Source organism: Struthio camelus, chromosome 23 (genome assembly GCF_040807025.1).
Source record: "Struthio camelus isolate bStrCam1 chromosome 23, bStrCam1.hap1, whole genome shotgun sequence".
Taxonomy (NCBI): Eukaryota; Metazoa; Chordata; class Aves; order Struthioniformes; family Struthionidae; genus Struthio; species Struthio camelus.
In genome coordinates this window covers 11,557,796-11,619,091 of record NC_090964.1, presented here as the reverse complement: position 1 = coordinate 11,619,091, position 61,296 = coordinate 11,557,796, and the positions used below count along the sequence as shown (strand labels likewise).

Genomic DNA, 61,296 nt, shown 5'->3' with positions numbered 1-61,296 from the left:
GGTGAGAGGATCTTTGATCTCTGATCCTGCCTGTCTGCACTACTGCCCTACCCCAGGCTAGAGCCCTGCAAGACACTTTCACAGCTCTCACCTCACCTGTCACATCACCACTCTCAGTGCGATGGGCCTGCGCCTTATCAAATCCAGACCTCAGGTCAGTGCACAAAGCTGAACGCTGGGTACAGGGGAAGGTTACGAGCCCCAAAGAAGAGTTCGCAGCCTGCTGCTTAGGCCTCAGGGCTTACAGTTTATTATCTAAGGATTCAGCCCTTGTCATTTATCAGTAAGGCGTAAGCCCTGAACCCTAAGTGACAAACTGCAAATCTTGGAACCCAAGTGGTTGCTTTAAAATTTATGGATGAGGTTGGATTTTAAATCCTGCGCCCTGATCACTAAGTCAGCAAACTGTAAACCCTGACTGATAAAGACAACCCCACAAAATAAAGTAATAAACCATAGCCCCTGAGTGACAGACCCTCAACAACAAACTAAACAATAAACTTTAAGTGAAAAACTCCAAACCCTCAGCTTTAAGCAAGAAACACCAAAGTACACATGAGCTTGCAAGTTTTGCCCACAGCTTAAGAAGTTTCCCCTTCATTTAGAAGTTCAGCAGAACAGGAAGATATGCATCAGAATCATGTTACAGTTGCTGTTTATAAGCTTGGTCTTAGCCACCATTCAAATGTGAGCACATGCAAGAATCGCTCCACAGGACTGCAGTAAGCTGCACTTCCACTGAACCTACCTGAAACATTGCAAGCGCTTATTCAACTCCATTACAGACAATTAATATTTTTGGTCCCCTCAGCTCCATGGGCAAACATCCACAGCCAGTGACACCAGCAACCACCTAGGGGACAACCACCTTCCACCTCCCAGCCCTGCACACACACAGTGCAGCCCCAAGACTTAGCTGCGTCCACGCTGCAAGTCAGAGCTCGACCTTCATGGCCAGCCACAGATCTCCGCAGAGCTCCCAGCTGTGACACCGCTCCTTCGACTGCCAGACTATGCTTCAGCACCTGCAAAGAAGTCAGAACAGTTACTGAGAGGCCAGGCAACTGCACAGCCCTCCTAGAACTACTCCCTAGTCCAAGGCCCGTAACTATTCCCACAATTATGACTGACCCTCTACACTGCTCCAGTCACTCTCTCAGGCTCCGTTTCATCGCAAGGATGTCACGGCAGCCCTCACATACAGTCAGGCTCGCTCAGGCACTCGGCCACCTCCAGCCTTTGGTAGATGGTCCTCCTCAGGGAAACTGTGCCGCTGACGGACACTCTCAGAAAGCACTGTCCAGCCAAGGCAGGATAAAAACTAAGGCCTCCAAAAGCTCCAAACCCTGGAGAGACTGAGCTGATGGGAAACTGACTCTGGCCTGGACAATGACAGAAGAAGGATTTTGCTTCACTTGCTCAGGCTGCCTAGCACGTGGCCCAAGTTAGACAGACCGTGCTGGAAATCCCTGTGACGTGACAGCGTGTTGGAAAGCAGAGCTGAGCACAGGCTCCTGGAAGAGGAGCAGAGTAAGGCTGATGTAGGGAAGACAACAGTTTGCATAAAGTCAGAAAACAGGGCTCAATGCCAGCGACACAATCACGACTCCAACTGCACCGCGCAGCAGCCCTGTCTGCACACAGGCAGACAAGACACAGTAACTGCAGACTGCGCTGACGTGTAAGACGGACAACAGCAGCTCCAGACTGCCCTAGCACACCCTGCCCTACCTGCACCTGTCCTAACACCCGAATACTCAGAGCCTCTGCTAATATCTACCACATGCTAATGTCTACCACATCCCCCACAGCATCTTTGGCCCATTAGTGCTCCCCCACTGCACATCCGCAGCCCCATGCCTCTGCACATAGAGTCACTGCAGGGGTATCTGACATGACCTGAACCAGGCAGATTGATGGGACCCTCTGGTTGCTACTGATCATCTCTGCTGAGCACCAATTGCCTCTTGACACCTTCCACACCAGACAAAACACAAAGGAATGATGAACCTTCAGCTGGACAGAGGGACAGGGAGCAGAACAGAAGGAAAGAGGGATAGAGAGCTTGGCTGACAGATGGAAAAAGAAAGAGAAGGATAGAGACCTAGCCCCAGGGTCAGGGCCCTGGACAAAGGAAGAGAAAGAGAGGACAGAGGGCCAGACAGGTGGAGGGCTGGACAGAGGACCAGGGAGCAGAAGAGAGAAAAAGAGGGATGTAGAAGTGGACAGAAGAATAAAGAGAGGAAAGGAGGGAAGGGGAAGCAGACAGAGGGACGGGAAGCAAAAAAGAAGGGTGGAGAACCAGACAGAGGAACGGGGACTGGAAGAGAGGGAAAGGGAGCCAGTCAGAGCAATGGGAAGAGAGTGAGAAGGATGAAGAGCCAACCAGAAAGGTGGAGAGAAAAAAAAGAGGGAGGGGAAGTCAGACAGAGAGGTGAGACGGAACAGGGGAAAAGAGGGATAGGGAGACAAATAGATGGATGGGGAGCCGAACAGAGGGACAGAAATAGAAAGAGAAGGCTGGAGAGGGGGACAGAAGGCTGGAAAGGTACAAAGAGACAGACAAGAGCGGCAGAGGGATGGGGAGCTGGACAGAAGAACAGCAGGCGGGTAGTGGGACAGAGAGGGGAAAAGGATGATGGAGAGCTGGATAGAGTGATAGGGAGCCAGTCGGAAGGAGGAAGATATGGACAGAGGGATGCAAAGAGTACAAGAGGGATGGGGAACTGGGCAGGGCACTGAGTAGCTAAACAAAGGGACGGGGTATCAGACAGAGCTACGGGGAAAGAAAGAAAAAGATGGAGCGCTGGACAGGGGGACAGCGAGTGGAACCAAATGGATCCAGGCAGCCCGGAACAGCCCTCAACACGCTCCAGTTCCACTCACCTGCTGAGCTGCAGAGCTCTCTGTGTACCGCTGGGCCCAAAGTCCACTTGGGCACTGCTGTGCGGAGGACCCGCAGCCACACCGAAAAGCACGTGGAGGCCACTTGTGGGCCTGCTTGCCTGTATCCCTATACCTCCAGAGTGTCTGTGTCTGCGAGAGTGAGGGTGCACCCACGGGCCCACTATTCCCCTCTCTCCTTGGCTGGTCCATGAATTGTGGCTTATTACTCACAAGTCCAGTGAGGATGCAGCCAACCTTCCTACAGCTGAAGTTCTTCAGCAGGACCAGACAGAGAACCTTTCCACTGGCATTTGGATTCTCCTGGCCACTCTTGACACGCTGTAACTTACAAAGGTCTGAGAGCGGTAGCCTGTAGTTCTTCATGGCAGCATGTAGTCGATCCCCGATGTTCTGAATACCTAAGATTAACACAATTTATAAACACAAAAATACTGCCGCTATAGGGTATACAGTAAGCTAAAATTTCCGCCACCAAAGAAAACCCCTCCGTGTCTGCCAGAATGAGCCATATGCATCAGCACCTATAGCTCAAGGCTAGCAACCCCTCCCAGGTGACGTTCTTCTGGCAGGCTGCGTGTCTGAACTCCTCCGTCTTGCCTAAGAGTCTCTGTTGGGACATTATAACTTTGCCAGCCAGCGCTTGTTGATGGAGGCACAGTAAAATCCATCACCCTCCGAAAGTATAAAGCAAAGCAAAAAAAAAAAAAAAAAAAAAAAATCAGAGCTCTGCAGAAAATCATAAGACAAACTCGTTTATATGCACAAAAGCAGATCTAATATACACACAAGCAAAGCAAACGAGCACAGGCAAGCCACAAATACCGCTTCCCCCAACTCCCCTTTTGGAAGCCATGAGGACACTTGGGTTGCTGTGAAAGGGAAGTTAGACTAAGTAGCTCCTAGAGCTTAATCTTTCAGAAGCCTTCTGTGTCCACATTTTTGGCACAACCGCGCTCTACCCCTCATTCAATTCAGATGCACAGAAGATGATCCGCTTCTTGGTACACTTGCACTGTAACTCCCCCCTTGTTAAGATCAGTGCCCACTGTGCCACCTGGACAGAGGATACTCTGCGGCCTATTCATTTCCCTGACATTAGCTAGTTTAGAGGGAATTGAGCAGACTGGACTGTATCTATGCCATCAAAGGTAAAAGTCTCAAAGATAGTTACAGCCCGGATTGCTGCTAAACAGTCTTTCTCACAGCCAGAGAATTTTTGCTCCGGCCCCAGAGGGGATGTAGGGATGATGCTACTGGCACCCACTTTCCCTTACCACTGTTTTCTAATGGTGCTCCTCCCATGGAATCAGTAGATGTGGGAATCCTTACTGAAAAAGGCTTGCCCTGTCCTGGGAATTTGAGGACAGGAGACTTCACAGCTGCTTCTTTCAGTTTAGTGAAAGCAGCATCCCGTTCCTTGTTCCAGCTCCGTTCCTGACTCCTTTCCTGTAATTCCCACCATGGTCTGCTGATACCGGTAAAGCTACATTAACACTGCTACAAGAACTTAAATCCTGCAACTGCCCTAAGTTGGAACTGATGAGAAGGAACCTTAATTCCACAAAGCTTTAACCTTTCCTCTATCTACCTGTCTTCCTGTCTTCCCAAACACAATTCCCATGTCATTAACCTGGGGTTGCACCAATCGAGCCTTCCTGAAATTCACCTCTTATTTTTATAATTCAGACACTCCTGTTTCTCACTTCCTGTTTGGGAACTCTGGTCACTTGACTATCATTCCCCTAAGATAATAAGTTGCTGTCTTGTAGCTCTTAAAATATGAGCTTTCAGAGATACATAAAGTCACACACAGAAAAATATATGTATGCAGCATACTTTTCATAACACATACAGATGCATACATATAATCTTCAGTTATATGTTGGTGATCTGATATCCTGATGACTATTCCTAGGGATCTTTCCTCAACAGGAGGAATGGAATTTCTCTTCTTGGGAGATGGAGACAGCTTTCAGTTGGTTCCATTTGATTTTATTACTTCAGCTTGCTTACGTTTTCCTGGTCTGTTCAATTTCAGCCATAGCAATTAATCTAACAAGTATTATATCTTTTCCTTTTTGTATACAGATATAAGATAACAACACCAAACAGAAACAACCAAAGCAAAACTGAGGCAGATACAGTTAACAATATCCAAAGGGTAAGAATGGGTTACTTTAGTCCTCAGCGCTGCCCCTGGGAGACAGAAATAACAGGGATTTGTTATTTGTTATAATAGCTACCTTAGTTACCCATGGTGGAACACCTTCTGTAGCAGTTTCTGGTGATATTAACGGTCCATTAAGCTTCATTTTTGCTTCCTTGTTTCATCCAGTCCATTAGGTATTAATCACAAAAAACTGCTTGTCCATCTTTTCTCTTTGTCAGCATTTGCTATCATTGCTTCCATCTCTATAACAAACAGATAAACTTGCATTTTACCTTCAATGAAACGCTTAATTTTGTGCATGTTCTTTTTCTCTTTACCATGTTCTTTTTTTTTTTTTTTTCTTTTCCTTAAAGGAAAGGTGCTATAACAGCACTTGGCATCATACATTACAGGGTAAACAGTTTGGTAACAAAACATACAGCAATTAGGGATAGGTTATTAGACAGGCAGGCACATCACCTAGTACACACCTATGCCATCTTCCATGAAATCTTATTCTGGTTCAATATTATTGTACCGGTCAATATGCTTTCTCAAACCCTTGTATACACGTGCTTAACCAGCAATTCTCTCAGTCTTTTAACTACATGGAAGAATGACAGCACTTAATTTGCCTGCCTCTGTTTCAAACCTGTTACCTTTTTCATACATCTCCTAGATTATTCTTCCTGTACTTGGATGCTTACCTCAGAGGCGATGACCAAAATGAACAACTGCATCATGACGTCTAGCTGCTTCTCTTCAAGGTGTCCCCCTTCAGTGGGCCACCCTGCCAAACAAACCAAAAAGACTGATGAGGCCATGAGGGTACCAGATTTTTGACCACTTCTCCAAGGTTTTCAGGATGACTGACTTAACCACTTCTCTTCACGTTACTCAAAGCTACATTCATCTATTACTTAGGACTAACGTGCTATTTTAAGAGAAGATTGTTGTTTAAACTTTACATATAGTCTATAATCTGCTATGCATCATCTCTAGCCCCTTCTGCTTTTACAGAACTTTTGGTAATTACAGGTGGTAATTAATAGCACCCATTGCCTATGGGCTGGAGTAAGACATTGCTCCTTCTCTGAGAACGTGCCTAAAAGCCATGCTGTTTTCTGTAGCATCACTGGGGCTTCCCATAGCCCCTCACTGTTCTCCTAGCTTTTTCCTGAGCCTTTTAGTTTTTTAGGTTATCCCTTAGCCTGTAGTTCTATGTTAATATTCTCCTTAAGCATTGTGCACAGCACTATTATCTCAGACCAGCCACACTTAGAGAGTCCTCTTGCACATACAGAGGGCTCGGTGGTGAGGAAAAGAGAGAAAAATCTGTGCATCCACCCATCAACATTCTTCAGCAAGAAGCACTGTAAATTCCCTCTTCTCTAAAGTGGGAAGGAGTCAAGGGGGAGACACAGATCACACCCGATATGTATTAGAACACCTTTTATAAATTAATCTGTTAATTCATAAATTAATAAATTACTTTAAATTATTAAAACCAAGGTACTATTAGGGGCAGCTGTAGAGGAGGGAGGACTCAGCTAGGCTCAGTGGGGATTTCCATCAGTTGGTGCCCAGGTTGGCTGGGGCCCACAGTCTGTGCCTTCGGGAGGCCTCAGGGTGCCTGAGACTATGTTTTTTTTTTATACAACTTCTTGTTTTTCTAGCTACAATTCTCAAGGACATATTCTTGGGGCTGCACTAATTATACTTGTCTCAAATTGACCTTAAAACTGTTCGGTCCAGTGGTTTTACACTTCCTTGTGACTTACCAGCACCCTCGGGCAGGCCTGCACAGGGGGAGCCGTCCGCCCGCGGACGCCGCTCCAGGGCCCGCCAGCCTCCCCGCTCCCCACGGCCGCCTCCGCAGCGGCGAGCGCCCGCCCCGGCCGCGCCGGGGAGAAACCAGGGCCCTGAGGGCGACACACAGCAAACGGACGGTCAAACCCGCGCTCCCGGCAGACCCTGGGCCGCGCTGCCGGCGCGACACGGCACCAGGCCCGAGTCCCCTCCCCAACCTCGCCCCGCACCTCCGCCTCCATGCAGCGACGGCCCCAACGGGCAGGAGACCGCCCGACGCCCGCGGCCACCCGAAGGGACACGCTCACCTCACCGAAGTCCCCGCATCCTCGACTCCGGGCGGCCTCGACCCTCACCAGTCCCTGCGCGCCGCCATGCTGCTCCCCACCGCCGCGCACGCGCCGTCCGCGAACGGGGCGCGGCACCGCCAGGGGCCCGGCTCTCGAGCACCGCGCATGCGCCGGCTCCGCACGGAGCGGGAGGGGAGGGAGGAGGAGGGGAGCGGGAAGGAGGCGAAGCGGGGCGGGGAACGGCGCCCCCGCGTGCTCCCGGCGCGGGGCTGCAGCCGGCCGGCTCACGCACGCGCACTGCAGCCCGCCGCCCCGGCCGCGGCACTGCGGGGCTCGCGCTCAGCGGCGGGCGATCCGGGGCTGCTCGGTCCGTGCCCGAGAGCCCGGAGGGGATCAGCGAGCGGGCTCCGGTGCTGCACCGGTGCGAGGGCACCGCGGAGCAGCGCCGAGACGGCACTGCCCGTCCCCGCGACAACAGGAAGGAAGCACCAGTACGGAAAAGCACTCTGCGCTGCGGGTCTGTGAGCACGGGGAAGGGGCGAGGAGCGCAGGCCCTTCGCTTACCCGTTAGCGACACACGGCAGAGTAGCGGCGAACACGGCGACCGGCACTGCGCGGGTGCGCACCGGCTGGCTGCAGTATTCTCCATATGCCGGCGAGGGCAGCGGCGGGTGCGTAGCGGGTTGTGGACACCCGAGGGCAGCAGTGAACAAAAGCAACCCAGTGCGCATGCGCTCTTTTTCGTGGTACTGCGTTGTCGACACGCGAGGGCAGCAGAGAGCAGGGCGGGATCACGGCGCATGCGCTCGCTCCCCGGGTGCAGTTCTGCGTTGTCGACACGCGAGGGCAGCAGGGAGCAGGGCGGAATCACGGCGCATGCGCTCGCTCCCCGGCTGCAGTTCTGCGTTGTCGACAGGCGAGGGCAGCAGGGAGCAGGGCGGAATCACGGCGCATGCGCTCGCTCCCCGGCTGCAGTTCTGCGTTGTCGACAGGCGAGGGCAGCAGGGAGCAGGGCGGAATCACGGCGCATGCGCTCGCTCCCCGGCTGCAGTTCTGCGTTGTCGACAGGCGAGGGCAGCAGGGAGCAGGGCGGAATCACGGCGCATGCGCTCGCTCCCCGGCTGCAGTTCTGCGTTGTCGACAGGCGAGGGCAGCAGGGAGCAGGGCGGAATCACGGCGCATGCGCTCGCTCCCCGGGTGCACTTCTGCGTTGTCGACACGCGAGGGCAGCAGGGAGCAGGGCGGAATCACGGCGCATGCGCTCGCTCCCCGGGTGCACTTCTGCGTTGTCGACAGGCGAGGGCAGCAGGGAGCAGGGCGGAATCACGGCGCATGCGCTCGCTCCCCGGCTGCAGTTCTGCGTTGTCGACAGGCGAGGGCAGCAGGGAGCAGGGCGGAATCACGGCGCATGCGCTCGCTCCCCGGCTGCAGTTCTGCGTTGTCGACAGGCGAGGGCAGCAGAGAGCAGGGCGGAATCACGGCGCATGCGCTCGCTCCCCGGCTGCAGTTCTGCGTTGTCGACAGGCGAGGGCAGCAGGGAGCAGGGCGGAATCACGGCGCATGCGCTCGCTCCCCGGCTGCAGTTCTGCGTTGTCGACAGGCGAGGGCAGCAGGGAGCAGGGCGGAATCACGGCGCATGCGCTCGCTCCCCGGGTGCAGTTCTGCGTTGTCGACACGCGAGGGCAGCAGGGAGCAGGGCGGAATCACGGCGCATGCGCTCGCTCCCCGGGTGCAGTTCTGCGTTGTCGACAGGCGAGGGCAGCAGGGAGCAGGGCGGAATCACGGCGCATGCGCTCGCTCCCCGGCTGCAGTTCTGCGTTGTCGACAGGCGAGGGCAGCAGGGAGCAGGGCGGAATCACGGCGCATGCGCTCGCTCCCCGGGTGCAGTTCTGCGTTGTCGACACGCGAGGGCAGCAGGGAGCAGGGCGGAATCACGGCGCATGCGCTCGCTCCCCGGGTGCAGTTCTGCGTTGTCGACACGCGAGGGCAGCAGGGAGCAGGGCGGAATCACGGCGCATGCGCTCGCTCCCCGGCTGCAGTTCTGCGTTGTCGACACGCGAGGGCAGCAGGGAGCAGGGCGGAATCACGGCGCATGCGCTCGCTCCCCGGGTGCAGTTCTGCGTTGTCGACAGGCGAGGGCAGCAGGGAGCAGGGCGGAATCACGGCGCATGCGCTCGCTCCCCGGCTGCAGTTCTGCGTTGTCGACAGGCGAGGGCAGCAGGGAGCAGGGCGGAATCACGGCGCATGCGCTCGCTCCCCGGCTGCAGTTCTGCGTTGTCGACAGGCGAGGGCAGCAGGGAGCAGGCGGAATCACGGCGCATGCGCTCGCTCCCCGGGTGCAGTTCTGCGTTGTCGACAGGCGAGGGCAGCAGGGAGCAGGGCGGAATCACGGCGCATGCGCTCGCTCCCCGGCTGCAGTTCTGCGTTGTCGACAGGCGAGGGCAGCAGGGAGCAGGGCGGAATCACGGCGCATGCGCTCGCTCCCCGGCTGCAGTTCTGCGTTGTCGACAGGCGAGGGCAGCAGGGAGCAGGGCGGAATCACGGCGCATGCGCTCGCTCCCCGGGTGCAGTTCTGCGTTGTCGACAGGCGAGGGCAGCAGGGAGCAGGGCGGAATCACGGCGCATGCGCTCGCTCCCCGGCTGCAGTTCTGCGTTGTCGACAGGCGAGGGCAGCAGGGAGCAGGGCGGAATCACGGCGCATGCGCTCGCTCCCCGGCTGCAGTTCTGCGTTGTCGACACGCGAGGGCAGCAGGGAGCAGGGCGGAATCACGGCGCATGCGCTCGCTCCCCGGGTGCACTTCTGCGTTGTCGACACGCGAGGGCAGCAGGGAGCAGGGCGGAATCACGGCGCATGCGCTCGCTCCCCGGGTGCAGTTCTGCGTTGTCGACAGGCGAGGGCAGCAGGGAGCAGGGCGGAATCACGGCGCATGCGCTCGCTCCCCGGCTGCAGTTCTGCGTTGTCGACAGGCGAGGGCAGCAGGGAGCAGGGCGGAATCACGGCGCATGCGCTCGCTCCCCGGCTGCAGTTCTGCGTTGTCGACAGGCGAGGGCAGCAGGGAGCAGGGCGGAATCACGGCGCATGCGCTCGCTCCCCGGCTGCAGTTCTGCGTTGTCGACAGGCGAGGGCAGCAGGGAGCAGGGCGGAATCACGGCGCATGCGCTCGCTCCCCGGCTGCAGTTCTGCGTTGTCGACACGCGAGGGCAGCAGGGAGCAGGGCGGAATCACGGCGCATGCGCTCGCTCCCCGGGTGCACTTCTGCGTTGTCGACACGCGAGGGCAGCAGGGAGCAGGGCGGAATCACGGCGCATGCGCTCGCTCCCCGGCTGCAGTTCTGCGTTGTCGACACGCGAGGGCAGCAGGGAGCAGGGCGGAATCACGGCGCATGCGCTCGCTCCCCGGGTGCAGTTCTGCGTTGTCGACAGGCGAGGGCAGCAGGGAGCAGGGCGGAATCACGGCGCATGCGCTCGCTCCCCGGCTGCAGTTCTGCGTTGTCGACACGCGAGGGCAGCAGGGAGCAGGGCGGAATCACGGCGCATGCGCTCGCTCCCCGGGTGCAGTTCTGCGTTGTCGACACGCGAGGGCAGCAGGGAGCAGGGCGGAATCACGGCGCATGCGCTCGCTCCCCGGCTGCAGTTCTGCGTTGTCGACAGGCGAGGGCAGCAGGGAGCAGGGCGGAATCACGGCGCATGCGCTCGCTCCCCGGGTGCACTTCTGCGTTGTCGACACGCGAGGGCAGCAGGGAGCAGGGCGGAATCACGGCGCATGCGCTCGCTCCCCGGCTGCAGTTCTGCGTTGTCGACAGGCGAGGGCAGCAGGGAGCAGGGCGGAATCACGGCGCATGCGCTCGCTCCCCGACTGCAGTTCTGCGTTGTCGACACGCGAGGGCAGCAGGGAGCAGGGCGGAATCACGGCGCATGCGCTCGCTCCCCGGCTGCAGTTCTGCGTTGTCGACACGCGAGGGCAGCAGGGAGCAGGGCGGAATCACGGCGCATGCGCTCGCTCCCCGGCTGCAGTTCTGCGTTGTCGACAGGCGAGGGCAGCAGGGAGCAGGGCGGAATCACGGCGCATGCGCTCGCTCCCCGGCTGCAGTTCTGCGTTGTCGACAGGCGAGGGCAGCAGGGAGCAGGGCGGAATCACGGCGCATGCGCTCGCTCCCCGGGTGCAGTTCTGCGTTGTCGACACGCGAGGGCAGCAGGGAGCAGGGCGGAATCACGGCGCATGCGCTCGCTCCCCGGCTGCAGTTCTGCGTTGTCGACAGGCGAGGGCAGCAGGGAGCAGGGCGGAATCACGGCGCATGCGCTCGCTCCCCGGCTGCAGTTCTGCGTTGTCGACACGCGAGGGCAGCAGGGAGCAGGGCGGAATCACGGCGCATGCGCTCGCTCCCCGGCTGCAGTTCTGCGTTGTCGACAGGCGAGGGCAGCAGGGAGCAGGGCGGAATCACGGCGCATGCGCTCGCTCCCCGGCTGCAGTTCTGCGTTGTCGACAGGCGAGGGCAGCAGGGAGCAGGGCGGAATCACGGCGCATGCGCTCGCTCCCCGGCTGCAGTTCTGCGTTGTCGACACGCGAGGGCAGCAGGGAGCAGGGCGGAATCACGGCGCATGCGCTCGCTCCCCGGGTGCAGTTCTGCGTTGTCGACACGCGAGGGCAGCAGGGAGCAGGGCGGAATCACGGCGCATGCGCTCGCTCCCCGGCTGCAGTTCTGCGTTGTCGACAGGCGAGGGCAGCAGGGAGCAGGGCGGAATCACGGCGCATGCGCTCGCTCCCCGGCTGCAGTTCTGCGTTGTCGACACGCGAGGGCAGCAGGGAGCAGGGCGGAATCACGGCGCATGCGCTCGCTCCCCGGGTGCAGTTCTGCGTTGTCGACACGCGAGGGCAGCAGGGAGCAGGGCGGAATCACGGCGCATGCGCTCGCTCCCCGGCTGCAGTTCTGCGTTGTCGACAGGCGAGGGCAGCAGGGAGCAGGGCGGAATCACGGCGCATGCGCTCGCTCCCCGGCTGCAGTTCTGCGTTGTCGACACGCGAGGGCAGCAGGGAGCAGGGCGGAATCACGGCGCATGCGCTCGCTCCCCGGCTGCAGTTCTGCGTTGTCGACAGGCGAGGGCAGCAGGGAGCAGGGCGGAATCACGGCGCATGCGCTCGCTCCCCGGCTGCAGTTCTGCGTTGTCGACACGCGAGGGCAGCAGGGAGCAGGGCGGAATCACGGCGCATGCGCTCGCTCCCCGGCTGCAGTTCTGCGTTGTCGACACGCGAGGGCAGCAGGGAGCAGGGCGGAATCACGGCGCATGCGCTCGCTCCCCGGGTGCAGTTCTGCGTTGTCGACACGCGAGGGCAGCAGGGAGCAGGGCGGAATCACGGCGCATGCGCTCGCTCCCCGGCTGCAGTTCTGCGTTGTCGACAGGCGAGGGCAGCAGGGAGCAGGGCGGAATCACGGCGCATGCGCTCGCTCCCCGGCTGCAGTTCTGCGTTGTCGACACGCGAGGGCAGCAGGGAGCAGGGCGGAATCACGGCGCATGCGCTCGCTCCCCGGGTGCACTTCTGCGTTGTCGACAGGCGAGGGCAGCAGGGAGCAGGGCGGAATCACGGCGCATGCGCTCGCTCCCCGGGTGCACTTCTGCGTTGTCGACACGCGAGGGCAGCAGGGAGCAGGGCGGAATCACGGCGCATGCGCTCCCCCCCCCCCCCCCCGGCTAGTTGTATTATCATGTTCTGCACACCCGGGGGCAGCAGGTAGCTCTTGGTAGCCCAGTGCCCCCTCGGTGGATGCAATATTGAGTTGTCATCTTCCGAAGGCTACAGGGGGCAAGTCGGAGCTGGTGGTCATACAGTTGCCGCCTGGCTGCAGTACTGCTCTGTAATGAGGGTATGGCAGCAGGGAGCAGAGCGGCAGCGCTGCGCAGGGGTGAGCCGTCCTACTGCAGCGGTGGACTTTCATCGCCCGAAGGCAGGCAGCTCTGCACAGATCCGCAGCAGTTCGCAGTCGTTCCTCGGCTGGCTGCAGTACTGAGCTGTCACCACTCGAGGGCAGCACTGAGCACCGGTGTAGCACTGTGCCTGCGTTAATCGTCGTGCTGCAGTACTGCGTTGTCGTCACCTGAGGGCAGCAGGGAGCAGAGCGGTGCTGCTGCGCCCTCCTGGGCTGAGCGCCTGCAGTACTGGTGCCTCACCACCCGAGGGCAGCAATGAGCGATCGGCCTCAGTGCGCATGCGTGGGGGCCATTGGCTGTCGTCCTGGGTTGTCACCACCCGAGGGCAGCAGCTAGCAGGTCGTTCCCAGTGCGCATGCGCAATCGCTGGCTTTGGCTAGAGACCGCCCCCCCCCCCCCCCGGAGGGCAGCAGCGAGGACGGCGCCCCCGTGCGCATGAGCTAGCCGGCGGTGTTGGGGAGGGAGGTTGCCCAAAGCGGGCTCCAGCGACGGCAGCTCCCCGCACCTCCCAACCCATCCGTTTGGGCCGCCCCGATGCTTTGGTACCCTCCCCTGGGGTTGCGCTAATCCTCCCATCAGCATTCTCTTTCTCTTTCTCCATTCTCTAGGGAATCTCAGGAGCTAGTCCTCCTATTCCTGTCTTGGTAGGACTGGAACACTGGGCTATTGATTGCTCAATAAAGGTGTTTCCTTCACTTTGCTTTAAAAAAAAAAATGCAAGAGCTTATGGGAGAGCATAGCTATACAAACAAGCACCACACAATGGAGGTTATGCACAGTGACATCACATTTTTTGTTTTATACTCACAGTTATCACAGTAAGACAGTTAAGACAAATGTCCGCATAAAAAGGTGAAAAGTTTTTTTCAAAGAGCACAAATGAGAACTGGAAATAGCAGCCTCTGAGACGGACAGAATGCGTAACTACCTCACATTCAGTTCACAAACCTGAATGATGCACAGCAACACATCCAATAGGCTGAAACACTACCAGGGGATTCCCCTCTCTTCCCCCTTGGCAAGGATGCTAAATCAGTATTCATTCAAAAACCACAAGAATAATTTTGTAAAGTCCAGCTGTTTCCACCTTTCCACTTGGAGGCAAAACAGCAAAAGAATTCCAAAGAATATTGCAGGCACTGGGAAGCTAGGGCTGACCCACAGAAGCAGATAGATTTGTGGGGTCACAGGGGGCCTGGGGACAGGGATGGAGAGGGTTGCTGGTGCTGTTGGGCAGGGTTTGGGGGTGGTTTTGAGGTCTGGGGGCTTTAGGATTCTTGGTAGTGTTGCTGAAGGGTTATGGGGGCTGTTGGAGGCTGGTTTCAGGAGTGTGCACAGGACCCTCAGTGCAAGGGGCAGGGAGGCGGTTACAGGCAAAGGTCAGACTAGGGCTCCTATTCCAGTGGGGCATCAGTGCCTTGGGTACTGCGTGTGGGTGTCCCTGTGGAGGACCCTCCAGGGAGGAGGCGGCCTCAGGGACCTTGTGGGGGACAAAGAGCTTGCTCCCTGTATTCTTTCAGACCCTCCTCCTTTTCCCCTCTGTACGTGTTTGCCCCAGACCAGAACCAGAACAGCTCTTGCCACACTCATCTGCCAAGCACACAGGACTCTCCCCACATCAGCGTGCCTAAAGCCCGCTTGTCAGCCTGCTTGCCTGTACCCCTACAGTTCCAGACTGTCTGTGTCTGCAAGAGCAAGGGTACACGCGTCAGCCCAGACTGGGGAGGAATCTTGGGTTCAATCATGATATTTTACTATCCCTTGAGCATTAGCCCCTCTCAGACCTTCATATGCACATGCTTAACCTCAAGTTCTCTCAGTACTTAACAACTTCAGTTCTCATGGCACTTCAGTTTTTAACCACACTCTCAAACCCTCCTTGCTGTTTCCTTTCTTGTTTGTCATCCCTCCCAGGCCTATCCTGTATCTACACGCTTCCTCAAAACAGCATCACAGAAACAATAAAATCAGTTCAGCTGCTTCTCTTCAAGTTGCAGCTCCTCAAGTTGCTGGCCCTCGGAGGACTATCCTACAAATGAATCAACCTACCAAGACCATTGAGTGATTCTCATTTTAGAGCATTTTTCCAAAGCTTTAACTGTGGTTCCCCAACTTGGATGGATGCTCATCCTAGGGTTCCTTTATACACTGTAACAGTTTTTATTCTGGTGTTATTACATTAAGCAGTTAGATCAAGCGAAGCAAGGCAAAGACATGTTACGTGACAGGTTAGCCATCTAGCCATGAACATCCTTATCGTAGGCATTACAGGTTATTGCAGGCAAACAGATCAAAATAAAGCTCCAAACAGGCAAGTGAGGCCTCACACAGACCTTGGAGCCCTGCTAGCAATGGCAAGGCAGTACTGACTGGGCTAGTGGTCACTGCTCCTCCTCTCCTTTGCTGGTCAACGAATCACGGGTTATTACTCACGCATCCGGTAAGGATGCCGCCAACCCTCCTGTGGCTCATGGCTCCTAATTGGCACCAGGCAGAGAACCTTTCCTGAGGTGTTCATGTTCTTGCCCCATGATAACTTGCAAAGGTCTGAGGGTGGTAGCCTGTAGTTCTTCATGGCAGCGTACAGTCATTCCCTGATGTCCTGAATGCCTAGGATTAACACAATTTATAAACACAAAAATACTATTACCAAAGAGCGTAAAGCCAAGCTAAAATTTCTGCAACCACAGAAAACTCTCTGAGCCCCACAGAGTAAGCCATACGCACCAGCACCTACAGCTTAAGGACAGCAGCCCCTCCCAAGTGATGTCCTTCTGGCAGGCTGCATATCTCGAATTATCAGTCTTGGCTCAGAGTCTCCGTTGTGATGTTATAACCTTGTCAGCTAGCACTTACACGTAGAGGCATAGTAAAATCCATTGCCCTACAGAAGCATAAAGCAAAGCAAAAAACCAAAACTCTGCAGAAAAGTATAAGAAACCTGAAGTTAGTTACAATTATAAAAGCCAATCTAACACACACACCAAGGTAAACAAGAACATGCACACCACAAACATGGTCCCCCACCCCCATTTGCAGCCAATGATGACATTTGGGCTTGCTGTGACAGGGAAGTTAGACTAAGTAGTTGCTGTAAGTTCTTGCAGGAACTTTGTGTCCACATTTTTGGCACAAAAATGTGCCATTTAGGCATGTGCAAGAAGAGCCACTTCTTGTGACACCTGTGCAGTAACCTCCTGCTCGTTAATCTCAGTGACCACTGTGCCACTTAAGGTAGATGGGACTCTGCTACCTATTATTTCCTTGGAATTACCTACATTAGAGGGGTGTGAGAAGATCAGACTGCAACTGCACTATCAAAGAGGAAAACTTCAAAGGCAGCTAAAGCTCAGAACAGCCCTAAACTGCCTTTCGCAGCAGGATATTTTTTGCTCTGGCCCCAAAGGGGATGCATCCATGATGCTACTGGTTCCTCTTCCCCTCACTGATGGTCTGTAGTAGCGCTGCTCCCATAGCATCAGCACACATGGAAATCTTTACCACTAAAGGAGGGAAAGATATTTCCATTGCTGTTTCCTGCAGCACAGTTGGGGCTTCTCATAGCCCTTCAGTGTGCCCTTTGGCTTTTCCTGAGCCCTTTATTTTTTAGGCTATTCTGTAGCCTGAAATTTTATCTTAATAGTTTCTTAAAGCATAGCGCAAAGCACTATTTTTCCAGACTAGCCACATTTGAAGTCGTCCTGCACATACAGAGCGTTCTGAAAATGGCTCAGAAGAAAAGGAGAAAAAATTTGCTTGTCCTCTATGCAACCACCCATCAACATGCTTCACTAAGAGATGCCGTAAACTGCCCTTTCTCCACAAGGGGACGGAGCCATGGCAGAGACAGAGATCACAGCCGATGTTTACTAGAACACCTTTTATAAACCAATCCGTTATTCATAAAGCCAAGCTGCAGATGACTAAGCACACAACACACGAGATTGGCGGGAGCTTTGGGACGAAGCGCGGGGCCCCGGGACAGGGCCCGGGGCGCTGCACCCGCGGCACCAGCCCGGCAGGATCCCGGCGCGGCTGCGGCCGGCAGGAGCGGAGCGGAGCGGCTGCCACGGCGGCAGCCGGCGACGCTGTGGCCGTGCGGGCCACGGGGCCGCCCAGCTGCCCCTGCCTGTTTCCCCCGAGACTAACGGCATCTGCGCTAGCTGAGAGCGCAGAGCACGCAGGGGCGGTCTCGCTGCTGCTGGGACACGGGCTGCGGCTGCTCTGGGGCTGTGCGGGGACCTGGGGCCGGGTTCGGAGGCGCCGTGCGGTCCGCGGCGGATGCGACGGGGTGCGGGGGACGTCGGGGCCGGCTCGCGCCGCAGACCCCCGCACTGCCCCCGCGGGCAGCAGCCGTCCCGACGCCCAAGGGACGCGCTCGACTCACCGGCGCCGCGGTGTCCGCCACCGCCGCCGAGGGGAAACGCCGCGCCGACCCGCCGCCGCCACGCTGCTCCCGGACACTGCGCACGCGGGGGCCACGCCCCCGCCCTAGAGGCAGCTCCGGGACACCGCGCGTGCGCGGGAGGGGTCAGGGAGGCGAGTAAGGAAACCGCGCACGCGCGTGCGCACAGCCCGGGACCGCAGCCCGGTTCGCCGCCGCCTGGCTGCTCAGGGCGGGAAGAGAGGAAAAGGGGGACGGAGAGCGGTGAAAGAGGGACAGGAGCCGCACAGAGGGGTGGCAGTGAAAGGGAGGAGTAAGAGCCGGCCAGAGGGACAGGTAGCGGAGGAGAGGAAAAGGGGAGGGAGAGGCGGGGAGGTCATTTTTCAGACGGGGAGCACCCGCGGCGCTTGCAGGGCTGAGACCGGGCGGCGGCGGCGGCGGCGGCGGCGGCGGCGGCCCCGGCTGGTTGCAGCGCGCACGCGCGCGGCGCCGCGCCGGGAGCACGCGAGGGCCGCGGCCGCGTGGCAGCCCGGCGCGGACGGGCGGCGGGGCCCCTCCGGGCGTGGCGGCCGTGGGGGCGCCGTGGCAGGGCGCCTGGTGGGGGCAGGGTGTAAAGCCTTGCGGTTGGGCCGTGTTTCCCCCCGCGCTGTTAGTGCTCCATTCATGTCATCCACGGAACTTTAATAGTCAAAATCAGAACGATGGAGTTCAGGAAACTTGTGATTCAGCCCTTGAGTTACAATATTCTGTGCTGCTTCTGTTCTACTTTGGTGCTCCCCTTTGCCCGTTCCCTGGTCGTGGCCTGCGTGGCCTCTTACTGGACTGTAAATTGTGCATTGTGGTTTTTTTTTTCTAGGTATAGATGCTACAAAAGATCCTGAGGTTAAACTGGGTGCGTTTTTTTCCCCCGCTGCTTCTGATATTTAGGATAGAGTAGGTGCTAAAATAGCTGAGATGATAGATGGTTTTGCTGTCCCCTGAAAAGTTGCACAAGGTGAAAAAGGTGAGCTTCTTTCCCTTGTGTGTAGAATTCTCAATAGTTGCTTTTCCTTATGCTTTGCAATGTAGTTTGCTTACTCTGAGAAACTTATGTTGTTGTCTCTGGAGAGACTAATGTCAAGCCTGAGAGTGCTGGACAGGCAATCCTTGGGGAGTAGAAAGCAGAGAACAGGAAGGTCAGCTCCTCACTTGACTTTGCAAGCTGTGGACTGCAACAGGACAAACCACCCAGAGACGATCGGCTGCCCCATAAGCAGCAGAGTGTTCTTTTCTCATCAAGCACAAGTTCCACGCAAACTCATCCTCCACAGTCTCTCCAAAAGCGCCATACCCTATCATCTCCCATCCTCTCCTGCTCAAAAAACAACCCATGCTAATTGAGGTGTTCAGCTGTGTCTTTCAAGGAAAAGCAACAACCTTTTCTTTAAATGTGCTGAGGCTCATCAGATTAGATGTTTTGTAGTGGCACGGATGGGACTTCAAATGTTGTCGACTTAAGGGAAGTCTAAGTGGAAATGTGTGCCACGTAAAATTAAAAATAAGTCCTGGAATAATGCTTCTGTAAGTGAAAACACAAATCTGCCCCTACCAATGTGCAAGTACAGCTTAGAAATGAAAAGGGGTTTTATAAACTAGCACGGAAAACAGTCAAAGGTGAAGAATGTGTGCCTTTGCCTTTAAATGTTATTCTGTGATCTGCCTTCAAACACTACTGCCAGATTTTGCACTCATAAAGACAATATTGAGTTGGTGAGTCATCCAAATTTCTCATTATTGCAGTTTATTATTTGTGATCCTAACTTCACTATTGAAAGAAAATGATGGGAGTGAGTCTGCATTATCCTGAAAGCTAGTAGGATATATCAAACTGATGTTTGTGCCTCTAGTTATCTAGATGGCCATTGTGGGTCAGACAAATACAGCAGAAAATAAAAATCAATTGTACATATAAAGTGCACATTATTGATGAGTAGGAGCAAAAAGCTCTTGATCTTAAGAGAATTTTTCCATGACGGAATGATTTTTATAGTGTTTGACCTTGAGCTAAGAAAACATAATCAATATAGCGGTTAGATGAAGTTTGGGGGATATGTAATATCCAAAACAAGCAAACAAAAGAGCGAGGTAGCTTCTAGACCTGGAAGAAAACAGTGTTTTGTTCTTGCATCACTAAGTATTTTGTTAATAAATACTGAATGTTGGTATGACAGTTCCATAAATATTCACACAATGTCTGGGCTAAAGTAAAAGAGTAGCATCACTGCTATAAAATTGGCACTGGCACCTGAATTAATTTTGTGAGTCTTCCCTCCAGACTTGTCCAGATATCATTTGACTGAAATAAGCGTTTTAAATGAGATAATGCATTTTTGAATATTATGTGCAGATTGTTAAATGTTCCTCTTAACGCAAATCTTTTACAAAACAAGTAGATCCTCAGAATCCATAGTTCACTCTTGTCTAATACTTAAGATTTTCAAACAAAGATGGCTTCAATGTCAGGCGTGGGAGTGGGGAGAAGCCACTTCAATGGGTTAAGAATTTTGTTAACCGATAGTAAAATTCTTCTGGCAGAAATATGTTTAAAAACTTGCTTTAAGCAGTTATTAGAAATGGCTATCTGTAGACTAACTGATAGCTTGCAGAAATGTTTGATTACTTCTGGGTTAGCTTTCATTTAACTATGAAATCGGACACGACCTATTGACTGATCCTCGGCACCAAAATTAAAAGATATTGATTTGCTGTTTATAGTTTTTAGTAGAGGAAGTTTATTTATCCTATACAGGCTATTTGTATCAGTAATATGCTTTTGCAGTGCACTGATGAGAATTACCTAAAAGAGCATTATAGTGGTAGATATACTTCTCATCTGTTATTGATCCTAGCAGTGGTAGTTACACGTTATCACTAGGCTTGGCCCTTATGGTTCTGATACTAGCTCCAGGAACATCTTTGCACACAAAACAAGCATGTTTCCTTCCCTGTCCTCCTTTTTCAAAAAGGAGGCCTGTTTCCATCCCCTCACCACAACGTTTCTGCAAGCATTTGCCGAGTTGCAAAACATTTGAAAGCACGTTCCCCAGCCTGCCATCGCTCCCAAAATGTATTGCAATGGTCTGATCAGCTCAAGAAAATATCGGTTAAATTTTAAGCTATTTTAAATGTATTTTTGCATCAGCTCAGCTTACAAGCTGCAGTCTGTCCACAGCTACCAAGCAGACTCTTTAAAGGCGCCATTTACTGTCACGATGTACCTCCAGTCTCTAAAACTCCTGCCACAACTTTTCTACTTCTTGGGTTCCATTTCTAATGACTTGCTCCTAAAAACAAATACTAAATTAAATGGACTGGAAAAATAGAATAGAACAGGTGTGATGTTCAAGGCTATTTTAAGTATGGCAAGAAAGATGGCATAAAGAGAATAAAGAACTGTAGAGTACAAGGACAGATGCTGTGTATGGAGAGGGGGGAAGCCTGGAGGGACCAAAAACACTATTGCTGAGTTTTTACATCACAAGTATGACGTGAAGCGGAAGCTGTTCCAATGGAACAGTTTTTCAGCAAAAATGTAAATTGCATAGTCTTTGTAAGGATTTATCTTCTTAACTTTTGCACAGGCAAGCTGGGTGTTCTTTGCTATGGAGATATGTAAATAAACTAAAACATAGTCTGAAAGTTAGTACTTTTAAAACCATTGATTAAAAGAGTGAAGCAGAATGCCAATGCCTTGATAGATGCACTCACAGAAATCTGTATCTGTAGTTGTGCCATTCATTGACCGAGTGAGTTTGGCTACTGTGTATATTCTGAATCAATTTGTGGTGACAACAATTTTCATAAGAAATGTCTTCCCCAATTGTAAGTATAAGCCATCTTCTGTTGGTTGACAACAGTCTGAAGCTGAGATTGCTTTTACAGTTTGGAAGAAAAGGGTTAAGGGAGAACATTCTGAAGGAAGTTAGAGCTCTGTATTTTTTCATTTCTAGCTTTTTTTAACAAGATTCTTTCACTGGAAATAATAATTTGATTGTAGTTAAATTGTGCTAGGAGCCACAGCAGACTGAACAACAAATTGATTTTCTCCTCCCTCCATCCATAGCAAATATAAGTGCAATGTGCAAAGCTTGCATTCCTTTAATTGCTCCCGTAGTGAAATAAACTATTTTAAAATATGAAATTTGCTCACGCAGTTGGAAGATGGCAGGGGTTATAACTTTTCATTGGATGCCACAGAGCTTTGCTTTTGCAGATCTTTGTAAAGAAAGGTATGTTTTATTTTTTAAAGTGTCATTTATTTTTAATTTAGTTATCTTTAAAAAAATTATATATTATTATATTATATTATAAAAAAAGTTATATACCAATTTGAAAGTGTATTTTCATGTTTAATAGGCCCTTTTAACTTAAGATTTCCTCTGTAGTCATCAATATTGCATCACTATGATTTCAACTTCCATTTAATTTAATAACGGTGTCTTAAGCTCTGTCTTAAGCCACCTTTCTACTAGGAAGATGTATTCTGTTCGTAATATACTGAATGCTATTAAATTGTACTGCACATACAATGTAAAGTTAAATCTATGAACATAATAGTTATCCCTGCACATATAAAAGAAAAATGTTTATATAAGTGTATATAATAACATAAACCTTGAAACAGAATTTAAAATCTTGTCTCTTGTAACAGAGATCAGAACAAAAATATGAAATAAATGCAAGAAGTATGATTACACAAAAATATTACCTGCATCTTTGTACTGAAGTGATGATCGTTAGTGAAAATACTGGTATATGATTTTTGGAAAAATCTTTTATTTGTAATAGAATCATAGCCAAAGATAGCAATAATTGACACCTATGCACTGTATTCTGTATTTCAGATTCAGATATTATTGATCAGAGGAAATTGGACTAATATTACAGTGATTTTATTTATTTATTTGTTGCTGTTATCCGCAAACAAAAAGAAATTAGCTCCAAAATCTATGCTTAAAAATTTATTTTTTAATTCTAACACTGCATTTTTAGTTAGATGCTTTATTCCCTCACAAGATCATTTATATAATGATCTTGCAATTTTTCATTGCAAAACTGGACCTTACCACAGACTTCAGCTGCAACGTGGAGCTCAGAACATCTGAAAATGGAGACCAGGAAATATTTCTCTGTTTGTTTACAGGGAAGTAAAACCTCAGTAACTTGGGAACTGTCCTAAACAAAGATGCTGCTCTCACACCGCTATCTATTGGATAATGATTCAAACAGATCACATAATGCTCTTGAAATGCTCTCCTGTGAGTGTCACAGAGCAGCTTGCTCTGGTGGCTGCCTCTGAAAGGGAAACACCTTAACTACCAGCAGGAACTGTAACTAGTTGCTACAATCTTCCTTCATAAAGGCTAATACTTTATTTTTGCCGTATTGTCACCTTTCTCCATGACTTTTATGAACGTTTGGTGAGTATGATAATATTTAAGAGACTTTAAAAATAACTTTCAGCTTACAATTTATGTAGACTGCATGAGAGATTTTGGTGTGTTTATATATGAACTCTCTGAAAAAGGTATATTTAAGTAGACTTAGCTAAGAACTCAGTCCTGCTAGAAGTCAAGCACCTCAGTTTTCACTGGTTTTGATGCAGATTGAGTATGCCTAAAACCTCCTACTTATGTCCTTATCGTGATGTTACTGATACGTTAGACATGGGTGGATGATGCACTTCTCTGTGTTGTAGGTGAGATACACTAATGCCGAGATTACCTATGGGTAGTGGATTATGCTGCAGTGGTTACAATGTGAGATATGATGGTTCTTCCAGTTCAGTTTTCTTGGTAATACATTAAGGAAGGACTGCAGCTTTTACAATATTTGATGTTTTTTTTCTCTCATACATTTTAGTGTTAAGATGGCAGAATAACCATGGGAGACTGGAATTTCCTTGGAGGCATTTTAGAGGAGGTCCACATTCATTCTACTATTATTGGAAAGATTTGGCTAACTATCCTCTTCATATTTCGAATGCTTGTCCTTGGGGTGGCAACTGAGGATGTTTGGAATGATGAACAATCAGAATTTATATGCAATACCGAGCAACCTGGTTGCAGAAATGTGTGCTATGATGAGGCCTTTCCTATCTCTCTCATAAGATATTGGGTCTTGCAAGTTATATTTGTGTCTTCCCCTTCCTTGGTGTATATGGGTCATGCCTTATACAGACTAAGAACCTTAGAAAAAGAGAGGCAAAAAAAGAAAGCTCAAGTCAGAGTGGAACTTGAAAGCACTGAATTAGAAATGACTGAAAATCGAAAAAGGCTGGAGAGAGAACTCCGGCAGTTGGATCAAAGAAAGCTAAACAAAGCACCCCTGAGAGGCTCTTTGCTCTGCACTTATGTGATACATATTGTTACTAGATCTGCAGTGGAAGTTGGTTTTATGATTGGGCAATATCTTCTGTACGGTTTTCAGCTAGATCCCCTTTATAAATGTCAGAGAGATCCATGTCCAAACATAGTTGACTGCTTTGTATCAAGACCAACAGAAAAGACAGTGTTCATATTATTTATGCAATCAATAGCGACTGTATCATTGCTTTTAAACATCTTTGAAATTATTCACCTAGGATTCAGAAAAATTAAAATGGGACTCTGTGGACGGGATAAAAACAAGGATGACCTTGAAGATTTCTACGTAAATAAATCTAAGAAATACTCTGCAATACCACACTCTTCTTTGGGAATATCTGCAACTCCACAAAAAACTCTTCCTTCTGCACTTAGTGGTTATTCCTTTTTAATGGAAAAGCAAACTGACACCGCTGTCTACCCGGTTCTGAGTACTCCTTCTGTGTTTCAGTCTATTCAAAATAACCGAACAGGAAGTAGCAACAATTGCACCCATCACAATCAGGAAAGTAATCTGCCAGAGCAGGGGCCATCTACAAATGCTTTAGACAATCAGATTCAAAATACTAGCACAAATAGTAATGAAGGCTTAATTAGGGAGCTAGTTACTGAAGCAAATGATTCTCAGAAAGAAGCTGAAAAGAAACATTTCCTTGTTTATACTGAGAGTGCAGATACAGCCTCAAGCATGTGCTTGAGAAGCTTTGCTGAAATGCCATCTCGAACCTCATGTGATACCTTTCCTGTTAACAGTTTAAAAAGACAGCGTGGAATCGGCACCTCACGGAACTGCGCGGCAGTGGCTGAGAGCGCAGGGTCTTCAACACGTTCTCTCCAAAAGAGCAGCAACAGAAGACTCAGCAGTTTCAGTGCAAGCAAAGGCCACGCTACTTCCAAAATTGACCCAAAAAACCTGAGCCGACCAAACACTCCTGACTCCATAGGGGAGGCGAGCTCAGAATCTAAACAAAGCAGAAACTGTGATAGTCCTCAGCCTGTCCCTCTGTCTAGGCGAATGTCATTGTCAAGTAATGCCAGCAGCAGGCGTGCCACCACTGATCTTCAAATTTAGTGTGAATTAGCAAGTGAACTGACACCAGTCAATGCTGGGAGAATTACTGGACGTTGCAACATAAGTAATAGCTACTTCTAAGAGTAGCTAAATTATTCAACTTTAACCAGCTCTTTCACATAGATAACCAAGTTGTGTACACCTTTGCTTACTAGCTAAGTGATCTTTAAACTGTATTTACATTTTTTAATACAAAGATGACTTAAACTCCAGTGTATAAGCTTCATTATCCTTCCAGCTAAAGAGGAAAACATACATCATATAAAGCCACACATTAGGAAAAGTCAGGGAAGTCCAGGTTAAAACTTTAGGCCTAGCAAAATACAAGGATTAAAATCACAACTGATAATATTTAAATTGAATAAAATTAGAGACAATCAGAATTAATACTGCTAATGTAGGCTTACACTTTGCGTTTTCTGGAGTGAAATTTTCAGCGGGCACATAAATTTGTGCTAATGCATATTTTGCATTTAATGTGCCTGTTTAAAGAGTCTAGTATTTAATACACTTTTCTTCCACTATCTAAATAATAGAAACATTAGCATTCAGATGCTCACAAACAGCATTTGACATTCAAACTTCTGTTGATTAAAGACAAGATGCAAAATAATCTGTTTTCTTCCTGCTGTTCACTGGGGGGGTGTTACTTTTTTTGTGGGCATGTGTCAAAAATTCTGTTTCATCACAGTACCTTGCCAAGAAGAAATTTCACCTTTATTCCACTGCAAACTCAAGTCACTGCAGAACAGTGTGCAAAAAAATGGTGGGGGAAAAAAAACCCAAAAACTAAAACTGCAGTTGTGTGATTATTAGATGGGTTCTTTTTTATGATGACAGTAAGAACGGGATTTTTTATTAGTAGGCATCACTGTGTCTCACAAAAGGAAAAAAGAAAGTAATTGTTCCTGTTGTATAGACAGACTTGCTTTTGCTCTTTGACGGGAAGATTTCACTGCCCGCGGTTCTTCGGCGCCCCTCGGAGCGAGACTCCGCAGCCAGGCGGCTGCGCTTCCTCAGGCACGGCCAGCGCGGCGGCAGCGCCTCCGACACAGCGCTGCCGCCGCGACAGCGCAGCGCGCCCGGAGCCGCAGCCGCCCCGCAGCGCTGGGGCCGGGGATGGGGCCGGGGCCGGGGCCGGGGGCTGGGGGCTGGGGGCGGGGCCGGGGCCGGGGCCGGGGCCGGGGCCGGGGCAGGCGCTGACGTTGACGCTGGCGCCGGCGCCGGGCGGGCGGAGTCAGTCAGAGGTGGAGGGCGGGGGCGTCGCCGCGGGCCCCGTCGCCATGGTGACCGCCGGGAAGCGCTCGCGCCGTAAAGGCCGAGGGCGCAGGCGCGCAGCTGGGCTTGGCGTTGTGTGGGCTCGATGGCGCATTACAAGGTAGGAAAGAACTGAGCGGGCGGGTGGGCCCCGACGGTCTCCGCCGAGCCGAGCCGAGGGCGGCATGCCGCTCTGACCGTGTGCGCGTCCTTGCCCCCAGGCCGCGGACTCCAAGCGGGAGCAGTTCCGCCGCTACCTGGAGAAGTCGGGGGTGCTGGACACGCTCACCAAGGGTAAGTGCCCGGCCTGGGCCGCGGCGGCGGGCCCGGCCCGACCCGGCCCGGCCCTGCCCGCGCCGCGCGGCCTCTGGAGCCGTGCGCGACGGCGAAGCCGCCTCTGGGCTGGGCGCCGAGGCGGGGCGTCCTGGGGGAGGCAGACGCGACCGACTCTCGTGTGCCCGCTGCATTTCTGGCAGTTTGCCGCCTCTGGGGCGGCCGCTACGGGAACGGTAAAGGCACCGGAGTGGCATAAAGGCAGTTTCCTTCTCCTTGGTCTGTTGTGTTGCGGACCTCTCTCACTCGGGCAGAGCGCTTCTCTCCGAGCTTGTTCTTGGAAACAGACTCATTTGGGGGCTCTAATACTGCCGCAAATCTCCGGAGTAAGTAAATGCTTGAGGCAAAACACAAAATGATCTCTTAAAAACATGCTATTTAAAAAGATCCTTTTTTTTTGAGTAAAGCTTGGAGCTCCTCCTAGATCTTGTGAACTTGAATGACTAAGTATCTGTATTGGATACTTAGGGCAAATATTTATGCTAAACCTTAGGCCTGTTCTGACTTTCAGTATGGTCCCAATGTCTGCTAAGTTTTTTTTTTTTTTTTGAGAGTCTTCAAATAGTATGTTGACAAAGTCTGTTAACATCCCTGCTTGAAAAGCATGTTCTTTAAAGAGGACAGATCTAGTGTGTCAAGCAAATGGGTTTTGTGTTTAAGACTATTGGCCTAGAGCGTATGCAGTACTTGATTTCTTGTCGATGTGCTTCTACTATCACGGTAATAAGCATCCTCTGCGATAGCAAAACACATATTCCAAACAATAGCACTCTGTTTTTATTTTTAACTTAGGTGCTTAGTTGAAACCAATGTGGCTCTGTAGTTTGGACATCAGAAGCTGGGCGAAGGACACCTAAGTCCCATGTAAACATTGCTCAGAAAATATTTATAAAAGCAAACATTGTCTATGGCTATGTGTGTGTTTGGGGGAAGCGTATATTTGGGAATTTTCTAATGATTCATGAGACTGAGCGTTCCACATACAGAGCTGGCGTATGTATATGGCTGGTTTTATCAGGGTACCGATGCTTGTGCCTGACCTGCCTGGCATTGTCCAACAGAACTCAGATCCATAAAGATTATGAGTGATGAACGTCATCTACTCTGACAGTACCCATTTCGTTGTCTAACGGTAGATGTTCAGTTGAGATTTGCTTTTTATACTGAAAGTTACAGAAGTGCTGACGATGTCTTGCGTTTCAAAGATGTAGCCTAAACAGAAATAATAATTTCTGAAGCAAGAGTCTCAAAATAGTTGGAATTCACATTTTAGTGATGAAAGCTAATGCTATGGTTGCACGTGGAAAATGCCACATTTGTCCAGGCTGTTCGTTTCTGTGTTCTGAGCTAAATAGCCTACGCCTATGGGTACGGGAATTGACACAATTTCTGAGTAGCTGTTATTGCATGCGATGCTCTGTTCTTTCCTGTGCAGATCTATTTATACAGTCAAAGGAAATAGGTAAAAGTCTTGTTAAAGGCAAGTTTTCTATAAATGTGGAATTCCAACTTGTATGTCTTCAGACTGTTGGTACATGCTCTAATATTTCAGTTTATTGTACTGCTTGCAATTGCTGAATGTTTTGTTTTTTCCAGTATTGGTAGCCTTATATGAAGAGCCGGAGAAACCGAATAGTGCACTGGAGTATCCTTTTTCTCTTCCGTGAATTGTTCATAGAGACTTAACACAAAACACAAATGGTATTTTTTTCTCTCCAAGATGAACTGGAGAAACATTTATAGGAGATTTAAAATAAGGACAGAACTTTTACATGTTTTAGTTAATAATAGCAGTCTTGCAAGTGGCTCTTGATCAGCCAAGTACAACAGACAATTGTAAACTCCTCTTAAATTGAACTAGCAGCTTCTAACAACCTTAAGGCTGCTGACGTTTCAAAACCAGTATTCTTCTGTTGCTGGCTGCTGTTCATCACCCAAGAGTCCTACAAGCACATGTAAAATTCTTCTTGGCTGAAAACTTGTCTGATCAGAAAGCTATGGGGAACTCTGGCAGGATAAGAGAGCCACGCACATCAGTATGCCAGCAGTTACAAAAGTAAGTTTTAGGCTATTACAGAAATATGTAGGAGACCTGCCACATTAGATTGGATTTGATTGTGGTTTCTGAAGTCTCTTCTATTTCCTGACCCTGCTCCCTTGCTTTAACATAAAAGGGTGCGCCAAAAAAAAAAAAAAAGGCAGCCTACCTTTTTGGCTATTGCTTCTCTTGTTGCTTATTCTTTTTTACTCTTCAAAACATAAGCTGATATGCTAACATCTTTTGCATTTAAAAAAAAAAAAAAAAGGTGAGTGTAGCAAAACACTTGCATGTGTCTTGTATTTAGTGATGTCTTTATTTTAGGAATTTACTGACAAACTTTAAAAGCTTTCTTATTTTTATAACTTACTCCTGCAGGATGAAAAGCACTGCAGTAATTTAAATGGTTTAATGCAACTCCTGGCATGTTTATTCTAGCACTAACTTAATAATAAGTGTTAAAACTAAAATCTAGTTATGCTTTCTAACTGAAGTAATACTTAACATCTAAATATCAGCTTTCTGAAGCATCATCTAGGAGCTTCAGCTCCTGAAAATCCAGAAATAGAGGCACTTCGCTTGGAAGTGGCAGAGATGAAAGAAAAATATGAAGCTGTGTTGGAAGAGAATAAAAATCTCAAAAGCAAGGTAAAAGTCTACTTAGTGTTCCTAAGTAGTTCCATATTTCACAGCAAAAGAATTCTTTGAAATTTACAATACAGCTAACTTTATTTCAGTGTAGCAACAAATAAATGTGGTTGCATTGTTAGCCTCGTGACTGAGGAATATTAACTCATTCCTGATTTCTGCCTAGGGAAGACTTTTCGATGGGGAAGAGACTTCTTTTCTGTAGTACAGCACTGATAACATACAAACATATATATATATATATGATGTATGTATGTATTTTTTTAACGGTCAGTTAATCCCATATCTTCATTTGATCCCATCTGGATTTTTTAAATTGTTTGATAATATGTAGCTCATGCTTCCACAAGAGCTTTCTTTTATATATTACGTTGTTGTTGTTTTTTAAATTAAAAGCTATATAACCATAAAAGCTTCCAAAAGGCTAACTGAGGGAGGAAAAATATGTATTAGCTTCTGTGCCCCTACAATTGATTTGCATGTGGCAGGATATAACTGGTGGAGGCACCTTATTCATGCGGAACACTAACTTTCACTTCAACTAAAACAGCTCTAGTATGCCTGTATCTGCAAAGAGAGTGGATCTGAAGTGCTAGCTTATGCAAGCCTATGCTTTTATGGGTCTACAGGCTGTCTGATACAGCTCTGAGATGTGGACAGCTTCCTCCTACCTCAGGGTACCAATATTAAACCTAACAACACTAAAGAAGCGAAGCCTTGCTTCTAGGGTTATAGTATAGGGTAATAGGCTATTAGTATGCCTGAGGCTTATGAGCCACTGTGGACCTCTGTGTGTTTGAGAAGTATGGCTGTTCTCATACATGAACTTTCCTTTAGTTGTTCATAGGAAAAGTTCACCACAGGTTTTATTTTTATGTAGCCGATAGAAAGTATGTGGAGGAAGGAAGCTCTCTTATGTAACTTAGCCTTAGTCTGGGGAGAAGGGGCATTACCTCTTTGTAGCTCTCTTCTAGAGCGCCCTCTTGCTTTCCCCGTAACTCTTTTCTTGTTTCTGTAGCTCCTGAGTGCTTGCAGTTACGCTTGTTTGTGCTGACTAGGGAAAATGGCCAAGACCCTGAAGTTTGGGAGGTGTTGCAATAGACCAATAATCCACTTGGTGTAGCTGACTTAAAAATGCAACTGATAATTAGTGGATGTGTGAAAGTAGAGTAACTTGGGTCCTCAGGAAAAAAAGATCTTTGAAAGAAGTCAAAGCTTGTTCCATAATCTTTGGGTTACTTGATATGTTTTGAGGCCTACCTGCAGTATTTGGTGCTACTTTTCCCCTTATTGGAAAGGGAAGCTCTCTCCTTAGTAACAACATGTATCTTGACATGCTGCATTGCAGGGACTTTGGAACTTGCCTATCGGAGCACACGCTGATGCTAGCTCATGGTACCAAATAACTTTTTTGAACTGTTATTCCTCACCCTAGAATCTCTGAAGAAATAATTTGGTACCTCTAAACTGTTTCACAGGCACTATTCTTCTCTTACATTTTGTGTTTTGACCTTTGTCCCTCTTTTAATGTTCACTCTTGCTTCACTTGTTTTCCAATATTAATATATTGTTTTTCTTTCCATTATTTTCTACCTCTGTGTCTGAAACATGGTCAAGTTCACATTGAAGGAATACAGAGAGTAGACTACTGTTTAACCTTTTTTCAGCAGTCCTGTAGCACAGGATACATCCCTTTAATAATGCATGTATTGGTAACTTGAATCATGTCCTAATAGGTGTTCCACCTCGATTGGATTATTATGTGATCTGTTCTTTTTCCATACATTTACTGGTCAGAATCTCGTGGAATTCAGGTGTGTGTGTGTGGGGAACAGTAGTTATGTCCTTCATGGGAGGAAAAAAAAAAAAAAAAACTGACCAGTTTGTGTACTGGTAATCTTTTGTGGTTTCACAAAATGCTGATTTAGCATCTCTTGCTAGTAGCATAGTGATTGATCTAATTAGGTGTTGCTGCAAGGAACACATTGGTGTTTTTTAATCTGTTTTGATTTAATTTTTTTTTGACCTACCTAGCAATTTGGGGGACAGGGAAAGAATCTTAAGTGGGGAAAACTAGACTGGCAAATTCCAGAGGCTCAGTCCTAACACTTGAGCTGTTTTTTTGTTTGTTTTTTTTTTTTGTTGAAGCTTGTGCTTGTCTTTTATGGAGGTGTTTACTTGCCTTCAGTTGCAAATGTATTCTTGGAAATAACTTTTAAAGTAAAGGTCGTACTTTAATGTACACTTGCCTAGGCCATCCACTCCAGAAAGCATAATGAAAACTGGATGGTTTCAGGAAATGTTGGTCTGGCTACTGTTGCTATGACTACTTCATTCAACCATATTTTGGTAAAAATAAGGAATATAAGATACTAATCAATGTTGGCTGCTATTTTTGATTAAAAGTACTTCCTAAGATGCAGCGCAAGAAACAGTTAAAAACTAAGTGCAAGACTGATGTTTTAAAGTGCATTTGCAAAGCCTCCTTTTTATAGCTGCAGGATTAGACAGCGCAGCGAGTCAAGTGTCTTGAGTGAAGGATTATTTTGTTGCCTGACTTGATGAAAATGGACTTGCATAAATATCAGTGATGAATTAAAATGCACAAAGTAAATGCAGCATTACTGGCAAAAACTGTTTTTTCCACCTAGCTTAATATGGAAGGTTTATCAAGAATGCTGCAGCTAACTAACTTCCTCTCTTTAAATCCACAGCTGGCTCAGTATGAACCACCTCAAGAAGAGAAGCGTGGTGAATAGGGATAGCTTCTCCTTTAATGCCTTGGCTGAATAAAGGGCTTCCCGAGAACCGTGGTCCTGACTTTTGTGTGTCTGAACTGCGCATGTGTACTTTGTTATCTCATCATCTTAAAAAAAAAAAAAAAAAGTCAGTATCATGAGTATACAGCTATTTTTGTGTAGCTAAAGCAGCAACTGGTGGGTTCAGGCGTTCTTGCCAACCTCTTTGCTTTCTTTGTTTAAGAAACAAGTGATGGTTATGACAAACCTGAGGCTAACAGGGCAACTGTCTGCTCAAGAGTTCCATAACAGAGTGGATATGATTATGTTAAGTGATCACATACCACATTGCTGGAAATGCAATACCAACTCAATTTGCACTCTTTATTTGCATAATGTGTACCTATTTCTATGTAGTTTGCTTCTACAGTCCTGTTTCAAAACCACACCTTGGAGAGTAGATCAAAATACCACCTGGACTGTTCTTGACAGAATACCGAACTCTGATTACACAGGACATCTAGCTCTTAGAAGTAAAAGTGAGTGGTGCATACCATAGTAAGATAGGGAGTTTGCAGTCTGATTCATATGGTATGGGGGGAGGGGAGGAATTCCTAATGCCAGTTTTCTAGGCATGGCAGAAAATCCAAGAGGTGACTGACTTGTGATTTCTCATTTCCTTCCGTGTTCTGTGGCTCCTGTTTCTCTGAATCAGCTTTGCAACTCTTCTCAAATGCAAAGTTATCCTTCACAAGAGAGATGCATCTCTGAGAACAGCATTTTTCTCCTTTCCTAAAACTAGGTATTCTAAAAAGCAGTTGATAGCTGGAAAAATAAAGGAGGGGCGAAAAGTGCTATAGCTGTTTTATGTATTGGATCCACTTGCTACCAGTGCAACCTCATTTCTAGGGTGAGTATTGCACCTGGTCTACAGGTGTGGTAGGATGCAGCAGCATTTTTGCTAAGGTCAGTGTGGAAACTGAAATCAAGGGCTAATGAGTAGAATGCTTGTTTAGAAGTGCTTACCTCAATATTCTCTCTTCTTGGCCCAAAGAGACCAGAAGAAAACAAAAGGAAGGAGGAATCCTGTGTTAAATTTAAAAAAAAAAAAAAAAAAAAAAAAAGGAGAGATGATAAAAGAGCTAAGGCTCCCTTATATGTGAGGACATGTACCTAGCATGAATTTGCAGAAAAAGCAAATTTGTAGAAAAAGCATTGTACAGCTGATCGAGTGATACAAACACTGGCCCTCTGAGGGGAGACAAAAGTTGAGAAGACTTCTTAAGAAAGACCTGCTCTGAGCAGCAGCAGGCAGGTAAGGTGCTTAACAGAGGTAGTCACGGGTCCAGAAGGAAGCCTCGGCTTGCCGCCTTATCCCTTTCATTGCTATCCACCCTTCCATGGGACAACGGATGGGTTCTGATCCTGCTGTCTCACCTACTCTGCCCCTTTCCCCCGTGGAACTGGCTTCGTTACAACCCCAATGTAAGGCTACGGAGCCTTAACTCTCGATGGTATTGAAGAGCAAATATGTGCTAAAACTTCATTAGAGGCGCCTATCTGCGCAAACGATGCCACTAGAGAACTAAGGCGAATTCAACGCGAAGAACCTCGCTTTATATGCGCACATCAGGTGTGTTTAAAAAGGGGCACTCCCTCGCTGTAGGAAGCGCCTCAGCCGCCTCTCGCCCCGCCGCCGCCGCCGGCCTCCCTGCGCAGCGCCAGCCCCCGCCCCGCCCCGCCCCGCCCCGCCCCGCCGGCTCACGTGCGGCAGCGCCGTCAGGTGGTTCGGGTCGTCTGACCGGCGACACCCTACCTTGCTGCCTCCCTGGGCCAATCAGCGCGGCCGACCTCGGTGCTCGCCAATCCGGAGAGGGCTGCCTGGAGTCGGGTTGGGTTGGGCGAGCGGGGAGGGGCTGGCGGCTGGAGGGCGGCAGGCTCGGCGGACATGGCGCTGCAGTTCGGGGCGGCGGGCGCGGCGGGCGCGGCGGAGGAGCCGGCCCTGGTGGGGGGCAGCTTCGGGGCCGCGGACTCGTTCCCGAAAGACTTCGGCTACGGGGAGGAGGAGGAGGAGGCGGAGCTGGAGGGAGGCCCGGGGCCCGGCGGGCCCGGCGGCGGCGCGGGCGGGCCCGGCGGCGGCGCGGGCGGGGCGGACTCCAAGCCCCGGATCCTGCTCATGGGGCTGCGGCGCAGCGGGAAGTCCTCCATCCAGAAGGTGAGGGGCGGCCGCCCCCGCCTCTCCGGCGGCGAGCGCTTTCGGTCTTACGTTGCTCTGTTAGCAACTTCTCCTTTTCCACGCGGGGGTACGTGGCGGAGCTAGAGCGAAGGGCGTCTGCCCCCAGCAGTGCCTCGGATCGTCTGCGTGGGGATGAGGCTGCGTAGCGTAGGTCGTAGCCTCTGCAGCCCTCCATCTTGACACTTGAAAAATAAAAAGCAAAGATGCTGGTGTGAAATTTATCATCAGGTGTTTTCTTACGCATATGAAAACATGGTGCACTTCCGGTGAAAAGAATTGAGCTGTTGAGGGAAAGATGGTGTTTTGCGCTACAGTTTTGCCTTTTAGTCCTTCGAAAGAGACTCCTGCTTTTGTGTCAGCCAAAAGGCAGGCTCTGGTTTACCTCAGTACTCTAGCCCAAACAGTTTTTCTTAATAAAAATAAGACAAAACTGGATGTGCTCAGGTGCAATATAGTTCGGGCAAAGTGTAGCGCTAAGAATGACCTTTGTTTCCCTGATTAACTCTTTTTACGTACAGTCCCTATTATGAAGTTCTCTTGTGATGTTTGTGGGAAGGAGTTGTTAGTGAAATGCAGTGGTTCACGAGCTCTTGACTTAATGGGCCTTGAACCCGCTTCTAATGGAAGCACAGAATCCTTCAGAGCTTTCCTTAAAGGTGTTACACAGAGAAGCCTTTTGTGGATATTGTAATGTAGCAGGTAGGAATCTGCTGCTTTTGGCCATCCTGTGCAGACTACTTACTAATCCACGGACTGCTATACCAGTGGCTTCTGAGCTATAGTGTGATGATGACCTTTATCTTTTGCTGTAGTTGTATCCCTTTCTGTGGACAAAGTTTGCAAAATGTACTGTGTCCATCAGAGAACTCTTTCATCGTGCTAATTTGATATACAACAGGCTGTTGTTGCCTTTTCGTCTCTCTAGTTATCCCTGCGCTATTCAGGCCTAATGCCCCCACTGTATGTGCAGATGCAGTGATTGCATTGAAACTGTTCCTGTAAGCCTCTGGCCACGTGAACGTGACACTTGTTCGCTAACTCTCATTAGAGAACTTACTTTGTCCACAGTTGAAAACGTGAACCCGAAAGAGGTGAAGCTAGGAGGAAGTAGTATCTCCAAATTTCAGCTAGATTCTTGGACTTTACAAGTCATTTTATAGACATAGTTCTTATTTAATTTTTTCTTCTAACGACTGAGGCTGGTAGCATCAGTTATCTGAGTACCAGTTAGAGTAGGTGTATAGGAAGGGAACAGTGTGACACTGAGTATACAGTAAGATGTGGGATTCAGTTGCTGTACAGTTGCAGATCTAGCTTGGGATTTAGAAGCTTGGGATTTTTGTTCCCCAGGAGTTCTTTTGGCTGGTGCCTGAGTGAACTACTATGGGAATAATGTGAGATTCTTCTCTGCAGTATCAAGAAGTTTCTCTTCCTCAACAGCCTCCCAGCTTTTAGATCTGTCAGGTCCAAAAACAGTCAATACCAGACCTGACCTTTCTGTCTGGGGGCTGGCTAGTTGTTGTTCACCTTGTCAGAGACTAGAGGAATGAGCAATAATCACTGTATCAGAAAGAGTATTTGCTTTAGGGGAATCCAGAAACTTGTGAGAAAGCAGTTAATCGCTATCCCATTCCAGTCGTCTACTGGGTGCAGTATTATCAGGAAGCGTTTTACAACAGACAAACTGATGGATGGCCCTGGGGAAGGACTTCTTGCTCTGCTGTGGTCAAGTGGATTTTCGAGGCTGAATATTCAGAAGCAAAGTGAGGTTAGGAGATGATTTTGGGAATGTGACTGTTCCTTCAGTTCATAAAATGTGTTTTTATGTAACTGGACTTAATGTACTTATGTAACAGGAACCTGGAGATAGTTAGGATGGAGTACCTGATTTTGATTTTTGTCTTAACTCAGTCACTAAAGTTGCTGCTCTGCCTTCATAAGAATTATCATCAGTATACTCTTTTCCTTGTTTGTTTTTGGGGGAGGAGGGTATGTGTGGAAAAACCTAAAGCTGCAGCTTGCTTGGAGCTGCTGTATACCTTTCACTCAAACCTGTTTTTCTTTAAAGGTGTTAAAAAAGACTTCACAAATTGAGGGAGAAGGGAGATAGTCAGAACTGGGCAATTATCTAACATCTGTTCTGTAGCAGGCTCTAATGCTCCAGGGAATCTTACAGCAAGATATAATGTAGTGCTCCTTACCTATTGAATTTCTCTAATAACTGCATGTTTTCCTTCCGTGGTCTCCACCTGCTTCCATTCCTGCCCTCCTGCAATGCCTTATTCTCTGCCCCTGCAACCCCTCCTATGGTGGGGGGGTGGGGGGGGTGGATGGAGAACAGCTGAAATTTCTGAGACCGTCTGGTTGATTATGACAGCCTGAGAAATCCCCTAAATTGAAACAAGGATTCTAGAAAGCATAAGAATGACAGAACCATTGTACACCTTACTGCTGTTAGGGAATCCTTTGGATGTTGCTTTCGTTGAAACCTGTGAAGCAGACGTTCGCTTCCAATTAGTAGATTCTCAAAAGAATCTTGCTGCAATACTGTACCTTTTCTCTCTTTCCAGGGACCTCCTCTCTTCTGCCTGAGCAAATTCTGTAATGGACGTCAGGGCAATAGAAATAGTCTTATATTACCTCAAGAAAAAGGGTTTTACAATACCTGGAAAAAAAAGGGAGTTTGAAAACCCATTCTGCGTTTGGACTTATAGGTAAAGGTGCCTATTTTTATGTGCAGAGTGATCCTGTGCTGCAGTGGAGAGGCTGGCTGGTTATGATGGGCAAACTGCCCACTTCAGTTGTACGGGATTTAATTGAGGTATACTTTGTGGTCGTTTGAGACAACTCTCGGAGAAGGATTCTTCCCTACAGGTTTCTTGCGCTGTGAAAATTCCTGGAAAAGCTCTGGCTCTGGTTGTTGCCTCCCTTCTGAGGAAAAGGATATAGCTTTATCAACTATAAGCCAGTTATTTATGTTTGCAGACAAAGTGCCAAAAAAGAGAAACTACCCTAGATTTGTTACTTAGTTCTCAGCGACTTGCAATTCCTGTGTTACCTATTCTTCTTGAAATTTATAGGTGTTGTTATAATGCACCTGATAAAGTGCCTCGCAATGGCAAGGCTGTTTGATCGTGTGCCTTTGTAGTGTGGATGTTGTGGAAATCGTAGCTCTCCCTTGAAGTACAGGATTATTATTTCTCTGGAGGTCTGGAAAATTTTGCATGAATCCAGTCAACATTTCAGCTGGTGTTCTGACTATGGCTGAGCTCTGGTTTGTAAAAACAGGTGCTTGCTTGGGGAGTGCATTCAAAGGTTAATATTGCTGGGGGAGTGAACGTGCCAGTCACCTGATTCACATGGTGGTTCCCAGGGAGGGTAACTACATAAAAATTGAGACAATTATTGATTTAAAAAAAAAAAAAAGAGAGAGAGAGAGAAAAAAGGAGAAAAGTTTGACACTCAAGAAACAAATAAAAAGCCCTAAAAATCTTGCTGATAACAGCAGGTCAAATGTGAACAGGAAATTCACAAGTGTTTAAAAAAATAAATAAATAAATTTGAAAGGGTATATTGCAAAGGGTGCTCAAGCTGAAAGTGAAAATTTCTTAAAGTATGATAAAAGCAGGAAGACTTGCCAGGGAATTGGTGAGATAACTGAATGACAAAGATGTAAAATGAGCACTTGGGAATGGTAAAGCTGTAGCTAAGAAGCTCTACAGATTCTGAAGAGTTTTTCTAGCCTTGTCTGCTCTGTCTGCATCTGCCTACTGTAAACTGCGGGGTTTCAGTATTAGCTGCGTGCTTCCAGTCAGATTCTTCCACAGCCTTTTTTTGCTTTATCAAAGTTGCATAAGCTAGTAAGACCAAGGATAGATATTAGGTGATAAAAATGGAATTCAGTCAAAACTGTGCCGTTTCCCCTATTTAATGTAAAACCAGCTGGGGAATATTCCTCTGAAGAAACACTTTGGGAGGGAGGAGAAAGGGGGATCGTGACGTTGCTTCTCAGGGACTCATCTGCTTTAAACTTGATTCACTACTTCTATCCTGCTCCCTGCAAGTTCCAAAGAAAGAATATTGACTTCCAGAATCCTTTAAAACTGTTCTTTAAACCCTGGGGAATTTCTAGCCCTTGTCATACAGATGGTACCCATCTGAGAACTGTTCGAATTTTTCCATACAACTGTCTTGCTATCTTAAGCCTTGCTCAGATCTTGGGTTCCTCACGTGTTCGCCTCGAGGAGGTGAATTTCTTTCCCCTTGTTCGTAAAAATCTAGTTTGATGTATTACCTTGTAGCTCGCTGAACAATCCATTAACTATGCTGAGGGGTTTGTTTTGTCTTGTCTTGTCTTGTAGTATAGCGTTTCACAAATTGCTGCACTCAATCTCTTTAATGGCTGACTTCTAGAATTGTGTGAAACGTATATTTAAAAAAAAAAAAAAAGGAACCAAGTGCTTCATAAACAGCATCTTGTTTTTTCCTGTCTTAGCATTAAACCGCCTCCCCAGTTAGAGTGACTTCTGTAATATGTGTCTCTTTAGTATAGTATTTGCTCTTTAAGAAGATTGCTTTAATTACAGGCTGTTCTGTTATGGGAATACATACTGGCCTTTGTTCAGGAAAGGGCTAAAATCCCAGCTGAGGTTTCTGAGTACTAAGAATTAGTACATTTATCGTCACTGCAGCTTAACTATTGGACTAGCATGGACACTTTACTCTTCCATTTAGGACACCTGAAGGGAGAGCATCAACAGAGATAATTCATTTGGCAACAGATGGCAAACTGCCTAGTTATTCATATGTCTAAAACTGAAATCTATTATTTTTGTACACTTTACTGTATTTCAGGAGCAGTCTGATTATGTTGTGCCATAACACTCAGTACCAGACTAAAAGCAATTCTAAAAAGCAATTTCTTAAAGCAGTTTCTAGGAATGGAAAGGAACTGTTCTTAAAGCTCGCAGTTGCTGAACATAGCAGATTTATACCTGATGGTAATTGGCTATTATAGCAAAATTTGAAAATACTATGTTAGATTTACAAGGAAAAAAACAGTAAGTGGGTTGTCTTTGTCTTTAGGAGGTAGCATTATTTAGACTTCTAAAAATGTTTAACTGAATTCAGTTGCCTAGTTCTTGTCAACAGTATGTTATTTCCTTAGCTGCTGCAATAAGCTGTCTCTTCACCAACATGAAAAGAATAGGTAGCTGTAGGATAAAGCTGTACACATTAGAATGGACAAACCTTCTTGTAAGATTCAAGTCACAGAGCTTTTATCAATCTCTTCTGTTAAGACAAAGACAAGAATATAATTAGTGTTCTTTTAACAGGTGGTATTCCACAAAATGTCTCCCAATGAGACTCTGTTCTTGGAAAGTACCAACAAGATCTACAAAGATGATATTTCCAACAGTTCATTTGTGAATTTCCAAATATGGGATTTTCCTGGACAGATGGACTTTTTTGATCCAACATTTGATTATGAGATGATCTTCAGAGGAACAGGTGCTCTAATATATGTTATTGATGCCCAGGTAAATACAAATCACTAAGAACAGCAAAGTTTTCTTGTGGCTTTGTGTGTGTGTGAGGAATGATCAGGACACTGATAATTTATATTTTTAGATAAGTTCTTAAAACATCTCTTATGTATGAAAGTGTGCTTTGGCAACCTAACTTTGGGCATGTGATTTAGTTTTGTGAATTGAGCAGGTGCAACACACACTCCCAATCGGGAGAGTGGAAAGGGCCAAGTACTCTGAACTTGTCCCTTTCCACCGAGTAGTGAGAACCTGCTGGGCTAGATAGTCTGAATAATCCCCTCCCTCTTCTAGTGCCTACTACAGAATTCTTTTAATAACAGCACACTTCTGACCTCAGTCTCATGGAACTGGTATCATTAGGTATCTGGCAGCTTCTAATGAACTTAGGAGGGAACTCTGTTGGAGGGTACCTGGTTATTGGGACTGTCTTGATGATCACTGCTGAATTCTGCTGGAGCTGAAGTATAACTTGCCTATAAGGAAAGCTTCTTTAATACCCTGTGGAAATTCATCTTGCGCTGCGAAGCCATAGGGCCTAGTTTTGTACAGCTGAGCCTTATGTTGCTAATGAAACTTAATTTACAGAACAGAACCTAAAACTTGCTGCTTGGATTTCTGATTCTCCAAAGTATTCTTTTCTCCCTTGCTTCCGTTTAGTTACAAAAGAAAAGTGAAGTTCTAGTACTGAATTATTTTATTCTTGTGCAGAATGGAATGGTTATTGGAGCTAAACCCATTTTATTAATTCCTGCCAAAACTGATTTACAGGATGACTACATGGAAGCTTTAACAAAACTCCACACCACAGTTTCTAAAGCCTACAAGGTCAATCCAGAAATGAACTTTGAAGTTTTTATTCATAAAGTTGATGGTTTATCAGATGACCATAAAATAGAAACTCAGAGGGATATTCATCAGAGGGCCAATGATGACCTTACAGATGCTGGGCTTGAAAAACTTCACCTTAGGTGAGTGAGACATTCTGGCATATGTGATCTTACTGTTGCTGATATGTATACCAGCCTAATGGCTCTTAATTATAATAGTGGTTCGGAATAAGGTCTTGTTAGTTTCTTAAGAATGCGCAGACTCTTACTATAAAATACATCATAGAACGTTTGGCCGAGACTCAGCTGTTTAGCTGACTAAAATAAGCCGAGGTAGCGCATCATATTCTAATTAACAGATTTATTCATAAACTCATTGATAGCTCAAGGTCCTTCTTGTATTGCTTTATTGCAGCCTAACAGGCCAAATTTGTACATACGACCTAGAGAGACAGGGAAGAGAGAGGGAAGCTGCCTCTGCCTTCTAGTACTGGCTAGCGCTGACTTCACAGTGTGATTGTTTTTAAAAGCTTAGTCTCTTACTTGATATTCGGCTCATTGCTTATGAAATCTTGTGCTGATAAGTTTAAAACAAGGTACCTCTTTGTTTTTACTGTTGTCTTGAATCTCATAGAGCCTTAAAGTATTGCCAGCATCTCAGTGCTGTGTGAAAAAGTGGAGAGACCAGAACAGGATTTTAAGAAATCTAGTTAAGCATTTAAGTCTTTTGCATTAAGCATTCTGTATGAAAAGTCTGTTGTGAAAATGTGCTTAACTTTCTCTGTCTCTTCTCCCATCTCATGGCGAGGGGAGAATCTGTTTCATAGTTATTCAGCAAAGAGGTTCTTGATGTAGCAACAGCAAAATACATTTGTGATAATGGATCCTGGTTAAAACATCAGGCTCTGAATACTAGAAAAAATAGCTTTGACACTTTATTTCAATTCTGATATATTTTTGAATCTTTTATTCTTTTTTTTTTTCTTTCCCCTCCCCACTCATCTCAGCTTTTATTTGACCAGTATCTATGACCATTCAATATTTGAAGCCTTCAGTAAAGTGGTACAGAAGCTAATTCCACAACTGCCAACACTGGAAAATCTACTAAATATCTTTATATCAGTAAGTGTTAAGCTAACTCTAATCTAACAGAATTCTGAGTGAAACCTTTGGAACAGTAGGGCAAATCCTTCTGCTAAGGAACATTGGGTACATCTGTGTTTGGGAGATTCAGGTGGTATTCTGATATCAGTGTACTCTGCTGGCAACGTTGTCTGTATTTGAAGGTCTTTATCAGAGCTAAATTGTACTGATGCTGCTTTTTCCAGGTTTCTCAAAATACTGACAAAGCATCGTTTGACTAGTTATAACTGTTGACACAGCAGGTTTCTGCCAGCACAGCATACTAATTAATCTGTTAAGGCACTTAATTATGTAATGTAGCTGTGCTGGCAAGAGATTTTTTTTCGTAACATAAATTTGGCCTTAAACCATAGTGTTGATTTGATGTGGCTTGTGAGCTGTTTGCCCTTGTTCCTATAGTGCTTGAGGAGGTTATTTGTGACATACAATTTTGCTGCTTTATGCTTTAAATCAAATAAAATATGAAGCCAGGGACAAGGCTGAAGTAGCCTGTCGTTCGTCTAAGCTATGTTTATGAAGTTGTTGCAGGCACAAGGACAGCACAGAAAAAGGTAGTTGGGATTGATGTGTGGGTCAGAAGCATCGCCCTATGCTACTGTAATGCTTGTTTCCTATGTTGGTAGAGGACTCTAATAACCTAGCCCAGTAGAAAACGGGCATGTTTATGGTACTGAGCAGCAAGAGCATTAGAGAACCAAGCGCGACTTTGATGCCAAAAGGATCAGTGGCATGTCTTCAAGACATTACCTTGGGTACGCTGACTGGCTAGGAAGAAGTGAAAATAAATGCTCCTAGGATATAAACAGAAACTAAGCTTTGCCAGAAATCCATAGCTTGTATGTGATAACTCACTCACTTAACAGTAGAGGGCTTCTGAAATTAGTATGAGCGCATGCACTGTGTCAAAGTGCTCAGTTACAAATGGGATAATACAAATGGTTTGGTGCTCTTCCTTATTCACAAATAATATGATACTCCTCCTGGAGTCATAAGTTTAGAAGCTGACTTTTTTTGCTCTGCATCTCAAGCTACGCAACAGCTGCCTCATATAGAAACTAAACTGCCAAGATACTACGAGTTTGTGTTGACACTTATATTTTACTACTATAAAGTAACTCATCTCTGAGTTTGCTCCATCAGGTAAATGTGACTGTGTACCTCTTTTGGTGTTAATAGAATCACAGAAGGTGAAAACTTCTGAATTTGGGTTCTGGATGTATAGCTAAATGTAACCTTAATTATGATCTGGTAGCCTATAACCTAAAAAGAATTCTAACTAATCCCAAGGTCTGTTTTGTCAAATAGAATGTGATGTTGGTATGTTCTACAGCAACCAGGGCACTGTATCTATAAACTATACACTTTAAATCTTGATGCTCTTTTAAGCCTCTAAGTTGGTTATGTTTAAACCATTACCTGCTTTAAGAATGTGAAAGTGTATGACTTCTACTGAAGATAAAAAATACATTATCTTAAAAATTCATCCAAATTCTTTCTCTTTCTGAAGAATTCAGGCATTGAAAAAGCTTTTCTCTTCGATGTAGTCAGCAAAATCTACATCGCAACAGACAGTTCCCCTGTGGACATGCAGTCATATGAGTTGTGCTGTGACATGATTGATGTAGTGATAGATGTTTCCTGTATATATGGGTAAGTGATGAATACTCTTAGGAAAAAAAGTCCTTAAAACTTGTAGAATAGGTTGCAAACTATGCAAGTGATGTTGGCTTCATCATCCAACAAGATGCTATCAATTGGTCTGTAAAGCACATTCTTTCTGCAAGTAATTAGAAAAAAGCCAACTGATTAGGTAGCTGGATCAAGCGTTCATGATCAGTTTGTTTCCTTCTTCTCCATCCACTCATGTCCTTGGAAAGCCATCTGACATTTCTAAAAGTCAAGTATTTAATGTAAAATGTGAATACTGCTGTGTCACATTTGGCATGGTAGATGTAAGTGTGTTAGTACCTAAAACAATTGGTAACCATAGCTCATTAGTATAACTGGCAACCCCATTGCTCTGTTACTTCCTGCTAACTGGACGGAGTAGCTTTTCCCAGATCAACTCAGTTTTTGTTAACTTTCTCTTCCTCCCTCTGAGGAATGCCCGTAGTGCTTGTTTCTTGCATTTTATGGCTGAATTATACTTCAGTATGGTTTTTGAAGTGGCTCTGGAGAAGTGGTAACTTAATTTTAGAACTGTGCTCATAGCCTGAAAAATACAGTGCTTCTAACAAATTTTTTAGTGTTTAATGGCCTTCTCCTGGATGGTCAACCCAGGGTTGAGTAATTTTTTGTTTTGTCCTGTGTTTTAGAGGAGTGGGTGCCTAGGAGTAGCTCTGCAATGCATCTGTTGCTTCAAAAGTTATTTAACCAACATTAATAATTTGCAGATATGAAGCAGTATCCTAATCTTTACCTGTAAACACAGGCTGCTTTAACTTAACAGGAAAACAGACACCCCACCCCCACCCCCCATACTAGCTGTAAAGTTTGTCCTTTTGTTGTCCTTTTAGCTGCAAGTAGTCATTGTATGGCCCGAAGTGTAAACATTCTAAAAGCAGGAATGTATTGGCTAACCCTTGTCTCTGGAACGGCAACTTTGAATCCTTTCAGGGGGCTTGTTTTGTCCCTGCCACTGCTCTTCCTTTGTGTTCCTATGATACCCAACTGATTAATCTCTTTTCTACTCGCTTCTCTGTCATGCTGTTAGGTATTAGATACAGGGAAGTTTATTTTTTGTAAAGGGCATGCTTAGGTTTCAAACTCTCTCTAAAACTTAGCAACAAGCATTATATTAGACAGAAGGCTTATGGGGGGGGGGAGGAGGACAAAGCAATATTTATTGTATTTTTTTTGTCCCTTTTTCCTATGCAACGCTAGCACTTCTCGTATAAGACTAGCTCTATTAGTCAAAGTTTCAAGTGACCAAACGGGCCAGAGATGATACTGGGACTGCCATCTCCACTGTGATCTCAATTATCAGTATCTTCATAAAGTAAAAGGATGTGGACTAAGGAAGCCTTTGGATTAGTTTACGGAAACTAACTTCACTGAGATGTCACTTTATTAAAATTGCATAAAATTCCTCTGTTAGAATCTTCAAACCAACCATTTGATATCGTACTGTGGTACTGCAAATATAACGAGACAGTGCGTTGCAGTGAATTTTTGGTTTGAAGGTAAACTTCATAACTAATGTACTTTGCTATATCCATTAAGAACGATCAGTGGTAAGCTGGAAACAGTATTGGCTAAATAGCCGCAGCTTTTAGTTTGATATCAAAAGAGTGTATGCTGAGAGCTTGCTCTTAATTATGTTCAGATAAGATATTTTATTCTAGCAAAGGTTTTTTCCTCTGTCGAGGTCTAGCTTTCATTTAATACTGAGAGACTTAAGAGGTGATAATGGTCATACTTATAATAATGAGACCTGCACCACAGGTTTTTCACTTGTTCCCCGTTCAGTATCAGTAATATTCTTCCTGCTGTTTCTCTACTGCATTTAACAGGTATTAAATATTTGTCTCCAAGTTACTTATGCATGCTTTACTAAATGACAGCTTGGGGGTGCTCTAACTCTTTTTTTTCCTTAGGTTAAAGGAAGATGGCACTGGAAGTGCTTATGATAAAGAGTCAATGGCAATTATCAAGCTCAATAACACAACTGTCCTGTACTTAAAGGAAGTAACAAAGTTTCTGGCGTTAGTCTGCATTCTTAGAGAAGAGAGTTTTGAGCGCAAAGGTAAGGACTTCCCTGATTGAATGGCTTTTATGCAATATGTTTTATCAGCTATAAACATTGAATATGATTTTATAAGTCACCTTAGTGTTGTATGACTAAATTTGTTTAATTTTTTTTGGGAAGGGGTTATCCCTTCCTAGGGAGACAGGTAAAAAGAGGTTTTATTTTTATTCATGTGAATCATTGCTTTAATCACTGTCCTCCTGCTATAACATGACTTGTGCCGCTAACCTGGCCTGTGTCACTAGCACCTGCTACAGTAGAATCAACTGAATGGGGTAATGCTTATTTTGTTCTGCTAGACAGCTTTCATATTGTGACTATGACTCTTATTGCTTGTGTCACACTAAAGTAATCTTTTTAACATATGATGGAAGAAATCAACTGAGTAAGCTAGTGCAGCATATGGTAGGTACTTGCAACGGTGTTGAATGCATTCCAGGTTTAACCAGCTATATAGTTGCTTGGACCTAGAGTAGTTAAAAGGGATGGTTGGTCTTGCGAATGTTACAGGGTAGAAATGAAAGCATAGGCCCTAATTTCTAAGTATATGACTTAAATGGGGATAGTGCTTGCCTCGGCATTCACAGACTGTTCAAAAGAGGAAAAGTAAGCGTGTTCTCTCAGTAGCTTTGCTGTATTTGATCTCATGGTTTTTCTTGCCAGTTAGGATATATGCCAGTGTCACAACCAAAAAAAGTGCGCAATTGCGTTCAAGTGACAGTCATGCTGCCGTATCATATTTAACTGCTTCATATGTGTAAAACTGTTTTGGGGGTGGAGTCTTGTGTTGTCTCCCCATCTGCTGTTTAACATATGTGTGTATATACATACCTTGTGTTTCAAATGAGAACCTTGTTTCTAAATAGTGAGAGGGTCCAAGTAAATATTGGCATCAGTAAAACTTGACTCTCTTAAATCTTCTGAATCCTGGTTCATACTGAAGTAAGTAGTGAACCAGCTATTTATTAAATGAAACGTTTTGTTAACTTTTAAGCTCTGTTGATTGTATAAACATGCCAAGCTGAGCCCACTTTTTCCTGTCCCTTTCCCCTCCTCCTTGACAGGTCTGATAGACTACAATTTTCATTGTTTCCGCAAAGCTATTCATGAGGTCTTTGAAGTAGGTGTTGCCTCCCTCAGAACCAGCAACCATCAAGCAGGCACCTCAAATATGAAAGCAGTGACTCACAATGGCACACCTAGGAATGCAGTCTAGAGGAAAATTAAAGACGTGGGACAGACTTTTGTCAGCTCTTCAATCCAATCCAAAGTTATGTTTTTGTGGAACAAGAGAAGAGCAGCCTGAAAGCCTGGAGTAAGTTTCACAGGAGAAGAGCAACACTAACTTTGGAACAGCAGCTTGCAACTCGTGTTGGACAACTGAAACTACTGTAAAAACGCTTCGAGGCCAGTGGAGTTAGAAATGTTGATTTGAAACGAGCTTTATTCCAAGTACGGTGTTTTTGCAGTTCGGAGTCCTATTTTAACAGTCTGGCCGTGACTGAAGGAAAGACTGCCTGGTCAAAGATTACAAATGATTGAGTTGAGTTTAATGTGAAACATTGAATAGTCACTTGCTCAACTTCTTTTTTTTTTTTTTTGCCCTCTGTAGAATATTTTTTTTTTCTTGAGTGTACTCTTTTCTCATGCAAGAAAATTGGTGATGTCAATACTTAGGCTTGTGAAACTCATGCTTTTTGGTTTTGTGAGGCTGGTCTCACAAATCATTCCATACAATTCTTTTTGCTCTCCCCAGTTTGCTCAGAGTATTCTAGTAAAGTCTGTATTTGTTAAGTGGATGCAAGGTAGAGCTCTGTTCTGATGATTCCATGTTTGCTTGGAGGACTGAGCTGAAGCTTCATTTTAAGAAATCTGTGCTTTCAGACAACACTTCTTTGTGCGTCCCTTTCGTTAGTAGGGAAGGAGTAAAACTAGACATGGCCTACCTGCTCTTTTGGCAAAAAAGAGCATGGACTTCTTAAATCCGCATGATTAATTCTAGTCACAAAAAATTGTATGGCTAACTAAACTGAGATATCTGCCATCTGTTGGATTAAATCAACCACTTTCAGCTATTTCTGAATGAAGAAATGACCAAATTACTAACCTGTGATAGAAGATCTCTCTTTACCCTCTGACTGATAATCAAGACGATTCCTAGGAAAATGTTTGAAGGTGTTACCTTTGCATAGCAATTAAATATCAGAGTGCTGCAGCCTACTAATACTGATAATTCAGAGTACATTGAATCCATACTGTGGCAAACAGCTTCTTGCTTGCCACCATGCAATCTGAATAGAATAGCACATTCTGTGATCTTGTGAATGCTGACTGTCATACTATGGGAAGTATATCTGAATTGTTTTCATCTAATTTATTGGTAATATAACTGCAGATGTCACATTGTACATCAGTCTTGTCGAGCAGTAAGCTCAGCTACTGTCCCATACTGATGTTCCCTCTTTTTACCTATCCCTATGTATGTATGGCTGTTGAGAAGCCACTGGACCAACTGACTATATGAGTACCACTGTAAAACACTTCTGTAAGAAGATCTGTAAGTGATAGCTGCAACTGATGTACTTCTGTAGTCAGTTATATCCAGGATCACTTCTATGTTTATAGAATGGATTTTTATTGAACTATGTAAAAATGAATAGCCATGCATTTACATTAGGGTGGGGGCACATACTACGCAAGTGTACTTTTGCTTTGTTTTAAAGATGTTGTGTGATACTCGATACATAAAGGATCTGCTCCAAAAGTTACTCATGTCAGTAGGAGCCTTGGGAATTCAAGTACTGTAGTTCAGGTCTCTAACAGCAGCTGTATTTTTACATCTAGCATTGGCCCCTTTTTTTTGGTAATGGAAGTGCAGTTTTTTATGGAAGCGCTGCTGGCTTGCAAGATCGGGTTTAGTGGCTTGCAAGCTGTATCAGTGTTCAGTTACCTCATGGTGAGAGGAGAAGGAATTGGCAAGATAACAGGAAGTAACAAGTCATTCCCGTTTGTGTGGTGAGTTTTCCATGTTCTGAGTTCATGTGTATGTTCCCCTCTTTCTATCTTCGGTCTCTAAATGATTCTGTGCTAATAAAATTTAAACGAGTAAATAAAATTGTAGCACTGTTGTTTCTGTTGGAGGGCGAAAGAATTCAATAGAAGTCACCAAAATCAGCTTTATGGTTAAACAAATTAGAAAATGTCTGTTCACTGATTTTTAGAAAGAATTTAACTACATGGTTTCTGCATGGGGCTTTAAACAGTTCGATCAAACTTAGCTTTCCTCTTGATTTAAAGCTGATTCTGTATTAAATACTCAGTTTTCAGAAGATGATTTTACATTTTTACAGATTATGAACGATAAAGTGACTTGTTCTCTTGTCTTGAATTCTGAGCACTAGGTTGCATGCTGAAGTTCTGCCTTCTGTTTTTCATAATATTTTTGTTGCCATTGCCTTATGCTTGTAGTCACTAACGGTAAACAGTAGCTTCTCAGAACAGAACTCTTTTCTACTATTACCAGCCAAAAAAAAAAAATCTGAACATTATTAACTCTGAAAGTTAAATTTCGCTCTTGTAAGGAGAAAGATACTACTTTAACTTACTAAATCTAATCTTAAATTTGTATTAATCTGTCAGAAAAGAAGTTAAGTCAGCTGTTGCTGTTCAGGGAGGGTATTACTTGCTGCTGCTTCAGCAAGGCTGTTTTCAGATTGCATTGAAATCTTTATGCTGCTAGGAAGGGAGAAGAAAGGATAGAGGAATTATGCTTTCTTTTTTCCCCCCTTGTGCAGGGACCTATCTCCCCTTCCTTGGCTTACCGGCTGCAGTGAGAAATCCTGTTGGAGGTAAGGGAGGGCAATGGGGCATCTCTCCGAATAAGGGATTGAAGTCCTGAAGAAGGAGGTCAAGGATGTGCTTCAACTTTCCTTGTGTTTTTTTTTTTTTTCCTCTCTCTCTTCCTTTTAACTTAGACGATTACAGCCACAAACAGCAAGAAGCTTGCATTTCTGAGGAAAAAAGGGACAGAGAATGGGAGGGGGAGGGAGGTGGCCAGCCCACGCTCCCTTCGCTAGGTACCTCCCAGAGCTGGCAGAATGAGCCATCTCCCGCCCCGCCCCATCCCGTCCCGTCCCCTGCCCTCCGCCCTCCCGACAACCACGCCATGCGTGCGGCTCAGTTACCTACCGCATCGAAGGGGTTCGAAGCCGCAAGCGTCGGGCTAAAAGGAGCAGTCCCGCTGAGGCTCCTCGCCCCGGCGCCGTTAGCGGTGGCGACAGACGCCTCGTCCGCGCCGAGGGCGCGTAGTCGGCGCTTTCCCGCCTGCTCCCGTCGTTCCCCGCGGCGGCGCAGGCGCAGTGGGCGTCGGGTGCGCGGCACGAGGTGTGGTGGCGCGTGCGGCTGGGGCGTGCCTTGGGGCGTGCCTTGCGGCCCTCCTTGCCTGAGGCGATGCGCGCGCCGCCGGCCGCGGGGCGGTGCCTGGCCTGGCGCGGAGGGATGGGCGCTAAGTTGCCGAAGGGTCGGAGGGTTCCCGCGGGCATCGCGGGGCGAGAGGCGAGGCCTTCGGAGCTGCTGGTTACTCTGAGGACGTACAGCCTGATACGGGTACGTGTGCGGCTTTCTCCTGTTTAAAAACGATTGTGTATTCCGCTTAGCGCAGAGCAGTGCTTTTAGCTTGAGTATACGCTCGCAGTAGATGGCAGCCTTGTAACACGTCTGCGAGAAGTTTTTCTCTTCCCAAAGCCACCTCCTTCACTTTCTGTCTCAGGCAAGTTTCCTCAGGGACAAGCACGCATCGAGCTTTGGCTGCGCAGTCTGACAAATTCATAGGTGCTTACAGGCCTTCTTGAAGACTGTGTCAACCTTTAGAGCATCTGAGAAATACTCTTTTCTGTAAATTTTTCTGGTTTATTAAGTGCTGTTGCTGTGTCCCAGGTCAAATGTTTCTTGCTATTTTTTTCTTGCTTTACGTTGCGTGCTGCTGACCGCTGCTGCCGCCGTGCATATCCCACTGCCTTTCTTCCCCTTTCCCTGGCTTCACTTCTGCTGTGCTTTGTCTTCCTAGTACTGGTTTCTACCTTGAGAGCTGGAAATGGGTAGTAGGAGAGGAATATCTTTTAAAAAACAGCTATGGCAGTGCTTTTTCTGAATGCTGGAGCGTATCTTGACTCAAGTTACGTCTGGCAAAGTCCTTTTATGCTGTCTGGATAAATAAGATTGTCCTCCTGTCAGTTTGTTCGAGTATAGAGTAAATATTCTCTGCTAAAGAGTGACCATGTTAGGATTTTGTTCCTTGGCATTATGCAAGGAGTGTTTTCGCATGCTCTACACCTATTATTATGTTTTCTTATTTTCAGTGCATCTTTTCACCTTGGTTTTGCAACAAAAAGTTTTCCTTTTTAACTTCAACTTTTGTTCTCACAGCACATGTATTAATGGGCTCTCAAAGAGGCGTTACAAAGATGAGGGAGCTAGACTCTTCTTGGTAGTGGCTCGTGGTACAGCAAGGGAAAGTGGCATCAGGCTGTAGCCTGGGAGATCCAGACTGGACGCTAGGGAAAACTTTCTCACTGAGAAGGTGGTGCAGCACTTAAAGTTGGTTACTCAAGGCAGTTACGGGACCTCCATCCTTGGAGGTTTTCAAGCGTCAGCTAGATAAAGCCACAGCTGGCCTGATGTAGTGGTGGCAATAGCCCTGCCTTGAGAGGGAGATCTGCTGGCCTTCAGAGGTTCCTTACAACCTGCATTTCTGTGATGCTGCGAAATATTTCTAACTCTGCTGGTTAAAGAGTATAAGCAACAGATAGAACACAATATTTTGAACAGAATGTGCTGCAAATGAAAAGTGTCATTGAAGAAAGACAGATCAGTGATAAGACCAGCAGAAGTAGACGTATGGTCTGTAACGTACGCTGTATTTAAGAACAGTGAGAAGAATGCTTTTCCTCTCTGTATGGTGGTTTGGTATTATTTTCTAAGGGACTGTGAAATAAGTAAGCAAGTGCTTGGCTGCTGTTAAGAATAAAGCTGCATATTGATGTAAATATTTACAGGATCAGCCAATAAAAGCAGAATAAGGTGTATATCATATTTAATATTATATTTATAAAGGATAGAGCTTGTAACTTTATTGGGAACTGAGCAAGTCTGTCCAGCTTTTCCTGTCAAAGTGGTATACTTGCTGTACTTTTGTCCAGACTTAGTGAACTACTTTCATCCTTTACTGCTCCTGAGTTTCTTAGTCACATGTTGCTGCACTACTTGGACATATGTTCACAAATTAAGACCCCTAAGTGTGAGAAAGAAAGAACCACTAGTTTTCTCATTTTCAGTTAGCCCTAAATTAACCCTAGCTTATTTTCTGGGCATGCTCTGGGTGAAATCCATGCAAAGATGATGATAGTGGTTGTATATCTCCAGGTGTACAGCTTTTTTAATGGTACCTGTACAAAGATGCAGACCTTGTAAAACCAGAAGGTAGAGCCTTATCACAGAGAGGACACTAGATAGCCTAGATATGATTTTATTTTGAATTCATAGGGTTTTTTTTTTTCCAGTTCTAGTCAGGAAATAGATTGTTGTTGAGTACAGAAGTGATGCCTGGTGGGTTTTTTCGTTTGTTTGCTTTTGTTTAAAGCATTATTGTGGTCCTGAACAAAACACATCTGGTGGAAGGTCTCTTTCTACTTTGTAATTTGAAAATCTTTCTTCTTCATATTCTACTCCGATATTTATTTTGAAAGCTATCACTTTTTGGGGCATAAGTAGCTACTATTTTTTGTGATTTACCTTCTAGGTGGTTGTGCTTGGAATGAAATATTAGTTAATGCATTTATAACAGTTAAATATATTCAGCATGAAAAGAAATGTCACTGAAACAGCAACTAATTTAGATGTGCTTTTTAAAAATTCCAATTTCTTTGTTTCACAGAAGAATAGATCAATATGCCTTTGTTTAACAACTGATTTAAAAAACCTGCTATAAAATGAAGTAATGCATCTTATATTGGCTTGAAACTACTCTGATGTTAATGCCCTGGTTTTGTGTCACTTAAGGGCAAATTAGCCTTTCAGCTCCAGTCATGTCTCATTATGTCATTATGTTAGGCACTTACTGTACCTCCACTACTATGCAATTTACATCCAATAAGAACTGTGGCAACACTTTTATCCAGTTCATTAAACTACTAATTTCTTGTTTAAAAAAAAATCTTTTATATCTTCATTTAGAGTGGTGTATTTTTCGTCTTTAACGCTGATTGGGTCCTGCCTGAAATAGTTTTCATGGTATTTTAAAACATAAATGAAGTTACTGTGATTTAATTTGTCAGTGTTTCTATGACAGTATTGATCCCAGAATGAAAATGTGAGTTGTATTTAGAAAAGAAAAAAAAAAATCCTCTCACCGTATACAGTTAGGGATGCTACAAATTGCAAAGAGCTTAGTCTGCTTTAGTGAACAATAGTATCTGCAATACCTCAGCCCTTAGCATTGCATGAGCATTGTCTCTGTTTACCAGGCTGAAGATTTCTGCGTATCACTTGGAAAATATTTCTCTTCTGGGTATTCTTGAACACATATGATGGACTGTTCATAGATGTCAGGATTATGCTAGGACTTCCAGGAATTGTGAGAGTATTCCAAAGAGCGTATGTCTGGATTTGGATTACTTTTGCAGTTATTAGATTGTTTGTGCAGCCTTTTGCAGTTATCTTTCACTTGTTTTCAATGTTAACTGTGCACAGCTGAGGATCTTAACCTGACGACCTCCCTGCTGTGAAAGTTCCCTGCAATGGAGGACAAAACAAATCAGGGTGGGGACAGGGAGACAGAATCTGGAATATGGTCTGTCTTATGTATATTCCTCAGAACTAAGCATGACAGGATGTATTGGAGTGCTTGCTGTTTGGTACTGCTAGCTGTGCCTTTCAAACAAGTTGTATTTTTTCATTTATAGAAGTTGTTAAATAATAGACCCTTTTATATTAGATAGTATAATTAATGCTAATAACTTCCCAGACTTGTCCCAGGTGACAATAGATTGTTCATTATTCCCTGCCTCTGTGCTTACACAGATTGTAATCTCTTTGGATGATCAGATAACATACTAACGTACTATACAATCAAAAGTTGATTGCCGATTATGATACTACAGAGTATGTGACCTAGGAAGTACCAAAGTCACTGGGCTTGTGGCACAGCAGCCTTTTTGTGTAGTTGTATTTGGTCAAAGTCTGGAGGGCCTTGGTCTTAAAAACAGGTCAGTCGGCAGGATCAGAACTATTTTATGGGTACTGTCTTATGGGTACTAACTGTGTACAGCAGGTCTAAGAGGACTCTTGAACATGTTCATCTGGGATCTGTGATGACAACTAATTTGAATAACTTGGAAGCAAATTCTTTAAAATACAGTTCTGTATTGTGGGTGAAAACACAACACATCACAGGTATAAAGAGCGCCAGTTGTAACTCAAGAAGGGTCCTTCCTTGTCCACTCAGCTGAAAACAGGTTCCAGGCTCATGGAGCCTCCTAAAGACTAGTTTACCGCTTTCTCACTTTTACTGATGGTGGAGATAAGGTGCTCAGACTTTTCAAATGACCGAGGTTGCAGTCAGTGAGTGCTACTGGGTATTGAGTAGATACAAGACAAGGCTGCCTAGTTAGGTTATGACTAGCAGATTTGTCTTTGGTAACAAGGAAGTATTACCACGTTCACTGTCCTCACAGATGTGCTAGTGAAAGACTGTTCTGGCTGTCCTCTTCCCTTCTGTCCTTTATGTGTGTTTCTTGAAGAATATTCTAAATTACCTTGCTACCTTTTTAGCTTAGACAATGTCACTGTTTTCAGCAATCAGCTAGGTAAATTGGAACTAATTATTCTGATTTACTCCTCAGACACCTGGTGAGGCAAGTGAAGAAAACAGTCAGGGACCATTCAGAAGGAAAAGGACCAATTAAAAATCAATCTGTATTTAAGCAGGAGCTCAGAAAAATGCTGGAGGCTACAGAGGCATTTGAAGAAAGGAGCGCTTGCACAATGCAGACTAAAGATTTTGAATTGTGACTTTTGTGGAGACTGTTTTCTGTCCAAGGGACGATGGACAGCATTCCAAATACAGGAGCAAACCTTAGCTTCAGAAGAGAAACTTTTCTTTATAAAATCCAGACCTAGAGGTAATGCAGTCCTTTTATTAGGGTTTTTCATCTTTTAGCAATTACAAGCATCTAAAGTTAAATACTTTGCCTTTGTAATAGAATTATCTGAAGGTGAACTAACTGTTCCTCTGAAGTCTTTTACAATTCCCAGGTAGGATTTTGCTTGATAAAATTGAGAATACGTGGCAGATGTGTAAATTAGTTGGTTGTTGATTCTCTAATGTTTATTTTCCATTCCTACACTGAGTGGAGATGCCATTTCAGTCTGTCCACATCTTCCTTGTGACTGATTTCTGGGCCAGAGTTTATGTTGATGATGCATCCCTTCCCGGTCTCCTCCCAAATTTTTTCATGCTGGTAAATGCTTCTTCTTTATTAAAAATATAAAAGGAGAAGGAAAAGAAACATTTGCAACTATAAACCTATATAATTGAGAGGCTGATAATTTGCTTACTGTCCAAAGCAAAGAAAATCTTGCTTCTCCACAGATGCATTCACCCTTCAGAAATTCTGTTGGCCTCTCAAACCATGTGTCACGTGCCATCCCCAAGGTCTCGGACTGATTTTTGTCACCTACCTGTTAGCTGGAACTTACTAGCTAAAAGCATGTTCCCTTGCTAGAACTGTGTGTCGCTCAAAGCCATCCTCTGAGCTGTTGCATTCACTGGTTAGTTCTTGAAATCTCATTTAAAGAACAACCAGGTGCTAGGCCAGCAGTTTTTGACCTGGAAGGTGATCTGATTGGCAGTGATCTTTTTTCGATTTGGCTTTTTTTTTTCCCCCCTCGGTTGATATTTTATACAAATATTGATGTCAATGGCTTCTGGATAATGGCACCATCTACAGCAGGGTTTTTTTATTTAAAGTATAAGCTACAGAGTGCTGGAAGGAGATGTTACCTTTGTGCAGGATGATATGTTTAACAAACAATTATTTTAAAGACAGTATCTTGGTCAAACCTTGTATTTGGGTTTGGTATATGATTTGTAAAAATACTATTCAAAGACTGATATGAGATTTAAAAAAACACAACCAAAGAACCTCTAAAACAGTGCTGCTTATATTGGAAAAAAATTTTTTTTCCCCCTAAAAATAATAATGAGCAACCTCTCTCTGTCTCTTGTCATCCAAGGACAAGGTGTACTCTTTATTAGACTGTCTGCTAAAGGCAGACTTTGTAGCAACCTTTCAGTATCTCATAATCAAAAATCTACCTTTTATGGTTCCTGAGGGAGCTTTAGCTTCTTCCTATTAAAAATGAATAATAAAATTCTAAACTTTCATCATAATGGGGCTTGGAGGAGGTATTTTGCTTTTTATAGCTATACCAATGACTGGAAAGCCAGTTGAAACCATTGCAAAATTAGGAAAGAGGTCATTATTAGAAGACCAGTGAAAAGAAGCTTTCAAAAAGCACTTCTGGATTTAAGTCAAATATTAATTCTTGCTGGTGTCGGTAAGTGGGCCATACATGTTTCATGTCTGAAATGAAACAAAGGGAGGGGGGTGAAATGTTTTAGGTTCATCCATAAATCTAGGGGAATAGGTACGTTAGCATGGACAGTCTGCTGTAGACTTTTTTCATGATCAGTATGCAGTAGGATTAACCCCCCCCCCCCCCGGGCCAAATCCTGAACGTCAGCTCAATATATTTCATGCATATTGTGGAAATGGCAAGAGATGTGAGAGAATTTTGTGTGTATTTGTCCCTATACCATGAAAAATAATTCAGGTACCTGTAATAGATAGAGATAGCTCGCAGTAGTCACAGTGGACTAGCTATGTTAAGAACAATTAGATTTCTGGTAGGATAAAAGAGGGAAAATGAGACCAAGAAATAGGAAATCTCTCAGGAATGAGAGAAAAACATTGTTGATCACCGATTTCTATTGTCACTTTCTCCCCAGGTCTCTTTCTCTGAATCAAAACTCTAGAGAGATTTTTTTTCCTATACTTTCTTCAACTAATAATTTTGGTTTTTTTCTATACGTTTTTTCCTTTCATCTATAACATCTGTTCCAAATCAGCTATGCTAATAGAGCTATTTTAAGCTTTCCCTGTGTCACAGAGATGTGTGACCAGAGTAAACAATGAATATTATCCAGAGTCCTTTTCCCAAGAAACAGTAGTCCCCAAATTTATCCAATTCTCTGATGCATTAAGAAATAGCTGCTTACTATCGTGCTCAGCTTGGAACTCCTGCTCCTATGACTTACTGTGATGGTTTGTGCAACTTATTAGTAATGAACTGCTTGGGGCATTAAAGCTATAAATGCTGTTCTATGATACTGTAGTGAGAAAGCTCATGGCCAGTTAACCGCCTTCTTATGCTGTTTTGTTTTGCACCAGAGCCAATTCTGGAGAAGGAAATGATGAGTACAGTAATGCAGTTAAGCTTAATAGAACTGACATCTTCATCTCTAATTATGGATATGTGCTTCTGCTTTTTTTTTTTTTTTTTAAATTCAGTCACAGATTCTTTTGATAATGATGTAAGGTCTGATTGAGTAAGGCCTTTAGTAGGTCTTGGTCGGTGTTGTGCCAAAACTTTACCTATTTTGAATTCTCTTAATCATTCTCAGTTTTAAGAAGATAAAGCTAAAATAATGTACTTATATTGCATATTCTTTATATATTACTTGTTTTAGTTGGTGTCTGGAGAAATTGAAAATATAATTTTGAACCCTTATTTTTCTGCCTTACTCAGATTTTTTTTCCTGTGTGTGTTGGGACATTTTTCTGGAAAAGTAGTCCAGACTTTTCAGAATGGTTAATTTACAAATTAAATTTACATTTGTAGACGCCAGGCAAATGCAAGAAATTGTCAATGAAAGTGATTTTGATGATAGGCATTGTTTGGTATGTATGAAGAAACACTATTGATAATAACATAGGATTTAAATAATTCATTTGTTCTCTTTGAAAAAGTTTGCATGACCGTATTTTATCTGCTCTAAATTTCTCAATGTCATTTTCAACCAAACGCTTATTGTTCTGCCTTGTGCTCTTGAGCTGCTGGTTTTTTTTTTTTCCTAGTATGGTTGTTTTTAAAATGACAAACATTAAATAGATTTGTGTTCATGTTACAGCTGGCTTTAAACTACTGCACTGTGGTCTATCTCAGATTTTCAGATGTAGTGGTGATTCGGAGACAATCATTGCACTTGGCCCCTTATTGCGTTAACTCTGTTATAAGTATTCCTATTTTTGGCAGTGCTTTTATAAAGCATTTAAGGTGTTCATGCCTGAACTACAGGGCTTCACAGGATTTTTTCCTTTTTATTTAAATACTGTAGAAATAAAGCCCTTCCCACATATTTACTTTTGCCTTCAATTAGTGAGAGGAATGATCTCACCTAAGTAGAACACATAGGTAATGGTAGGGAAGACTGTATGTTAACTACTGCAATCACTGTTTTGTTTCCCTTCAGGCCTTCAAAGAGCCACGCATGCAGTTGGTGGAAAAGTGTTGCTAGTCATCTTAATTTGTAGTTCTTTTGCTTAGCAGGTTAAGTGGGGACCATTTATCTTTTTGTTTTATGGTTTTGAATTAGAAAGTAAAACCTGGGAGAGAAAAATTAGAAACTACTCCTTATGTTCATAACGGATACGTTTTTTTTTTTTTTTTATCTTACAGCTCTCAGTAAGCAGATGTGTTTCTTACCTTTTTGTATATAAACTCCTTCTAGTGAAATTAACATTCTACCATCTTAAAGTTTATAAATTGCTTTATGTTTATTTGAGGACTGAAAGCTATAAAGAACTATTTTATGCAAGTAGCTAACACTTTATGAAGATAAAACTTATTCTCTGCCAGAATTAAACGTTTCTGCTCAACTTCAGTGGTGTCAGAAGAAAGGATTAGTGTTAGTGTGTATAGGGTAGCAGAGAGAGCGCAGTGTCCCTTTTGTGGGGAAAGGTGGCAAGGAAGAAAAAAATCAAGTCAAGCAGCTGAAAATCTTTGAGCTTTTATAACATTAATGTTAAAGGCCTCCATTTATGTGCTCCTTTTATTACTGATATTTGGACTGATTTAAATAAATGTTTTAGAAGATTCAAAAACTTTATGAACTTTTTTTTAGAAAACTTATTGGTGTCATTTAGAAATCACCTTGCGGCAAATCTGTTTCTCAATGCTGCTGCTCTTTTTTTACATGTGACTAAACAGGAAAAGCAAGTACACTTTACAATATTTTCTTTTGAAAGGTATTTATTACTGCTTCTAAAGTTTTAACAGTATTTATGGTTGTAAATGTAACTGTTTCAAACTGTGTGTCTTATCACTATATTTTAAGCCTTTAGATAGTTATAAAGTAAATGACACATAAAAGGGATATCTTAAACATTTTACTTAACTATATTACAAGATAGTGTGTGAAATGGGAAAATATGTTTTTTAAAAAGCATAGGATTTCTCTGAAGAGCTCCTCTATGGGAAATCAGCTGATAGAGGCTCTTTCTGGTAGTTTTTTAATTTCCAGCATTTTTATACAAGGTAAATGATAAATTTCTAATTAGACTTGTGGGCTACATAGTAAAGAACATTATGCTTTTATAAAAATATGTATTTTCTGTATTAATTATCACCCCATGGGGGAAAATCACCACTTTTTTGTTTCTAGGTTATTGTTTGAGTTATTTTGAAATATTAAGTAACACTAAACTTCCTGATGGGTGACAGTAATGTGGATCCTTTTCATTTAGGTTCCTGTCAATTTGGCTTATTTTTTCATCTTACAGTGAATTGGTAACTTAATATCCTCTTGTGATCTAAAGATGGTTTCTTTTTCTTACCCTCTAGATGGCTGTCTTGTTCTCTCCTAAAGAATGTGCTCTACAACGAGACTCTAGTAGAGCTGGAAGAGAGTAAGTTTTTTAAGTGGTCACTTTAAAAAAAAAAAAAAAAGTTTACACATTTGCAGCATTTATGTATTTACAAATAAGAATGCTGATTAGGAGTGAATATATCGTTGAAAACCTACTGTGAACAACTGAGCTGCTATGCCTTCTGCTACCGGGCAGGAGGAGAATAAGCTATAACTTGTTTCAGAGAAGTGAAAATATTTCTAATATATTTTTCATGAGGATACCAAAACCCTGTTCATTTATAGTTAAAGAAATTCTTGTGGTTCTAGCAGGCACAGCCATAGTAGTGTTTCTCCCTCTGCTTACCTCTAAAGGAACTCCTCTTTGCAAGAGGTGAAACAATTCAGGATGCTTCAGCAGTTGTGTGTGCTTTTATAAGGCTTGATCTAGGGCGTATGAAAACTGTCACAGGGAGCACTGTCTGTCTTGGTCCCTGGTGGAATGCTCCTGCTGCCAAAAGCTCTGTTGAGACCACCAAACATATTTAATTTGTAATTCCAGACAAACTTGAATATAACTCTCCACAGCTGACAGTGCAGTGAATTAATCATTTTAGAGTCAGTTTCACTCCAAATTCTGCTCTAGAATAGCTTTGTTTGAAAAAAACATGTAAGAAATCAAGTTTGATTCAATGGTCTCCTCTATACTATTTCACTCATTTATGAAAGATAACCTAGAACAAAGAAGCAAGGAAAGGATGCATTTTTCTATACTGTCTAAATTCCTTTGCTGTATCTTAGTTTTATATGTGAAAATGATAGCAGATATTTCCTTCAAGCACTTATATTTATTTTTCAACAGAATATAGCAGTACTAAAAAAGAATAGAGAGGGGAAAAAAAAAAAGACTATTGAATATTTACATGCCTTGCTAGTGAGTATTTACATGCCTTGCGGGAGATGTGGTTGAAGAGGTGTTTGTAAAAGTCATGAGACATTTTGTCTGTTCTGCAAGTGCTGAAGAGTCAGGACAGCTGGAATAAAATTAAACTGAACTGTAACTGCAAACTCAATTTAAACATCTCAAGCAAGACAGGTATTATTTCCCCTCTTTCCTCAATTTATTACTTTTTAAAAGTTCTTTCAGCCTTTTGATTTTAGCCAGAAGTGGGTGGGGGTATAGGGAAGATAATGAGGGAACATTCTTGCAGTATTTCTAATGCATTAGAGAACAGGAGATACCAGAGTGTGTGGGTTTTTTTGTTTTGTTTTTATTCTGAAGGATTTCTGGCTTAACTAAATCTTTTTGGGAAACTTGTGTAGAGTGTTTATCTTTAAAAATTAATATACAAGAGTTCATTTAAGCAATTACACAGATGAAGTGCTCCATGCACTTTGTATGAAAGAAAGCCAATGATATATACAAAAAAAATCTGTTTATTTTGTGAGCATTAAAAGAAAAAAGGAACACTGATCATATGTCTATCTTGGCTCCTTTAATCACTTGGAAAATGTAAGAAGTGCTTTACGGATATTAATGAATGCTCATGACAGTTTGCATGGGAAGTCGGTGTCTGGTTTATATATAGTTAACAGTAGGACAGTATGTATTGCACACCGCCAGTGCCACACCCAGTGCTCAAACCTCTGATTTATAGGGTAAGCTTAACTTTTTAACAATTTAATAAAATTGCGGTTTCTTTGTGGGGTTTTTTTTTTTTTCCCCCTCTTCCTTCATCTTTTGTATGTGCGTTTGGAAGTAGATACCAGGGCTTGCTTCCAATTACATTGTGAAGCTTATGATTAAGATTCTAAAAGTGACTCCTGAATCTAAGTTCTTGTGGCACATGCAAGATGACAGACCTTCTACATTCTT

General features: G+C 45.0%; 3 protein-coding genes and 1 long non-coding RNA gene across 19 annotated transcripts; 3 read left to right on the top strand and 1 right to left on the bottom strand.

Moving 5' to 3' along the window:
- Nucleotides 1–13,845: 13,845 nt before the first annotated feature.
- On the bottom strand, nucleotides 13,846–17,639 carry LOC104151535 (uncharacterized). Of its 2 annotated transcripts, none has more exons than XR_011135960.1 (3): nucleotides 17,468–17,639; nucleotides 15,808–16,000; nucleotides 13,846–15,690 (listed from the first exon to the last, which is right to left on the bottom strand). It is a non-coding gene; the product is annotated as an uncharacterized lncRNA (long non-coding RNA). The 2 variants fall into 2 exon arrangements; XR_011135961.1 differs by having other exon boundaries at nucleotides 15,808–15,964; nucleotides 17,468–17,601.
- Nucleotides 17,640–17,648: 9 nt separating this feature from the next.
- Nucleotides 17,649–25,713, top strand: GJA9 (gap junction protein alpha 9). 15 transcript variants are annotated; one of them, XR_011135955.1, is made up of 5 exons: nucleotides 17,664–17,800; nucleotides 18,321–18,356; nucleotides 21,658–21,732; nucleotides 22,647–22,923; nucleotides 23,366–25,713. XR_011135955.1 is itself a non-coding variant. In XM_068917084.1 (2 exons), exon 2 carries the CDS (start codon nucleotides 23,387–23,389, stop codon nucleotides 24,938–24,940), a length of 1,554 nt encoding a protein of 517 aa, XP_068773185.1. In that variant the 5' UTR covers nucleotides 17,680–17,800; nucleotides 23,366–23,386; the 3' UTR covers nucleotides 24,941–25,540. The 15 variants fall into 15 exon arrangements, 4 of the variants coding, with proteins under 4 accessions (XP_068773185.1, XP_068773187.1, XP_068773186.1 ...); XR_011135950.1 differs by having other exon boundaries at nucleotides 18,321–18,467; nucleotides 23,366–25,546; XR_011135958.1 differs by having other exon boundaries at nucleotides 18,321–18,467; nucleotides 22,348–22,923; nucleotides 24,622–25,546.
- A 412-nt stretch (nucleotides 25,714–26,125) lies between these two features.
- On the top strand, nucleotides 26,126–32,024 carry MYCBP (MYC binding protein). Its single transcript, XM_068917281.1, has 5 exons — nucleotides 26,126–26,318; nucleotides 26,419–26,491; nucleotides 28,127–28,175; nucleotides 29,087–29,216; nucleotides 31,931–32,024. The coding sequence occupies exons 1-5, from the start codon at nucleotides 26,304–26,306 to the stop codon at nucleotides 31,973–31,975; spliced, it is 312 nt and encodes a 103-aa protein (XP_068773382.1). The 5' UTR covers nucleotides 26,126–26,303; the 3' UTR covers nucleotides 31,976–32,024.
- Nucleotides 32,025–33,880: 1,856 nt separating this feature from the next.
- Nucleotides 33,881–47,338, top strand: RRAGC (Ras related GTP binding C). Its single transcript, XM_068917280.1, has 7 exons — nucleotides 33,881–34,169; nucleotides 39,527–39,730; nucleotides 40,508–40,707; nucleotides 41,574–41,688; nucleotides 43,217–43,359; nucleotides 45,306–45,454; nucleotides 46,522–47,338. Exons 1-7 carry the CDS (start codon nucleotides 33,903–33,905, stop codon nucleotides 46,671–46,673), a joined length of 1,230 nt encoding a protein of 409 aa, XP_068773381.1. The 5' UTR covers nucleotides 33,881–33,902; the 3' UTR covers nucleotides 46,674–47,338.
- Nucleotides 47,339–61,296: the final 13,958 nt, after the last annotated feature.

What these genes read in the sequence shown, in the direction of transcription:
- MYCBP (XM_068917281.1), top strand. An exon ending in GCTGGACACGCTCACCAAGG is followed by an intron (nt 26,492 to 28,126) that starts GTAAGTGCCCGG and finishes TGTTTTTTCCAG; the next exon opens with TATTGGTAGCCTTATATGAA. An exon ending in ATAAAAATCTCAAAAGCAAG is followed by an intron (nt 29,217 to 31,930) that starts GTAAAAGTCTAC and finishes TTAAATCCACAG; the next exon opens with CTGGCTCAGTATGAACCACC.
- GJA9 (XM_068917084.1), top strand. Translation starts at nt 23,387, where the DNA reads ATGGGAGACTGGAATTTCCTTGGAGGCATTTTAGAGGAGGTCCACATT.
- RRAGC (XM_068917280.1), top strand. Translation starts at nt 33,903, where the DNA reads ATGGCGCTGCAGTTCGGGGCGGCGGGCGCGGCGGGCGCGGCGGAGGAG. An exon ending in GGAAGTCCTCCATCCAGAAG is followed by an intron (nt 34,170 to 39,526) that starts GTGAGGGGCGGC and finishes TTCTTTTAACAG; the next exon opens with GTGGTATTCCACAAAATGTC. An exon ending in TATATGTTATTGATGCCCAG is followed by an intron (nt 39,731 to 40,507) that starts GTAAATACAAAT and finishes ACTGATTTACAG; the next exon opens with GATGACTACATGGAAGCTTT.